Here is a 72089-nt window from a genome sequence, read left to right as displayed (position 1 = left end):
CCTTTTTAGGGGGGGTTTCCATGTCTTAGGGGTGCGCGCAGCCCCAATTCAGTTTTATCAGTGTCTCAGTTTCCTCGGGTCTAGAACCGAGGAGAAACCTCATTTTAAACCCCTTCTTTTCTTTCTTTTCGGCGGGGGCGCCCGCCATTTTAAAATTTTGAATTTCGGGGCGAACGCCCGCCATTTTGAAATTTCGATTTTCAGCAGCAGCGGCCGCCATTTTGTGTCCTTGTAATTTGAACTACACCTTTTGTTTTTCTAAGTGAATGTGAACTTGTTTTAGTTGGACTCTTTTGGTCAGTGCTATCTAGCACCTTTATATTCTCTGTTAGTTCAGATTGTTTGAGTTACTAGATTATAGTTGTAATTTGCTTTATCTGCTTTAATCATAAGATACCACTTTGGTATTTTGGATTACTATTTGTGTTATTCATTATAATCTTTTTTCTTTAATTCTATTATAAATATTTCAAATTTACCTCTCCTTTGCTAATTAAGACAACTCTTGTCTCTTAGTATATATATATATAAAGCTATCTAAATTTCAATCATACTTTAAACAATTTAAATACATATTAATTATTCTTATTATAATTAAAATTATTTTTTTTGTGCACCATATTTGTTTTTCTCACCAGCCTATCATATTTAATTTTCCCACAGATTCGCCATCATTAATTCCCTTATACATCTACTATCTCTACTTACTTTACATTAGTTCTATTGTATTTTATGCTTATAAATCTATTACCATTGTAATTTTATATTGTGATAATGTATTAATTTTAGGTTATTTTGTAATATTATCTTATACAATATTTTAGTTGTTTTACACAATATAACACTTTGGTTTATTTAATTGAAAAAAAAAATCCTCTTCTGCACAAGCTACTTGTTTGTTCCCCAGTAACAAAATGGGACAAGCAAATAGCAAAAGAAAAGACCCAATGAAGAAATACAAAATTTTCCCAGAGAGTCCATTAGGACAAATGCTCTTAAAGTGGGAAGAAAATCTTTTAACTAAAGAAAAAGACCAATGCCAAATGATTAGATACTGTGTTTTTAAGTGGCCAAAACATAAAATTAACAAAGATGGGCTCAAATGGCCCAAGCATGGGTCTTCTGAAAAGTGGCTTTGTGAAGCTTTGCATTCTTATGTACATTACAAAGCTCCAAAACATTCTGACGAATTAGACTATGCTAAGATTTGGTTAAATTATTGGCAAAAACAAAATGAAGAACAAGACAAAAAAAGAGAATTGGAAGAGGAAACCAAATCTAATTCAATTGGACTTAATAAAAATTCAAACCAAATTTTTCCATTGCAGAAGAACCAAAACAAAAAGAAAAACAAAAAACTACATTAAATCAACCAAAGTGGGACCCCCTAGACTACCTTCCTCCAGTAAATCCTCCAGAAAGGAAGGTCCTTCCTTCATCAAGTCACCCAACCGAAAGGGACTCAGAAAGTGAGAAAGTGAAAAAGAGATTTCTGTTCCTTCCTGCTCTCACAAAAAGACAACCGGACAAAGGATTTCTTCTAGTCAGGATGGCCCAGCATCTTGCACTAGAAAGAAATCATTTAAAACACCTGACTCTCTCACCTGCCTTAGCACTCCCCATGAGTCTAAAATTTTACCTCTTAGAGAGGTACCCATGGGAAATGCTCAAGGAGGAATTGGTTATGTAGTTGTACCTCTGGCTTCATCTGAGGTACGAGAATTTAAAAAAGAAACGAAAAGTCTAATGACTGACCCCATTGGACTAGCTGATCAATTTGATCAATTCCTCGGCCCTAATATTTATAATTCGGGAGAGATACAATCCATCCTACATTCTTTATTCACCATTGAGGAGCGAAAACTGATTAGAGCCGCAGGAGTGACAGTCTGGGACAGAGAAAATAATTCTAATCAGGGCCCAATTGGAGAACAAAAACTACCACTGACAGATCCAGAATGGAATCCAAATTCTGAAGAGGGCAGGAGGAACATGAAAGATTACAGAAATCTAATTATAAAAGGGATTAGAGAAGCTGTTCCCTGAGTTAATAATATGAAAAAGGCATTTTGTGGAGAACAGGAAAAGGATGAGTCCCCAACAGCTTGGATGGCTCGGTTAAGGAACAACATCCAACTTTATTCTGTAATTGACTTAGACAGTGAAGGTGGTAAGACTATGCTAAAAGTACATTTTGTGCTTCACTCCTGGCCTGACATCAGGAAGAAATTGGAAAAATTAGAAAAATGGCCAGAGAGGCAACTGGATGAATTACTGGAGGAAGCCCAAAAGGTCTTTGTTAGGAGGGATGAAGAGAGGATGAAGGCCAAAAGCCAAATAATGAATAACAGCACTAATGCTCCAATCCACAACCCTCCTACACAGAGAACTTTCCAAGGGGGCATCCCACAACAGCAAACCCAAATTTGCCCTCACCAACAGCCACAAGTTTGCACTTGCAATATACAACCAACCCTACAATCTACCTCAATTGTTCAAGGACATAAGAGATTAATTTGCACATACTGTAATAAACAAGGCCATGGGCACTGGTACTGTTTTAAAAGGCAGAGAGACCAAGGAGTCCTCCAAATGGAGGGACAAATTTTGAACAACTGAAGGGGTCAGGGGCTCTATTCTCTGGGGCAAAAACATCTTAAAGAGCCCTTGATAAAATTAGAAGTTGGACCCCAGAGACAGCAAGTGGAGTTTTTAGTAGACACAGGTGCTGAAAGAACCTGTGTCACTAAAATACCTCCAGGATGTTTTATTTGTCAAGAAACATTAGACATATGTGGTGCTAATGGTGAAAGTTTCGCTCTTCCTGTAATTAAAAATGTAACCTTTTCCATACAAGGGCGCACCCATACAGGAGACATTCTATATCTACCTCAAGCTGCGATCAATCTTTTAGGACGTGACTTCCAAATACCTCTGAGAGTTGGGGTGGTACCGCAAGGTGGAAAAATGACCACTAAATTGTTTGTTTTGTCTTTAGTAGATGAGCAACACATAGACCCGGTAGTGTGGGCCAGACCTAGCAACCGGGGAAAAATGGACATCACACCTCTAACAATTGAGTTGCTCCCAAACAGCCAGCCAGTACGAGTACCACAATATCCCCTCTCCAAAGACAAAAGAAAGGGCCTGAAGCCTGTTATCATGGACTTATTACGAGATGGAATTCTTGAGACGTGCAAGTCCACCTACAACACTCCAATTCTGGCTGTCCAGAAACCAGATAAGTCATTCCGGCTGGTACAAGACCTGCGTGAGGTGAAAAAGAGAGTCCAAACCAGGTATCGGTAGGTGCAGGACCCCTATACACTCCTGAGTCAGTGTACTGGTTTGGCCAAATTTAGAAATATATCCTCTGAGAGAAGGCACAACCATCCCTCCCCCACCAGGTTCGGGAAAAAAAAAAATTTCCTCGAAGGAAAGTGAAGAAGATTATTTATTTAACAAACACCCGGGAAAGGAAAATAATGTTAAATGGTAAAATCTTTCACTGTGGAGGAAAAACCTGGGAAAGCGTTAGAGTCCTCCCCTTGGTCTCCTTGGAGCTGGGGCTTGGCCCAGGGCCAGGCCCTCTGTGCCTGGTGGAAAGTCCTCCCGATGTGCTCTGAGGTTGAAAGCAGTCCAGTAAAAAAGGGAGAAAATCCGGAATTCCAGAGAAGGAAATGCAAAGTCCAACTCTCAGTCTGTCTCCGGAGAACAAGAAACTGAAAAAAACTGGCCAAAAGCTGACTGGAAAAATAGCAAGCCGGGTGCTTCCTCGCTCCCCTGCCGCAGCTGGGGGGAAAAAAACCCTGCTATCTTTTTATGACCTTGAACGAGCTGCAAACTGCTTTGAGAAAGTTTTGCTCAGTTTTTTTTTTCTTCCCCCTCTCAGGCTCAGTTTAGAGGCATAGAAAGGCCCAAGAATTAATTTCTGGGCATAGGCAACGATATGGGATACACAACATAACGTCACCCCAAGACATTCCACCCCTTATCCCATATTGTCGGCTCAATGCCCAAACTAAGATATTTTAATTCTACACACACATTAATACATATATATATATATATATATATATATATATATATACACGGCTATATACGAACAGTGACAGTGACACTCAGCAAGCAGTGGTACACAGGCATTCCACATTACGGTGGTTCTCACTCAACAATCAAATCTCCCTGTGGTACACAACGCGTTGTTCCATCTTTCTGCATTACCCACCATGTGCAACCAGGTCCCTGAGCAAAGACAACCCCACGGATGGGTTTGTCTGTACTCGAGGCAGAATTTATCCACACAGTCTTTCCTATCAGACCTCTGACATGCACTACTGGGACCTTATCTCCATCTGTCGTATGCAGGGATTCAGATTGGGCTGGACGAGCTCTATTGGTGGAACCTCGGGTGTTAACTAACCAGGTGGCCTTTGCTAGATTCTGTTCCCAATTTTTGAAAGTTCCCCCACCCAGTGCCTTCAAAGTGGTTTTCAACAATCCATTGCACCGTTCCACTTTGCCTGCAGCTGGTGCATGGTAAGGGATGTGGTACACCCACTCAATGCCATGTTCTCTAGCCCAGGTATTAATAAGGCTATTCTTAAAATGAGTCCCATTGTCAGATTCAATTCTCTCAGGGGTACCATGCCTCCAAAGGACTTGCTTTTCAAGGCCCAGGATGGTGTTACGGGCTGTAGCATGAGGCACAGGGTAGGTCTCCAGCCATCCTGTGGTGGCTTCTACCATTGTGAGCACATAGCGCTTGCCTTGGCGGGTTTGAGGCAGTGAGATGTAATCAATCTGCCAGGCCTCCCCATACTTGTATTTGGACCACCGCCCACCGTACCACAGGGGCTTCACCCGCTTGGCCTGCTTGATCGCAGCACATGTCTCACAATCATGGATAACCTGGGAGATACTGTCCATGGTGAGATCGACCCCTCGATCTCGTGCCCACTTATAGGTGGCATCTCTGCCCTGATGGCCTGAGGCATCATGGGCCCATCGAGCTAGGAACAACTCTCCCTTGTGTTTCCAGTCCAAGTCTACCTGTGACACTTCTATCTTTGCAGCCTGATCTACCTGCTCGTTGTTTTGGTGTTCCTCATTAGCCCTACTCTTGGGGACATGGGCATCTACATGGCGGACTTTCACAACCAGCTTTCTTACTCGGGCAGCGATGTTTTTCCACTCTTCAGCAGCCTAGATTGGTTTTCCTCTACGCTGCCAATTAGCTTTTTCCCACTTTTCTAACCATCCCCACAGAGCATTGGCTACCATCCATGAATCAGTGTAGAGGTAGAGCTTTGGCCACTTCTCTCTTTCAGCAATATCCAGGGCTAGTTGAACAGCTTTGAGTTCAGCGAGTTGGCTTGATCCACCCTCTCCTTCAGTGGCTTCTGCAACCCGTCGTGTGGGGCTCCATATGGCTGCTTTCCACTTTCGTTTCATCCCTACAATGCGACACGAACCATCTGTGAAAAGAGCGTAGCGTGTGTCGTCTGATGGCAGTTGGTTGTACGGTGGAGCTTCTTCAGCACGTATCACTTGTTCTTCTTCATCAGTGAGACCAAAGTTTTCACCTTCAGGCCAATTTGTAATTATTTCCAAAATCCCAGGGCGATTCAGTTTTCCAATACGGGCGCGCTGTGTGATGAGAGCCATCCATTTGCTCCATGTGGCATAACTGGCGTGGTGGGTAGAGGGAACCTCTGCTTTGAACATCCACCCCAGCACTGGTAGTCGAGGTGCCAGGAGGAGTTGTGCCTCAGTTCCAATTACCTCTGAGGCAGCTTGGATTCCTTCATAGGCTGCCAAGATTTCCTTCTCTGTTGGGGTGTAGTTGGCTTCAGACCCTCTGTGGCTTCGGCTTCAAAACCCCAGTGGTCGACCTTGAGTCTCACCAGACACCTTCTGCCAAAGGCTCCAGGAGAGGACATGGCTCCCGGCTGCAGAGTAGAGCACGTTCTTCACTTCGGGTCCTGTCCTAACTGGGCCAAGGGCTACGGCGTGAGCAATTTCCTGCTTGATTTGGGCAAAAGCTTGTTGCTGTTCAGGGCCCCAATGGAAATCGTTCTCCTTGTGGGTAACCAGGTAAAGAGGACTCACAATCTGGCTGTACTCAGGAATATGCATCCTCCAAAAGCCTATGGCACCCAGGAAAGCTTGTGTTTCCTTCTTGTTGGTTGGTGGAGATATTGCAGTGATCTTATTGATGACCTCAGTGGGAATCTGACGCCGTCCATCTTGCCACTTTACTCCCAGGAACTGGATCTCGTGAGCAGGTCCCTTGACTTTGCTCTTCTTGATGGCGAAACCAGCTTCCAGGAGAATCCGGATAACTTTCTCTCATTTCTCGAACACTTCTGTTGTGGTATTCCCCCACACAATGATGTCATCAATGTACTGCAAATGTTCTGGCACCTCACCCTTTTCTAATGCAGTCTGGATCAGTCCATGGCAGATGGTGGGACTGTGCTTCCACCCCTGGGGCAGTCGGTTCCAGGTGTACTGCACGCCCCTCCAGGTAAAAGCAAACTGAGGCCTGCACTCTGCTGCCAGAGGAATGGTGAAGAATGCATTAGCAATGTCAGCAGTGGCATACCACTTCGCTGCTTTGGACTCCAACTCGTACTGGAGCTCCAACATGTCCGGCACAGCAGCGCTCAATGGTGGAGTCACTTCATTCAAGGCACGATAGTCCACAGTCAATCTCCATTCTCCTTCAGATTTGCACACAGGCCAAATGGGACTACTGAAGGGTGAGTGGGTCTTGCTGACCACCCCTTGGCTCTCCAGCTTACTGATCATCTTGTGGATGGGAATCACAGCATCTCGAGTTGTCTGGTACTGTCGGCGATGCACTGTCGAGGTAGCAATTGGTACTCTTTGTTCTTCCACCTTCACAAGGCCTACTGCAGACAGGTTCTCTGATAGCCCAGGCAAAGTGTCCAATTGCTTAATGCCCTCTGTCTCCACAGCAGCTATTCCAAAAGCCCACTTGAGTCCCTTTGGATCTCTAAAATACCCATTCCGGAGGAAGTCTATGCCCAAAATGCACGGGGCCTCTGGGCCAGTCACAATGAGATGTTTCTTCCACTCATTTCCAGTCAGGCTCACCTCAGCTTCCACCAAGGTCAAATTTTGTGATCCACCTGTTACACCAGAAATAGAAACAGATTCTACCCCCACATGCTGCGATGGAATTATTGTACACTGCGCACCAGTGTCAACCAAGGCATCATATTTTTGTGGTTCTGATGTACCAGGCCAACGAATCCACACAGTCCAAAAAACACGGTTTTCCCTGACCTCCACCTGGCTAGAGGCAGGGCCCCTCTATGCCTGGTTATCCTTCTTTCCCTGGGCCTGTATCTTAGAGGTTCCTTCATGGGAATTGGACATGCCATTGTCTTTTCCATCATTTCCGGCAGTTTCGCTACAGGCAACTGGAGCTACTTCCTTTTTGGTAGATCCTCCTTTCTGAGACTTGCGCTCCTTCAATTCACGCACTCGTGCTGCCAGAGCAGAAGTGGGTTGTCCACCCCAGTTCCTCATGTTTTCCCCACTGTCACACAGGAAATCCCACAGCTCACTTCATGGGGTGTACCTTCTCTCTGGGGAATGTCCGCGGAGAAGGCACTCTTTAATCTCCTGGTGATTCTTTTTCATTTCATCTTCCATTTTCTGCATACGTGTTTCCACAGCTGCGATTCTTGCATGTGTTGGGCCATGCACAGAGTCTGCATATGCTCGGAGCTTCACTGCCATATCCCGCATGGTCTCATTCGCACCGTAGTCCAGTTTCATTATTGCTAAAGCAGAAGCGTATTCTTGTGGCCCAAGTTGTATGAGTTTTCGCCACATGTATGGAATATCTCTGGCCCGGTATGGACTCCTCAATCCTGGATCATTTGTGAAGACAACCTCTACCACCCCTAGTTCTCTCAGGCGTTGGATCCCTTGTTCTATGGTCTTCCATGGGGTTTGCTGCATGTAGAGATCATCTCCACACATATATCTTTCAATCACGCCTGTCAAAATCGGTCTCCAGAGACTGGTAGAGTCAGCCTCCCTTTTCATCGCTTGGTCGATCACTGGATCATGTGACAGGGATCCCAAATGCCTCGCTTCAGCACCGTCCATCATCACATCATCACCTGCCGCATCCCAAATACAGACCATCCAACTTATTATGGATTCATCGGACCATCGGGTGTAATCCTTTCTTAGGCTGTGAAGGTCCTTTATGGACATGGACTCAGTAAGGGTTTCTGTGCCTGAGTCAGGTGGTGATTTTGAGGTTCCTGCCCCTGCATCCTTTGAGGCCCCTTCCCCTGCATCATCATCATCTTTCACTGGGCGATCAGTTTTGATTGTGTGCTTCTTCCTCGTGACAGGAGCCACTGTCAGTGGCTTAGATTCTCCATCTAGTTTGGGCTTGCTGTCTGGTTTATCTGCAGCCTGAGTGACTGGGGTATCTGCAGGCTTTGCCGATTTATCTTCCTGCCCCTCTACCCTTACATGCTGCAGTGTGCGATAGGCATATGCCAAGGCCCAACATATTGCAAGGAGCTTGTTCTGATTAGAATTGTCATTGTATTTCTCTTTCAGATAATTTGCCACCTCAGCTGGTTTCTGAACTTGTTCAGGGGAAAAATTGCAAACCATTGGGTCAGAGAATTTCTTCAGGATTTGGCCTATATCCTCCCATTCCCCACACCACTCAGGATGTTCCACCTCTGGGTCAGGTGTCTCAGCAGTCACCCTGGAAATCTGAGCTCTTATTCTATAGAAGCTGTGAATCATATAGAGGAAGATTACCAGATTAAATACCAGGAGGGTGGTCTCCTTAACATCCAGGGGATACTGAACACTCTCAAAAGATAACCTATCAAATTTAAAGGGAAGGGAAACCCCGACTCCTCCTCCTCTAACAATCTGGGTGCAGTTACTAATAAATTCCCAAAACAGGCCACTGAAGCTAGGACGGGGGTTAGGAGGGAGAAACCATTTATCATACACACTTAGAGCAGCTGCCTGTACCTCTGTCAACTTATAAATCATTATCACCGAGCACAGCAAAATAGAAATCCGAATTCGTGTCCCTGCTCTGCAAAAATTCCTTATCAAGGATAAGATCGGACCAAGTTGTGGATAGGCTAACAACCCTAGGGACCAGAAAGGCACTAGTACCTTAAACAAGCCTACGGACCAGAAATATATGAATACATCAAGCCAGAGAGATGTTATGAACTCAACCAACATGATGACTACTTTACCCCAGCACAGAATAAGTAAATTCAAACCAAAATGTAATTAGCACAGGTTTTTCACTTTCCTTCGAGCCTCACAGTTGGGCGCCACTAAATTTGTACCGGTTTGGCCAAATTTAGAAATATATCCTCTGAGAGAAGGCACAACCACCCCTCCCCCACCAGGTTCGGGAAAAAAAAGTTTTCCTCGAAGGAAAGTGAAGAAGATAAAACTGTTTATTTAAAAAACACCCGGGAAAGGAAAATAAGGTTAAATGGTAAAATCTTTCACTGTGGAGGAAAAACCTGGGAAAGCGTTAGAGTCCTCCCCTTGGTCGCCTCGGAGCTGGGGCTTGGCCCAGGGCCAGGCCCTCTGTGCCCGGTGGAAAGTCCTCCTGATGTGTTCTGAGGTTGAAAGCAGTCCAGTAGAAAAGGGAGAAAATCCGGAATTCCAGAGAAGGAAATGCAAAGTCCAACTCTCAGTCTGTCTCCGGAGAACAAGAAACTGAAAAAAACTGGCCAAAAGCTGACTGGAAAAATAGCAAGCCGGGTGCTTCCTCGCTCCCCTGCCGCAGCTGGGGGGAAAAAATCTGCTATCTTTTTATGACCTTGAACGAGCTGCAAACTGCTTTGAGAAAGTTTTGATCATGGTTTTTTCCTTTCCCCTCTCAGGCTCAGTTTAGAGGCATAGAAAGGCCCAAGAATTAATTTCTGGGCATAGGCAGCGATATGGGATACACATCATAACGTCACCCCAAGACATTCAGGTTCCCCCAACACATGCCTGGTTCTCTGTTATTGACCGTAAGGATGCTTTCTGGTCATGTCCTCTAGATTCTCATTGCAGAGACATCTTTGCATTTACCTGGGAGGATCCAGACACTGGACGGAAGCAGCAGCTGTGCTGGACTCGCCTGCCTCAAGGTTACACTGAGGCACCCACACTCTTTGGCCAAGCGCTAGAAGATTTGCTAAGTTCCTTTTCTCCACCCGAAGGGATGCAGGTAACTCAGTACGTAGGCGACCTGCTCCTCTCGGGGGAACAGGAGTCTACGGTAAGAGCTGCAACAATACAGTTACTGAATTTTCTAGGGAGGAACGGGCTGAGGGTGTCAAAACCTAAATTACAATTTGTGCTACAGGAGGTGAAGTGTTTGGGACACCTAATTGGCCATGGCACAAAAAAACTCAGTGCCGAAAGAGTAGAAGGAATCCTAAATTTACCACCTCCAACTTCAAAACAAGAAATTCGGCAATTATTAGGCCTATTTGGATACTGCAGACTGTGGATCGATCCATATTTACAATCCGACAAATTTTTATATGAAAAATTAATGGAAGAAGAACCTTTTAATTGGAATAATTCAGACACACAGCAATTACAAAATTTGAAAGAAAAATTAACAAAAGCACCCGTTTTGAGCCTCCCTTCGCTAGAAAAGCCCTTCGATCTATTTGTTAACATGGAGAAGGGAATCGCCTATGATGTCTTGACCCAGGAGTGGGGTGGAGTCAGGAAACCAGTTGCTTTCCTTTCCAAATTACTAGATCCAGTGTCCAGAGGATGGCCAGTCTGCATCCAGTCCATCGCCGCAGCAGCCGTTCTGGTTTCGGAGAGCCAAAAACTCATTTTTGGTGGAGACCTGACAGTACATACACCACACTCAATAAAAACCATTTTGGCTCACAGGGCTGCAGAGTGGTTAACTGACCCGAGAATAGTCAAATATGAAGCCATTCTCATGCACTCGGACCACCTGAGGTTAGTTGTATGTGCACACCAAAATCTAGCCCAATTTCTTTATGGGACCCCATCAGAAAAGGAAATTGAACACAATTGCATTGATATAATTGACATCCAAACAAAAGTTAGAGAGGACCTGGTGGACTGTCCCCTCAATGAAGGGGAAATCCTCTTCATTGACGTGTCATCTCGAGTGGTAGATGGAAAACGGTGCTCTGGCTATTCAGTGGTCGATGGACACCAAAGGTGTGTGCTAGAAAAGGGCAAATTACCATCAACCTGGTCAGCTCAAGCCTGTGAGCTCTATGCCCTAGAAAAAGCACTCCACCGACTAGCCGGAAGCATTGGGACCATCTACACTGACTCGAGATACGCTTATGGCGTAGTCCACACCTTTGGAAAAATCTGGTCCGAAAGGGGGTTCCTAAACACCAAAGGGAAAGATATCCTACATTAAGAATTTATTCTAAAAATTCTAAAAGCACTACAACTGCCTCGAGTGATCTCAGTGGTGCATATTCCAGGCCATCAATCAGGAACCACAAAAGAAGCTCGAGGAAACAGCCTAGCAGACCTGGCAGCAAAAGAAGCAGCAGTGAAAGACGAGGTAAAAGTGATAGAAGTGAACCAACTTCCAACCAACACCACCACAACTGACACTATTGCACAAACTAACACTTTACCCACGCCCATTTTTACTGATCAGGAAAAACAAAAATTAGTTTTAATTGGAGCTAATGAGGATTCTCAAGGACGCTGGTATTTACCAGATAAACGCCAAATTTTAAACAAAAATTTAACCCGAGAAATTCTACAAAATATCCACCAAACCAATCATTGGGGTTCAAAGGCTCTGGCGGATCACTACCTCAGAACTTTTGGATGCATTGGTGTTTATGAAATAGCCAACCAAATAACACAGGACTGTGTAATCTGTCAAAAAGTTAACAAAAAGGTAATGAAAAAGAACACTGGCGGAGGAATCGAATTAGCAATCAGGCCTTTCCAAAACATTCAAATTGACTTTACAGAAATGCCTCCTGTCCAGAGGTGGAAATACCTATTGGTAATTGTTGATCACCTTACTCACTGGGTGGAAGCTATTCCAACTGTCAACGCTACAGCCCAGACAGTGAGTAAGGTGATCCTCGAGCAAATTATCCCTCGTTATGGGATAGTCCACCGCATAGACTCAGATCGAGGTACCCATTTTACCTCCCAAATTGTACAACAATTGGCTCAGCAATTAGGAACAAATTGGAGATTACATACCCCGTGGCATCCACAAAGCTCTGGGAGAGTGGAACGGATGAACCAGACAATCAAGAACACCCTCACAAAATTAATTCTGGAAACAAAATGGACCTGGGAAAAATTCCTTCCACTCGCTCTTCTTAGAATTAGAACGCAGCCAAGATCTGATTTGGGTTGTTCACCATATGAGATGTTGTATGGATTGCCCTACCTTGCTACACCACAAGAGCTGAATGCAAAAGAGTGTGGAAACACCAATGTACAACAATATGTACAGTTAATTGCCAAAAATCTGGGGTTGCTAAGGGAAAGAGGTCTTCTTCCACAAACACCCCCACTTGATTTTAATTTACATCATATTAATCCAGGTGACTGGGTGTTAATAAAATCCTGGAAAGAAAAGTCATTAACCCCATCTTGGGAAGGTCCACTTCAGGTCCAGCTAACCACCGAAACAGCTGTCCGAACATTTGAAAAGGGCTAGACACACGTCAAGAGAGTGAAGGGTCCGGTAGCACCACCAATTGAAGAAAAGAAACCTCCAGACAAACCATCAAACTAAACACCCCTTTTGAAAACTCCACTCAGCATCCCTCAGTCCAAGTTAATAAAACCCTGTACTCCCAGTTTATCCCCAGTTATACCCCATTAATAAGTGCAGTTTATCCCCTGTTATACCTCGGTAATAAGTGCTAGCTAAAAGTTGTTAAATTAAGTTGAAAATGTTTAGCTGTTAATTCTGTTCCTTGTTATTCCCTTTTACAGACTCTGCCTTCACACAACCATATTGTCACATCAACTGTATAGTAAGGCTCCATTTGAAGCCAACATTCTCTTTCAATAACAGTCCAATCAGACTCCAAATTTACGGGCATGATAACTCTAATCTTTGACAAGGCCAACCCCAAAATACCCACGAGTTTCCAGAAGCCTGAGATCACTGAAGAAGAACCATCTGAAGGTGAGAAGCCTAAAGAAAGGACAAAAGAAGCAAAGATGACAAGCCCCACCAGCAGAGGCAACCCAAATGCCAACAACTGCTCCCGGGTCTGCCTAAAGGGGAAAGTGAGCAACATCCTGCTACTAAATGTCATCTGTCTCTGGGTCCTCTGGCCTCCCTTCACACAAGCAGCCGACAGCCGCTGTAACAAATGTTACAAGACGGTGTATCAGGGAGAAGGAAGCTCATTCCAAATTCGACACTTTTTCCGAGCACATACTTATGTTAATCCATCTTGTTACAACATAACAGAGCTGGGTATCTGCTCAGAAAAAGGTCACAAGTATTGGATTGGCAAAAACATTGGCACCCAAACACATAAGCAGAAGGGAGAGTGCCCCTCCCAAGACAATTGGCTCTGTTTCAATTTTAGATACATAACCAGGACAGAAGATTTGTTAAAAAGAAAGACCTATGACACCGACCTGATCCAAGAGGTGGTCATAGAAGAAAAGGAAAAACAAAAAGAAAACAATCCTTTGATGTCAAGGAAAAACTTATTTATTGACCTGGCAGAAAGGATTGGAAAACAACTAAATTTAACAAATTGCTGGGTGTGCGGAGGAACTTTAGAATCGGAAAGTTGACCTTGGCGGGGAGTCAGTCTTGGACCCCCCGATTTACTCCGACTGAGTAATCTTTCCCCCACAACCCGACATGACAATGAAACCTGGCTGCTAAGCAATTCTGTTATTGGAGAAGAATGCATCTGGAGGAAAGGAAGAAAATTCTTAGAAGAAGTTGGTGAGACAATATGCAAAAGGTACCTGATAACTGATGGGCAAAAACTCTGGTGGATACCCCAAGAACCAGATGTATTCTGGCCTGCAGAAAAGATTAAAAACAAAAATTGCATTTTGAATCCCGTTAAAAAACTCTGGCAGTGTTGGGATCAAGGAAATCCATACTCTGTCCTGCCACAAATTTCCAAATACTGGATCACAGCAGCAAGTATACAACCCCACTTCTGGGAAGCACCACAAGACCTCTATTGGATCTGTGGTAACCGAGCTTACTCCAGCTTACCACCTCGCTGGAAAGGGAGCTGCACTCTTGGAGCCATTCAGCCAAACTTCTTCCTACTTGCTGAAAACGCTGGAGCCCACCTTGGAATCTCCCTTTATGACGAACTTTCCCGTACTAAGAGACATGTAATAGTAGGGACCCAGAGATGGGGAGAAGAAGAGTGGCCAGCCGAGACGATCCTAGAGACTTATGGACCTGTACATGGGCACAAGATGGGAGCTGGGGGTACCGAACTCCCATCTACATGCTAAACCGGATCATCAGACTGCAAGCACTAATTGAGGTAATCACTAATGAGACCTCTCTTGCTCTTGAACTGCTTAACACACAGCAAGGGCAAACTCGAACAGCCGTGTACCAAAATCGGCTGGCATTGGACTATTTACTAGCAGAAGAAGGTGGAGCATGCAGCAAGTTTAACACCTCAGACTGCTGCATCCACATTGATGATCACGGTGAAGCCATCACCAAGATTACCCAAAACATCAGGAAACTAGCCCATGTTCCAGTGCAGAAATGGCAGCCCTTGATCACTTCTGAATGGTGGGAAAATATTTTCCAAGGACAATGGTGGAAGAAAGTTTTAATTATTGTTGGACTTTCCCTTACAGGACTTATTTTTCTCCCTTGTTTAATCCCTTGTTTCATCCGTTTAATCACCATTGTCGTCCAAAGCATGCCACTGATCCAAGACCTCCAAGGACAACAGCAGCATCCACCATCCACTCAAAAGATTATGTATATCAATAATAATACGAAAACCAAAAAGGAAAGAAAAATTGCCCAGCAAGTGTGGGACAGTTTTAAACAGCTTGAATCCATCCCTGAAGAAGCTACCCACCTTCACTTAAATGCAAAGACCAAAGATGCGAGCATAAGAGAAAAAGGGGGGACTTGTCATACATGAAATCCCTATTTGTGCTTGGTCTTTGCATATTAAGTGCTTTAATTAATTAATTTTGAGTTAAATATTTTTAAATTGAATCTTAAAATTAACCCATCAGCCCAGGTACAAAAATCCAGTTCCATTATCAGTGTTTTCAATTGTTTAAAGTAGTTTATTAAGAGAGTTGCACCCTTCCCAGTTAAAATTTTCCCAGTTAAAAATCACAAACTTGCCCCTTCTCAAGGTTCAAACCACATGTACACCATAAGAGTTACCTTTCCTGTGTTTACTGTATACTTTTACAAGTGTTTTGAGATGTGTTGGATGTATTTTAATACTTTTTTGTAGGTGGTTTTCACTTGCATTCTAATTCCAAGGCCAAAAAAAACCCCCACCCAGTCTAATAGCCAGCAGCTATTTTTAGCCACGGCCATTACTCTGCAGGCAAGCTCCATGGCAACCTGAATACCTGAATTTTAATGAAGGCATTGTATTCCCTTATCTCAACTGATACCACCCTCCCCCAACAACGATGAGCCATTGGTGGACGGAGATGATCCATCAAAGGGAAAGCACCAATCGCTTTGGACCGAAGGGGTGGGCTGTGGGCGGACTGGGGGCAGAGCAAAAACTATAAAAAGGACAAAGCCGAGAGGCGGGGCCTCTTTTTCCCCTCTTGCTCTCTCCAGACTAGCTGTGGGAGATGTCGGTGCTGGGGCATTCAAAGCCTTACCCCTTTTAAGGGGCTTTTAGTAATTTTTTTAAAGTCAACCCAGCACTGCAAGTTCTTTTTCTCTACCTGAGGTCTAGTGCTGTCTCAGCCAGAAGATTTCAAATCCCTGCGCTCCTGGGGCATACCATCTACTGAGCCATAGGATCCCAAATTTTTATATTTTTCTAATTTCTGTAATTTTTCGATTTTTCTGTTTTCAATAAATTAATCTTTTTAAGAGTTGTCTCATTTCTCACAAGAGCCAATGGAAGAGCTTGGGTCCCCTTAAGGAAGGTTTCCTGACAAATTTTACTAAGCTATCTTTTTATGCTTTGATTCATTCTCTCAACTTTACCACTTGATTGTGGTCTCCAAGGGGTATGTAAGTCCCACCTTATTCCTAATGTCTTAGACAAGGTTTGCACAATTTTGGCTACAAAATGTGGTCCTCTGATGAAATTCTTTAAGGGACCCTGTGAAAAACGAGGTTCACTCTCCTGTTAGAATTTAAAGAGTTTAATATAAAGACAATAAGAGACACATAAAATAAAGCAAAGGGATAACGGCCGGGTGCCTTGGCACTCTGCCAAGAGCACACCTGATGCTCGAGGTGAGTCCTTTTTATACCATTTTTACTGTCTGTTCTCTATTCATATTAAAACTTTTCCAGGAACTGTTCTGCATGGCCACTCCTTGGGTCCGCCTTTTTAGAGCATGCGTAGTCTTCTGCCTTGCGGTTTTATTTCTTTTGATTCTTGGGGTTGGGCCCGCTAGGTAAGAGTCGATGGTAGGATGGATCTCTTAATTCTCCAGAAAGTCAGGGCTGATTGCAGCTTTGGGCCTCTTTGCCCCCCAGGCAGAGCGGTGATAAGGGCTCTCGGACTCTCCTGGCTGCCCGTTCTCCGGGCGGAGTAGCCTTTGGGCCCTTTTGTTCTCTGGACAAAGTGTTGATTAGCAGCTTCTCGGGCCTCATCCTCTGCTAGCTTGGAGGTTATCTTACTTGCTCACACTTGCTAACATTCTTGCTAAAACGAGAGAAAACTACATCCACACAGCAAAAAAGCATTTCTAACATTATATAAGATCTACCTTAATACTTTGCGAGAAGCCAATACTATGTTTATAACAGACCCCAAATCTGGGTATTGTTTCTTTTAACAGTATTTTGGCTGCCTCTTTAGCTTTGTTGGTGGGACAGGGGAAAGCTTCAGGCCAACCAGAAAAAGTGTCCACTAACACCAGTAAATACCTATATCCCTCCTGTCGAGGCAATTCATAGAAATCTATTTGCCAATAATCTCCTGGACGATTATCTTTCTTTGTAACTCCTGGAGGGGTTTGTTTATATGTTTGTGGATTGTTTTGTATATACGGTTTGCATTTACCTACTACACTTTTTAAAAATCCCACTCATTCTTACACTGAGTACCTCATCTTTTAAGCTATTTACCATAGACTGTTCCCCAATGGGTGGCCGGATGTTTCTCTTCCACTAACTGTCTTATCACTGCCTCAGGTACTATAATTTCATTTTTACTAGTCACCCACCATCCCAGTGAATTTAATTTTGCTTTTAAAAGTTCAGCTAATTGCTTGAGTCTGATATTCTGGTGGTTTGTCAGAAAGGGTTACATATTTTGGAGTTCTAACTGATGCCGAATTGATTTTTGCCTTTTTTCTTTTATATATTTTCTGTATTCTTTACACATATATTTGTAGCTCTGTAGCCTATTATTGTATTCATAGCCTACCTCCAGCATATTTCCTTACCCTACCCAATAGGCAGTAAGACAAAACACATTCCGAATGTTCCAAGCTGGGGCCTGAGGCTCCTATCCTATCTCGGTTCTTCCTGTCAACCAAGGTTGAGATCAGCTCTTTGAGACATATTTTTATAAACAGAGTTTAGTTCCTATCTAGTGGAGGGAGGATTCGAAAAAGGGCTGAACTAGGGGGATTAATTCATCAAGTATACTTCTGTCATAGGTTAGCAAGCATAGTCCCGGAAGGGATGTCCTTGCTAAGGGGTGCTTGCAGTTTCCTCTGGGAACTGATAGAACCTATCAGCTGGCCAGTTTGAATATGGACAATTCTCTAAGCCACTTAAAGTTGTGACCACCTCTGTGATCCGCATTTAAGAATAGGCAAACTCCCCCTCCAAGCTCTCTCTTGTTTCCGGTGCTGGGAAAGGTGGCTGAGGGGCCCGAGTGGGGGCCAGCGGGCCCAGCCAGGCCCTGCTTGGGCCAGGCCGGGCCGGGCCACGGCCATCCTGGAGCCGATGGACCTGTTCCAGCCGTGGAACCCCCCCCACTGCCTTGCAGTGGGCAGCCAGAGCGGCTCGGCTCTCCCCCCTCTCCACTGTGATAAGAAAGATTCAACATTCCAGCTGCAAAGCTGCAAGGCCGAGGTGAGATTAACCCTTTTTATTGCTGTGAAGAGCTGAAAACCCTAGGGAAGAGAGAGAGGAGATGCTTAAAGCTGAAATTCTGTTGTGAAGCTATGACATATCAGAGTATCCCGTTGTAATTCCATGAAGATATGGGGGGTGGAGTGTTCAACTCGTAAGCAAAAGCATCTGCACTGAGATAGGCAGATGCTGACGCAGCTGTAATTTCATGAGAAGTTTGGACAGGGAGAGATGGACCAGATGAGGACTTTTGCTCCAAACGGGAAAGGAGAAACCTCAGTTCCTAGAGATGCTCCCAGAGATAGTCCTAAAGATGAAGATGAGGAAGACCCTTTGCTCCCAGGGAAGGAGAAGGGCCTCTGTTTTTGTTTCTGAACGGCTCAACCTTAAAATTGTACCCCAAAAAACTTCAAGAGTGGACCCTCGAACGTGGGAAAACCAATTGCTATCTGTGTGTGACCTTGAACAAGCTGCAAGTCGGGGGAAGGGACTCACATGCAGGCAGAGAGACTCCTCTTCCTAAATGGACTGAACAATATTTGGAAGTGGGTGGCTGTCTCTTTGTGATACTGTTTTCATAGCACGAGCAAGAAGAGACTTCTCTTTCTAAATGGACTAAACAAGGTTATTATGGAAGTGGTAAACAGACTGAACATCTTAAGGGTTGTTTTTTTCACATTGTCAGTGGGAGAAGGGAGGAAGGTGGGGGGAGGAGGAGAGTTCTGAAGGTGGTATAATTTTTTTTTCTTTCCTCTTTTAGTTCTGTTAATAAACTTCTTTATATTCTTTCAAGTTTGGTGCCTGCTTTGCATTTCTCCTAATTCTTATCTCACAGCAGATAAACAGTAATGAGTATTTTGGACCAAACCACTACACTAAATTGGTGTTTCCGCCCGCGAACAAACCCAACCCGCGACAAAATGGTGGAGAATGCGGGCAGTTTGGCTGCAGGCAACTGGAGATACTTCCTTTTTGGTAGATCCTCCTTTCTGAGACTTGCGCTCCACTTTCACCTGGAGGGGTGTGCAGTACACCTGGAACCGACTGCCCCAGGGGTGGAAGCATAGCCCCACAGTTGGGCGCCACTAAATTTGTTCCAGTTTGGCCAAATTTAGAAATATATCCTCTGAGAGAAGGCACAACCACCCCTCCCCCACCAGGTTTGGGAAAAAAAAATTTTCCTCGAAGGAAAGTGAAGAAGATAAAACTATTTATTTAACAAACACATGGGAAGGAAAATAATGTTAGATGGTAAAATCTTTTGCTGTAGAGGAAAAAAACCTGGGAAAGTGTTCGAGTCCTCGCTTTGGTCTCCTCGGAGCTGGGGCTTGGGCCGGGGCCAGGCCCTCTGTGCCCGGTGGAAAGTCCTCCCGATGTGCTCTGATGTTACAGCAATCAAGCAGTCCAGTAAAAAACGGAGAAAATCCTGAATTCCAGAGAAGGAAATGCAAAGTCCAACTCTCAGTCTCTCTCTGGAGAACAAGAAACTGACAACAACTGGCCAAAAACTGACTGGAAAGCAGCAAGCCAGGTGCTTCCTCGCTCCCCTGCCCCAGCTGGGGGAAAAAAACCCTGCTATCTTTTTGTAACCTTGAACGAGCTGCAAACTGCTTTGAGAAAGTTTTGCTCAGGTTTTTTCCTTCCCCCTCTCAGGCTCAGTTTAGAGGCATAGAAAGGCACAAAAATTAATTTCTGGGCATAGGCAGCGATATGGGATACACATCATAAGGTCACCCCAAGACAACTTCTAATTGGGGATTCTTGTCAGATATGCTAATATGTAAAACCTATAAAAATTGTGTTATGCTGGGTGTGCATCTTCTGCATTTTCCACCTGGTAAATTGTGCACCTAAGGATCCTTATAAAGGTAACTCCTTTTATCACCCTAACTGTGTCTGGCTCATTATTTTAGGACCAGCGAGAAGGCATCTGCTTTCTGGCGACTCCACCAGGATGAGGGACTTCTCAGATTGAGAACCACCCTGCCCCCCCCACACTCTGCCGGCATTTTAAAACTAAGGGTTTTGCAGTGGTCTGGGAAACTGAAATTGTGGAATTTCCAAAAAATCCAGCACGGAAGGAAGGTATGATAAAAAGGAGGTTTTTTATTGCTAGCATTTGTGGGTTCTGCATTTAGAGATCTCTTGTGGTTCTGGCGGATTGAGAAGCAGCCAGATGGACTTGCAGCGTGGTGGGAACTTTCAGTCATTCGTTTGATCCCCGTTCCCATACTGAGGAGGTCTGGGGAGCGGGACACCCTTCTCTTAACACTGTTTAAGGCTGGAGGTGCACAGCTCAGACTGTGGTGTAGAGGGTAAGGCACTGGTGACTGATCTGTAGAATGCTGGTGGTTTGAATTCCAGCCAGGAAGGTTTTTTGTGCCTGCACTCTTTTGCTTCTTTTATATAGTCCATTTCTTGCACTTTCACTGCTTGTTAGAGTTATAGCACATAGCTTATTTAGCTTGCTTTGGGAGTGGGAAATCTGAGTTCAAATCCCGGGTCGGACTCTGTGGCTGGCAGCTCTTTTCTCAGCGTTTTTTTCCTGTTTATAAATAAAAATATGGGGTGTGTATATTCCAACAAAGGCATGCAGATACCCCATGACTCCCCATTAGATTTAATGCTAAAACATTGGCATACCCTAGTGGGTAAAAGGACACCTCTTATCATGGAAGAATTGGTTCGGCTTTGTACAGAGGTTTGGCCAGTGCAAAAGTTAGGGGGAGGAAGGATCTGGCCACCCTTTGGCAGTCTAGAAAGTGAATTAATAACAGAATTATTATCAGAACTTTGACCGCAAAGATGATGGGAAGAATTAGGGTATGCCGAATTATTTGCAATATTTTTAAACAGATCAGAGGCATATGAACCTGAGAAAGACTGTTTTGTGATGTTTTTAAGAGGGAAGAGAAGGGATAAAAAGGAGGAGCCTCTTGCTGTGTTGATAAATCAGACATGGCTGATGTGGATATGGTGACGCCTGCTTTGAGGGGGGAGCACCCCCCCTTGCTGCCCCCACTGCCCCCCCACTGGTGGCAACTGCGGCTGGTGCGAGAGCTAAGGGGGCACCCCCTGACCAGCACTTGGCTGATATAACACCCAGTACCAGCGGAACAGCCCCAATTAAAAGCCAGCAGGGTGGTTCAGATACAGAGAGTTCCTCAGAAGATGAAACCAAGGACAAAGCTGCTGCAGCCACTGTAGCCAGGAGGAAAAGGGGAAAGACAGCCCAAGAGGCCATAGAAGCACCCAGTCCAGTAGCAAAGTGCACCATATCTAAAAAGGAGGAATAAGAAAGGGAAGAGCCTGCCATACAAGCCCCTTTAAGGTAGGCTGTTGGGAATCAAGGTGTAATTTACATAAAAACATCATTTTCTCTCATAGAGCTGCAGCAGTGGAAGGCCTCAGTTGGACAGTATAGAGACAATTGTTGTACATAGGGCTATTAAGACAAAACCCAGACTGGGGTGATCTGAATGTAATGCTAGACACATTATTAGATGAAACAGAAAGAGGAATGGTTAATAGGACTGCTATATCTGCTATAGAGACTTTAATTACAGCTGGAAATCTTCAAGGGCCAGTTAATGATATTTTCCCTTTTAATGACTGTCTTAGGTTACAATGTAAGATGTAACCAAAAGTATGTATTCTATCACCATCTGTTAAAGCCAGGTGGGGCAGTGTTCTTTGTCTCTTCCATGAAACACCCCTGATAACTCCCTCCGGAGAGATATCTTCTGTTAATGGGCCATCTAGCTGTCACTGCATGACTCATAAAATTACATCATCCCATTGTGAGATGCTCCACCCAGGGGAAGGAACAGAGCATTCCTACATGGATATAATCTGAGGTTTGGAACACCACAGTCAGCCCTTACCTACTGTATTCCCAGAGGACAAGAGCTACATAACCACCATTGGACCTTCAGAGGAAGACCAGACCCTTCTACAGGATCACCGCTTCAACAGAACCACATCTATCACTTCAAAGAGGACTGCAGCCACCCCTTAATCGGACTGTTACCACCACCCTGCCCAGCAGGGTGTCCGGTCGTATCCTGACTCTCAGTTTAAGCCAGTGTTTCTGTATTATTGCCTTGTTATATATATTAGAAAATAACTGTTATTCCTATTTCTCATACCTTTGCCTGAAGCCCCCTTAATTTCAAAATTATAGTAATTCAGAAGGAAGGGGGTTGCATTTTTCCATCACAAGGGAGGCTCCTGCCTTCCTTAGCAGATACCTGTCTTTCAAACCAAGACAATGACCCAGGCTAGGACCCTAATGTGGCAGAACAAATGGCAAGGTTAAAACATTATCATAATTGGGTAATACTTGGCCTAAAACGTGCCATTCCTAAAGCAGTGAATTGGTCCAAATTATACGAAGTCAGACAAGACATATATGAAACTCCTACAGACTTCTTGAATAGGCTTAAAGAGGCTGCACAAAAATACACAAATCTGGACCTCGAGGAACCTGCAGAGCAGACCCACCTAGCTTATTTGTTTATAGGCCAATCTGCAGATGACATAAGGAAAAAGCTGCAAAAGATGGATGAGACGCGTGACATAGGTAAATTGTTGAATACAGCCTGGTGTCTTGGGGTGGCTTTATGATGTGTATCCCATATCGCTGTCCTATGCCCAGAAATTAATTTTTGTGCCTTTCTATGCCTTTAAACTGAGCCTGAGAGGGGGAAGAAAAAACTGAGCAAAATGTCTTCAAAGCAGTTTGCAGCTTGTTCAAGGTCACAGAGATAGCAACTTTTTTTTTCAGCTGCGGCAGGGGAGCGAAGAAGCACCCGGCTTGCTGCTTTCCAGTCAGCTTTTGGCCAGTTTTTCAGCTTCTTTTTCTCTGGAGAGAGACTGAGACTTGAACTTTTTTTCCCTGGAATTTCAGATTTTCTCCCTTTTCTGCTGGACTGCTTCAATATCAGAACCCATCAGGAGGACTTTCCACTGAGCACAGAGGGCCTGGCCCTGGGCCAAGCCTCAGCTCCGAGGAGACCAAAGGGAGGACTCTGAAATTTTCCCAGGTTTTTTCTCCACAGCGAGAGATTTCATTATTTAGCATCATTATCCTTTTCCCGTGTGTTTGTTAAATAAATAGTTTTTATCTCCTTCACTTTCCTTTGAGGAAAATTTTTTTTTCCCCGAACCTGGTGGGGGAGGGGTGGTTGCGACCTGCCTTCTCTCAGAGGATATATTTCTAAATTTGGCCAAACCGGAACACCTGGAAAGTATATCAAATAGAGATTCAACAGATAGAGATAGACGCCAGCAGAATGGAAGGGGTGATCAGGGAAAGTCATCTAACACATCAAAAAGGAGTACTCCTCCTCTAGACAAAGATCAATGTGCTATTTGCAAGAAAAAGGGACATTGAAAGAATGAGTGTCCGATGTGGGTGAAAAGGACACCCCTGGCTCCTGAATTAGCTGTGAATGGGAACTGACAGGGACCGAAGACGACACCCCCAGTGGACCCTTTGGTTGTAGCTAAGCTGGGGAAAGATGATGTTGAATTTCTGGTGGATACAGGGAAAATGTATTATGCATTAAATACTTTAAAAGGGAAACTGAGTCAAGATACTGTAAATGTGATTGGTGCCACAGGGGTAAGTGAAACAAGGCTTTTCTTCCAACCTTTAGAATTTAAGTTGGGAAAACACTGGGTGACTTACTAATTCCTCTATATGTCAAACTCCCCAGAACCATTGTGGAGGGCTGGGAGCCCTTGTCGTGAGAGCCCTCTGCACTCCCTTGGAGGAGAGAGGCCTGAGGGCAAGACAACCTTCCCCAGAGATAAGCAACCTTCCTCTGGGTCATGGTGAGAAAGTGAACCACCCCCAGCATGCCTTGTTTCTATATGGTAATAGCCTGTACCCAGTTGGCTAGTTGGTTTCTACCCCACCCCCTGCCTTTCCCATAAAAGCCCCCTGTTTCTGCCCCTCAGAGGGAGTTCTTGTCCCTGGCCTTCCTCTCACAGAGGCTGCTGGACAATAAAGGCTTCCTCTGTGGAACTGCTATACGAGGCTCCTGTCTCTCTATCCCTGAGTTCGCCTTGGGTGATTTCACAAAGAGCTGAATCACAAGAGCTGGAATCACTTGTAGCTGAGAAATTGCTACACTTGCTGAAATCACTTGCTGCCCAGGGAGGTCTGCCGCCGCCCCTGTAAGAGTTGTTCCTTGCAGGATGCTCTCTCTAGGAAGGTTGTGGCACACTGGGTTGTCCACCCCCGGCCCCCAAAAGGGAAGCAATAAGCCATTATTGGGTAGGGATTTATTGGAGAAATTAGAAATGGAAATTAAATTTTCCAAAGAAGGGGGAGTGAAAGTTATAATTCCTGAAACTAAATTTGTTGAAGCAACTGCTATTTTCATATAGGACAATTATAGAGAAATTCCCAAAGAAGTTGAAGATGCTGTCATTCAAATAGTGTGGGCCAGTGATTTTCCTCGAGATCCAAATGACCTGAGCCTGTGAGTATTACACTCAAATTAGGGGCTACACTGGTAAGGCAGAAACAATACCCTCTGAAATTAGAAGGCCGTAAGAGATTAGCACCCATAATTGAAAAGTTCCTCAAACTTAGGTTATTACTGGAATGTGAATCTAGATACAACACACCCATCCTGCCAGTAAAGAAGGCTGATGGTAAGAGTTATCAATTAGTGCAGGATTTAAGGGGAATTAACAAAATAACAGAGGACATATACCCAGTTGTAGCAAACCCCTACACTCTTTAGACCATGCTGACAAATGAATTAGGGTGGTTCACTGTTTTAGATCTCAAGGATGCCTCTTTCTGCATTCCTGTGCATAAGAATGGCCAAGAACTCTTTGCTTTTGAGTGGGAAAATCCTGAGACAGGGAGGAAAATCCAGCTCACCTGGACAGTTCTATCCCAGGGATTCAAAAACAGCCCAACAATATTCGGAAACCAGCTAGCACAGGAACTGGAGGACTGGAGAAGACAAGAACCAGGAGGGGTTATTCTTCAATATGTTGATGATATCTTGATTGCAGCTAAAATGGGATATGACTGCATCCAACTCACTGTAAGTCTGTCAAACTTTTTGGGACTAAGTGGGTATAGAGTCTCGAAAGAGAAGGCACAGGTTGTCAGGGAAACAGTAGTTTACTTGGGGCTAGAAAGCTTCTGTGGACATTGACAACTCAGCAGAGAATGGAAAGAAGCTATCTGCCACCTTCCAGAGCCCCACACTGTGAGAGAGATGCAAGCCTTCCTGGGAACGGTAGGTTGGTGTCGCTTATGGATACCAAATTATGGACTACTGGTAAAACCTCTGTATGGAGCCCTTAAAGCAGCTGGAAAGTGAACCATCATGTGGATAAAAGAGAGCACAAGGGCTGCATTTAAACAGCTGAAACATTCCTTGATGTCAGCCCCAGCTCTGGGGCTGCTGGACTTAACTAAGCCTTTTGAACTCTTTACATATAAGCAGCTGAATGTTGCTCTGGGGGTACTGGTGCAGCACCTCGGAGACCAGTGAAGGGCTGTGGCCTACTTTTCCAAACAGCTAGACAATGCTAGCCAAGGGTGGCCTGGGTGTTTGAAAGCTATGGCAGTTACTGTCATCCTGTTACAGGAGGCCCATAAATTCACCCTTGGGCAGCACATTGTCATGTATGTGCCCCACGCAGCGATAACTGTACTGGATCAAAAGGGGGACACTGGCTATCCCTTAGCAGAATGCTTAAATATCAATCTGTGTTATTGGAACAGGATGATGTTACCCTAAAAACCACTTCTGTTGTAAACCCTGCCATGTTTTTGTCATCTACATTAACTGACAATGTGCCTGAGCATGACTGTTTACAGACAATAGAAGAGGCCTATTCCAGCAGACCAGGCCTGAAGGACATGCTTCTAGAGAATCCTGATTGGGAACTGTATACCGATGGAAGCAGCTTCATGAGAAATGATAAGCGAATGACAGGCTACGCAGTGACCACCACGGATAAGGTGATAGAAGCAAAGGCCTTGCCATCAGATGTATCATCACAGAAAACTGAACTGATTGCACTGATGAGAGCTTGTTCAGGTTTGGCCAAATTTAGAAATATATCCTCTGAGAGAAGGCAGGTCACAACCACCCTTCCCCCGCCAGGTTCAAAGAAAAATGAATTTTCCTCTGAGGAAAGTGAAAGAGATAAAAACTATTTATTTAACACACAGGAAAAGGATAATGATGCTAATTAATAAAGCCTCTCGATCTGCTGAGAGAAACCTGGGAAAATTTCAGAGTCCTTCCGTAGATCTCTCCCTCTCCCTCCTTGGAGCTGGGATCGGGTGGTGGGCCCACCTCCAGGGCCAAGGCCTCGGTGGAAATTCCTCCCGATGTATTCTGATGTTGAAACAGCCCAGCAGAGAGAAAAGGAAAAAAAATGAAGTCCCAGGAAAACAAAAGTTCAACTTTCTGAAGGAAAAGGAGCTGAGGAAAAAGCTGCCAAAAGCTGGCTGGAAAGAAAAAGCAAGCCGGGTGCTTCCCTTGGCTCTCGCTCTCCTGCTGCAGCTGAAAAAAAGTCGCTATCTCTGTGTGACCTTGAACAAGCTGCAAACTGCTTTGAAGAAGTTTTGCTCAGTTTTTCCTTCCCCCTCTCAGGCTCAGTTTAAAGGCATAGAAAGGCACAAAGTTAATTTTGGGGCATAGGGCAGCGATATGGGATACACATCATAAAGTCACCCCAAGACAGAGCTCTAGAACTGAGCAAGGGAAAGAAGGTGAACATATGGACTGACTCCAAATATGCCTTTACTGTTGTCCATGCCCATGGAGCTGTTACAGTGGGGATACTGCAACACGTGTATCAGACAACAAGGCTTGGAAAAGAATATATAAGGACTGATTCTCGATAGATGTTTCAGAGAGATGTTTATTTTCCCAGCCGCATGGCCAGGGCTCTGCCGAGGAACTGCTCAATCACGGGACCTGAGGGTCCTTGCCCGCGCAGAGGAACACAGAACAACCAATGGGGAACAAGGTTGACCAGGGGCTAGGGAAACCCCATGTCTCCCCCCCAGGGCCCCTCTCCCAGGACCCCACGGCAGGGGCGAGGAACCCCAACATGGAGCCATCTGGAAGAAGAGAGGGCTACTAACTGCTGAAGGTAATAAAATTAAACATGCTGAACAGATCCTCACACTCCTGCAGAGTATTTGGAAGCCTACAGAGGTAGCTATTATGCATTGCAGAGGTCATCAAAAGGGGAAAACAACTTCCAAATTGGGAAATAGCTTTGCTGGCGAAACAGCAAAAAGGGTTGCAGGAAAAGGTATTCTTGCAGTGGTACCACAGAAAGGAATAGATTTGTCAGATTTTGCCACAAAATATGATCAGAGAGACCACAAATTAATTAAGTTTCTTAAGGCTGAGGTTAAAGAAAGTGGGTGGGCTGTCACCCCAGGGGGACGGGTTGTAGTTCCACCCCTGCTCCTTCGAGAAATAGCACGGAGAGAGCATGAAAGTACCCATTGGGGAACAGAAAATCTTTTAAAACATCTGAGGAAGGTAGCAATAAGGAGAAGAATGACTGATATTGTACAATCTATAACAAGGAAGTGTGAAATCTGTTGTAGAAACAACCCCAACGTGAGCAAAAGAGTTGTGTTAGCGATAACAAAAACAGGAGATCTCCCGGGAGATTATTGGCAAATAGATTTTGCTGAGATGCCATGCAAAGAGGGATACAGGTATGTATTGGTATTGGTTGACACCTTCAGTGGATGGCCTGAGGCTTTCCCCTGTCACACCAACACAGCAAAGGAGGTGATGAAAGTTTTGCTCAATCATATAATACCAAGGTTTGGGGTTCCTTTAGGGATGTCATCAGATAGGGGACCCCATTTTGTTGCAACAGTGGTCGAGGAAGTTAGCAGGATTCTGGGACTTACTTGGGACCTGCACACACCATACAGGCCCCAAGCAAGTGGTAAAGTCGAACATATGAATGGAACCCTTAAAACCCAGATTAGCAAGATATGTCAAGAAACATCCATGACATGGGTTCAGGCCTTGCCTATAGCCTTACTGAGAATCTGCATACAACCAAGGCAGAGAGACAATCTAAGTCCCTATGAAATACTGTATGGCAGGCTATATCAGGTTCCACATAACACAGGACAAATTCATATGAAGGGTAGAAATGATTTACAGAAGTATTTAATGGCTTTAAGTTCCACTTTGCAGAATCTCCAGGGATTCATTGTGTTATCCAGGCCAATAGGACTGGACACACCTGCTCATCTGTTCCAGCCTGGAGACTGGGTCTATGTTAAATGGTGGGACAGTGACCCCCTGCAAGCTAATTGGAAGGGACCGTTCCAAGTCCTGCTGACTACCCTTACAGCTGTCAAGGTTGCTGGCAAGGGACTGTGGATCCACTACATCTGCTCCTGAAACCACTGGGAAAACAGAGACTGATGCAAATCATGATGTGGTTTAAACTGTTCTTTTCATGTCTGTTATCCGCACAATTGGTAACCATGACTCAGGGTTGGCCCCATGATTTGCATGAGACTTTAGTTCAAAATGTATCCAAAGCTCTTAATAAGAACAATTGCTGGATTTGTACTCAATTTCCACCTATAGATGGGAGTAGTACCTGGCCACTGATTGGCATTTTAATGAAAATGAACCATACTGAAAGGTGGGGACAAATCAATAAGACCATTCTGCCTCCTATACCCCTGAGTGGCTGTTATGAATGGATGATGTGGGTTTAAATAAGTCCCTGCCTTTTGCCCAGATCTCTGGCAGCAGGCAGTAGCTTTGTTGAGGCGGCCAGCACCCCAAGACCCACTCTCATTGGCAAGTTCTTGAATAATGGCTGATTCAGTCTACTATAGAATGAATTATTTATTTAATAGACACAAAACTAACAGACAGAAGACTTAAAACAGACTATTACTACACAGGAATAAGACAAAAAGAGGACAACTAGTATTATACACGTGGAGTTAAAGGTACCATTGGCAAAAACAAGGAAAAAAGAAGGTTCCCTTAAGATTCTGGGACTGAAAACTCCCAGAGGCCAGGAAAAACTATACTCCATTTGAAAAACAGTTGTTAGCATGTTATTGGGCATTAATTGAAACGGAACAAATGACAATAGGGCATGAAGTATTTTTACATCCAGAAATCCCAATTATGCATTAGATAAAGAGCTCTCCTAAAACACGTCAAATTGGACATGCACAAGAATCTAGCATCAGGAAATAGAAATGGTATATACAGGACCGTGCTAAAGTAGGGGCAAATGGAGTAGCTACTCTACATGAAAAGGTAGCCAATGCCCCTACTGAAGGGACAAATCATAACCCTATAGAGTTTAAACCAGAACATGAATCCCCTGTTAAGTGGGGACAACCTTTTGAGCAATTATATGATGAGGAAAAGAAAGGTGCATGGTTTACAGACAGATCAGCAAAGTATATAGGTGGAAAAAGGTTTTGGAAAGTGGTTGCATCCAATCCAGTATCCAAGAATTTTTTAGAAACAACTGGAGAAGGGAAAATCAGACAATATGCTGAATTATATGCAGTATATACATAGCAATTAAACAGAATACCTTTGGGAGATGTCACATATATACTGACTCTTGGTCAGTAGCTCAAGGATTAGCTACATGGCTACCCACTTGGGTAGCCAAGGATTGGAAAATTTATGCAAAAGAAGTTTGGGGAAAAGAACTATGGATGAGCATATGTGTAGGAGCTTGGGTGGGTTGGATGGTCGGGACGGACGGAGACGAGAGATCTCTGAAGTCAGATCTTGGAACATGCGGTTTATTGCAAAGGGTGTGGGTACAGGGGCACTGCTTAGAGCTGCCAGCCGCAGCTCGGAGCAGGCCCAAGAGAGCAAGAATGTAAAAGTAAGAGCAAGTAGGTAAGAGCGGAGTAAGAGTGAGCGAAGAGGAAGTAAGTAAAAGGCCGAAGTTCTTGTTACAATACAATAAATCATCTTCTGTACTGAATATTCTAATTTTCACTAGCCAATCTAGTACAAGATACAAATCCTATAGCATTTACATACAGCCTATAAGAGTTCTTATATTACCATACAGTGTTACATTTTAACTCCTAAAAACTACTCTTTGGACCCCTTCTGCTGAGCTAGTAGGGTCTGCTCTGACCCTTGGACCTGTCTGCAAGCAGAGGGTATTGTTCAATCAAGAGGGGATTACCTTCAGTCGGCCATACCATTGTTTTCCAGTTGTTCAGTAACTAAGACTTGGTATCTCAAAGGTGGCCTTCATTTCGATGTCGCTTATAGTTTTCATATTCCCAAAATCTTTTGTCAGGCAATCATATTTATAAGGCTTTCCTGTTTCATCTTCCCCAACACATATGGAAGCTAGTTCAACAAACTCAAGTCACTGTGTTTCAAGTAGATACACATTGTAATACAGATGCATTAGAACAACTATACATTTCTATTGCAGACAATCAAGCAAAAACATACCAAGCAGGTTTGCAGTTCCCTCAAGAAGAATCTCATGAGTGTTTGGCCAAATGGGCACACCAGAAATGGGGACATCCTGGAAAAAAAGCCACTTCCAAGAAGGCCCAAGACCTCAGAATAGCTATTTCAGTTGATATGGTGTTACAAATGGAGAGAGGGGAGGGACAAGTCCCTGCCTCTGCCCAGGCCTCTGGCAGTAGACAGCAGCTTTATTGAGGTGGCCAGCACCCCAAAATCCACTCTTGCTCAAAAGTTCTTAAAAATGACCAATCAGGACTACTACAGCATGAATTATTTATTGAGGAGACCAAGGAAAACAGATATAAGACTTAAACAGACTTACTACACAGGAATAAAACAAAAGAAACACTACTAGTAGATAAGGATAAAGGTACCTATGTTACAGCTAGCAAAGAAATAGTATAGATTAGGAGTCAATGTCACCCATGAATGATGGCGGTGTGCAGAGAATCCCCTTAATTTCTCTCAATCCCCTGGGAAAGTAACTCGATGCCAACATCTTGATCATCAAGGAGAACTCTCTAAACACTCAGAGAGGTTATAAGAGATTTCTGATTTCATGAAAATCATAGGGGTCTTTTACAGTTGTAAAAATGCTTGTGTTCTGCAGTCACTATTTTTAGGTTTTCCTTTCTCACGCATCCAAGGAAGGATGTTTATTGCTGGCTAAGGAGGTTCTCAGCCAAGATAATTCATCACACGACAAATCGTTCCAGTCTGACCTAGCCATATGTGGTGGGGAGATAAGGTTTTGCTGTATCAGGGGGTGAAAGATCCTGCCACATATGGTAAAAACTATCATAGCTGGCTGCCCAGTTTGTCGGCATACTCATAAGTGACTAGTCCCGCATAAAGGACACTTAAATCAAGGAAAATGACCTGGGCAGATGTGACAAATGGATTATACAGAACTGTTACCTTGAGACCATGGGTGTGGGTTTATCTGTGCAGCTGTGGATACACACCATGGGTATTTAATAGCTTACCCATGTAAGAGAGCTACCCAGCATAATACTGTTCAAACTTTAGGCTTAATTATCCTATATTATGGGATTCCTTTACAGATTCAAACAGATAATGGGTCACATTTCAAAAACAAACAAGTACAGCAGTTTGCTGAAGATCAAAATATACAATGGATTTTCCATATTCCCTATTATCTGCAAGCAGCTGGACCAGTAGAACAAATGAATGGGCTTTTGAAAGAACAATTGTGTAAATTGGGAAAGGCACAAATGAGAAATTGGAAAGCAAATCTTACAGAAGTGTTACATATATTACATAATAGACCAATTGGTGAAGCCAAAACACCATTGATATGAATGACTACTCCTAATTTGTAAATGAAACCCTTGACAGTAACTGAAACAATTATGTATTGGGGAAATTATCCCAGGAGCATTATCATCTTACTGGGCTACTCCTGAGGCAGCAGGACTAGACTCACATGCATTAATTTGAACACAAATTAATCAAGGGTAAACTAAGATTGTTGGCACTGGTATTGGGATTCAAATTCCCTTGGAACATTTTGGATTAATTGCCCTGCAGTCCAGCTTAGCAATTAAAGGAATTCATGTAATGGGGGGGAATCATTGATGCTGATTCTTAGGGAGAAATAAAAGTCATTTTGATGAATAATTGTGTGCCAGTTTGGACAAATTTGGAGGAAAATATCCTCTGATAGAAGGCAGGTTACAATCACCCCTCCCCCACCAGGTTCGGGAAAAAAAATTTTCCTTGGAGGAAAGTGAAAGAGATAAAAAAATATTATTTAACAAACACACAGGAAAAGGATAATAATGCTAAATAATAAAACCACTTGCTGTGGAGAGAAACCTGGGAAGATTTCAGAGTCCTTCTGTAGGTGTGGTCTCTCTCCTCCCCCTCCTTGGAGCTGGGTCAGTGTGGGCCCACCTCCGGGGCCTGGGTGGAAAATTCTCCCGATGTGTTCTGATGTTGAAACAGTCCAGAAGAGGAGAAAAACAGAAGTCCCAAGAAAACAAAGTCCAACTGTCCATCTCCCTCCAAAGAAAAGGAGCTGAAAACTGGCTGAAAGCAAGAAGGGTGCTTCCTTTGCTCTTGCTACCGCAGCAAGATGCAGAGGAGTGTGTATCTGTGTCCTTGAACAACTGTTCTGAAAAGTTCGCTCTGTTTTTTTTCCTCTCCCCCCTCTCAGGCTCAGTTTAAAGGCACAGAAAGGCACAAAATTAATTTCTGGGCATAGAGCAGTGATAGGGGATACACATCATAAAGTCACCCCAAGACAATTGGAACCAAGATTTAGTTATTCAACCTAAGGACTGTATAGCCCGGCTTTTGATATTATCACTTTTGAAAGCATGAATCCAAAAAGGGCATCCACCTCAAATAACTACAGTAGGAGATGATAGAGGATTTGGATGAACTAACTTTTAATAATGGAGATAAAGTGTGGGTCCAAAGACAAAATGGACCCCTCTAACCTGCTGAAGTAATAGCAGTAGGAAAAGATAATACCATTCTTATTATGAAACCTGGACCAAAAAAATGGGAATATGTCCATGCACAGAAATGTCATTTAAGAGAATAATTGGAAGTGTTGAGTTTCTCTTTTATAGAACCTGCCAGGATGGATGTTCCTCTTTATTCCCATGGTCCATTTGGGAAGTGCCATTACCCCAGGAGCTGTATCTTCAAATGCGAAGACATTGCACGATTTTATGACTTGGGGACGGAGAAACTCTAGTAAAGAGTGGCAACAGGATATTTTTACCTGCAAAGCAAATCAAGTATGTCAACAGAGCTACATTGACTTTTCCGACAATTGCACTTTGCAAGGAGTCCAGGATCCTAAACATCTGTTTGAACAGCTGTATGCATTATGCCCTTCAAATACAAATAAAACCATAACACCTAATGTAACCCTTAAATGCTGTATAGACCTAGTTATGGCTTGGTGTCTTGGGGTGACTTTATGATGTGTATCCCATATCGCTGCCCTATGTCCAGAAATAAATTTTGTGCCTTTCTATGCCTTTAAACTGAGCCAGAGAGGAAAAACTGAGCAAAACTTCTTCAAAGCAATTTGCAGCTTGTTCAAGGTCACACAGAGATAGAGACGGCTCTTTGCGTTCAGCTGGGGCAGGAGAGCGAGAGCGGAGGGAAGCACCCTTCTTGCTTTTGTTCCAGCCAGCTTTCGGCCAGTTTTTCAGCTCCTTTTCCTCTGGAGAGATGAATTTTGTTTTCCAGGGACTTCGTTTTTGGTTTTTTTCCCCTTTTCTCTGCTGGACAGTTTCAACATCAGAATACATTGGGAAGACCTTCCACCGAGGCCTTGGCCATGGAGGTGGGCCCACAACCCGATCCCAGCTCCAAGGAGGGGGAGAGAGAGACTACGGAAGGACTCTGAAATTTCCCCAGATTTCTCTCAGCAGATCGAGAGATTTCATTGTTTAGCATCATTATCCTTTTCCTGTGTGTTTGTTAAATAAATAGTTTTTATCTCTTTCACTTTCCTCAGAGGAAAATTTATTTTTTTCCCGAACGTGGTGGGGGAGGGCTAGTTGTAACCTGCCTTCTCTTAGAGGATATATTTCTAAATTTGGCCAAACAAGAACAAATTTAGTGGTGCCCAACTGCGTCGCTCGAAGGAAAGTGAAAAACCTGTGCTAATTACATTTTAGTTTGAATTTACTCATTCTGTGTTGGGGTGAAATAGTCACCATGTTGGTTGAGTTCATAATGCCTCTCTGGCTTGATATATTCATTTATTTCTGGTCCATAGGCTTGTTTAAGGTACTAGTGCCTTTCTGGTCCCTAGGCCTATTTGCCGATCCACAACTTGATCTGATCATATCCTTGATAAGGAATTTTTGCAGAGCAGGGGCATGAATTTGAATTTCTATTTTGGTGTGCTCAGTGATAATGATTTATAAGAAGTTGACAGAGGTACAGGAAGCTGTTCGAAGTGTGTATGATATGTGGTTTCTCCGTCCTAACCCCAGTCCTACCTTCAGTAGCCTGTTTTGGGAATTTATTAGTAATTGCACCCAGATTGTTAGAAGATGAGGAGACGGGGCTTCCCTTCCCTTTAAATTTGATAGGTTATCTTTTGAGAACGTTCAGTTTCCCCTGAATGTTAGAGACCACCCTCCTGGTATTTTATCTGGTAAGCTTCCTCTATGTGGTTCACAGCTTGTCTAGAATGAGAGCTCAGATTTCCAGGGTGACTGCCGAGACACCTGACCCAGAGGTGGAAAATCCTGAGTGGTGTGGGGAATGGGAGGATATGGGCCAAATCCTGAAGAAATTCTCTGACCCAATGGTTTGCAATTTCCCCCCGAACAAGTTCAGAAACCAGCTGAGGTGGGGAAATATCTGAAAGAGAAATACAGTGACAATTCTGAGAAAAAGGTTTTTGCAATATGTTGGGCCTTGGCACATGCCTATCGCACACTGCAGCAGGTAAAGGTAGAGAGGCAGGAAGATAAATCAGCAAAGCCTGCAGGCACCCCAGTCACTCAGACTGCAGCCAAACCAGACAGCAAGCCCAAACCAGCCATTGACTGTGGCTCCTGTCACGAAGAAAAAGCACACAGCCAAAACTGATCGCCCAGTGAAAGATGTGGATAATGCCGGGGAAGGCACGTCAAAAGATGCAGGGGAAGGAACCTCAAAACCACCAACGGACTCAGGCACAGAAACCATTACTGAGTCCATGGCCATAAAGGACCTTCACAGCTTAAGAAAGGACTACACCCAACGGTCTGATGAATCCATAATAAGTTGGATGGTCCATATTTGGGATGCTGCAGGTGATGATATAATGATGGACGGTGCTGAAGCAAGGCATTTGGGATCCCTGTCACGTGATCCAGCTATCAACCAAGCGATAATAAGTAGGGCTGAGTCTGTCAGTCTCTGGACATGGGTCTTGAATGGCACGAGGGATAGATACCTGTGCGGAGATGATCTCTACATGCAGCAAATCCAGTGGAAGACCATGGAAACAGGGATCCAACACTTGAAAGAACTAGCAGTGGTAGAGATTGTCTTCACAGATGACCCGGGATTGAGGAGTCCAGACCGGGTAAGAGTTAAGCCATTGATGTGGCGAAAACTCATACAATGTGGGCCACAAGAATATGCTTCTGCTTTAGCAATAATGAAACCAGATTACGGCGCGAATGAGACTGTGCAGGATATGGCAAGGAAGCTCCGAGCATATGCAGATGCCATGCATGGCCCAACACATGCAAGAATCACAGCCGTGGAAACATTTATGCAGAAATTGGAAGATGAAATAAAGAAGAATGACCAGGAACTCAAGAAAGAGATCAAAGAGGGCCTTCTCCAAATCTCAGCAGTACAGATCAGAGATTCTGATACCAAACGTGGACGTTCTCAAGAGAGAAAGTACATCCCACCAAGTGAGCTGTGGGATTTCCTGTGTGACAGTGGGGAAAACGTGGAGGTGGGAAGGACAACCCACTTCTGCTCTGGCAGCACGAGTGCGTGAATTGAAGGAGCGCAAGTCTCAGAAAGGAAGTTCTACCAAAAAGGAAGTAGCTCCAGTTGCCAGTAGCCAAACTGCTGGAAATGATGGAAAAGACGATGGCGTGCCCGATTCCCATGAAGGAAATTCTACAATGTATGCCCAGGGAAAGAAGGATAACCAGGCATAGAGGGGCCCTGCCACTAGCCAGGTAGAGGCCAAGGAAAACCGTGTTTTTTGGACTGTGTGGATTCGTTGGCCTGGTAGATCAGAACCACAAAAATATGATGCCTTGGTTGACACTGGTGCGCAGTGTACAATAATCCCATTGCAACATGTGGGGGTAGAATCTGTTTCTATTTCTGGTGTAACAGGTGGATCACAAGATTTGACCCTGGTGGAAGCTGAGGTGAGCCTGACTGGAAATGAGTGGAAGAAACATCTCATTGTGACTGGCCCAGAGGCCCCATGCATTTTGGGCATAGACTTCCTCCAAAGCAGGTATTTCAGAGACCCAAAGGGACTCAAGTGGGCTTTTGGAATAGCTGCTGTGGAGACCGAGGGCATTAAGCAATTGAACACTTTGCCTGGACTATCAGAGAACCCATCTGCAGTAGGCCTTCTGAAGGTATAAGAAAAAAGAGTACCAATTGCTACCTCGACAGTGAATCGCCGGCAGTACCGGACAACTCGAGATGCTGTGATAATGTCATGGGGTGACTTTATGATGTGTATCCCATATAGCTGCCCTATGCCCCAAAATTAATTTTTGTGCCTTTCTATGCCTTTAAACTGAGCCTGAGAGGAGGAAGGAAAAACTGAGCAAAACTTCTTCAAAGCAGTTTGCAGCTTGTTCAAGGTCACACAGAGATAGAGACGACTTTTTTCAGCTGCGGCAGGAGACCGAGAGCCAAGGGAAGCACCCGGCTTGCTTTTTCTTTCCAGCCAGCTTTCGGCAGTTTTTTTCCTCAGCTCCTTTTAGTTTGGAGAGTTGAACTTTTGTTTTCCTGGGACTTTGGTTTTTTTCCTTTTCTCTCTGCTGGACAGTTTCAACATCAGAATACATTGGGAAGACCTTCCACCGAGGCCTTGGCCCTGGAGGTGGGCCCACCACCCGATCCCAGCTCCAAGGAGGGAGAGGGAGAGATCTACGGAAGGACTCTGAAATTTTCCCAGGTTTCTCTCAGCAGATCGAGAGGTTTTATTAATTAGCATCATTATCCTTTTCCTGTGTGTTTGTTAAATAAATAATTTTTATCTCTTTCACTTTCCTCAGAGGAAAATTTATTTTTTCCTGAACCTGGTGGGGGAGGGGTGGTTGTGACCTGCCTTCTCTCAGAGGATATATTTCTAAATTTGGCCAAACAGGAACCGATTCCCATCCATAAGATGATCCATGAGCTGGAGAGCCAAAGGATGATCAGCAAGACCCACTCACCCTTCAATAGTCCCATCTGGCCTGTGCGCAAATTGGAAGGAGAATGGAGATTGACTGTGGACTATTGTTGGGGTCTCCTCCCCCACCGCGTAGCCCTGGGAGAGGGGCCCTGAGGGGACAGACATGGGGTTTCCCTGCCCCTGCTCAGCCTTGTTCCCCATTGGTTGGTTTGTGTTCCCCTGCGCGGGCAAAGGACCCTTGGTCCTGTGACTGTAACAGTTCCTCGGCAGATCGCGGCCATGCAGCTGGAGAAATAAACATCTCTGAAACATCTACCAAGAATCTGCCTGTCCTATATATTTCCTTTCCACGGGACTCCTGGTTTGGTATATGTATGTTGCAATATCCCCACTGGAACATAATGGTGGAGATTTGTGAGCAGAACGATCCCCGATCCCTAAGCGACTGATTTGTGTGAGTAAACCCTGGAAACTTTGGATTCCTCTTCTTGGTTTTGCTTTGCTATTCCATATCTAAACTATGGAGGAACCGTGGGAAGACTCTTGGCTCTCAGAGCCGCATATGGACATTTATCTTAAACTTAAAATGATTCTTGAACAACAATTTGTGAATTTTAGCTTGATTCAAGCTCAAAAAGAACTGAAACACTTCCTGGCATGGTTGTTTAAGAACTTTTTCTATGTTTCTTGGGATTTAATTCTTACCAAGGGCTTTTGGAAAACCGTTTGGACACAGTTAATATTGGAGTCAAAATATATGCCGATGGAAGAATATTTTCGTGAATATTATTTAATTACTGAGACTGTTGAGCAATGTCAGCTGTGTCTTGGCGAAGGGAAGCCTGGCGCAGGGACCGTGCGGCCCAGGCCACGTGCACCGAGCCCTCTGCGAGCAGCAGCGAGGCAATTCCCGCGTGCGGGCGGAGCCAAGCGAGCCGCAGTGTCGGCAGCAGAGCGAGGCGCGGCGGGAGCAGCGTGACCCAGCAGTGCCCGCCCGGCCCCGTGCAGCGCGTGGTGGAGTGAGCCCCGTGAACACCCGACTGAGAGGGGCGGCCTGCGGGCGGCGGCTGGCGGCGATGGCGGTGGAACGGAGCCGCGCCCAGCCGAAACGTGCGCTGGAGCAGGGCGCGGGGGGGGTCATCGCTCGGGGGCCCGGCCGAGATGTGGGTGCAGCACCTGGCATCGGCAGCGAAGCTGCGACCAGAGGAGGCGATGCACGGAGAACTGAGCGGCGCGGCCCGGCCCGGCCCGCGCAGCCCCGAACGCAACCCCGGGAAGAGCGCGCAAGCCCCAGCAGCTCCGGCAGCCCCAGCAGCTCCGACAATTCCAACACGGGAGCGACCGAGAGAGCAAAGATGCAGCGAGACAGAAAACAGCAGCCATTCGGAAAAAGGAAAAGATCGTAGTACCTAAGATCTTAGGGATAGTAAAATGGTATAATGTTAAGCAAAATTATGGTTTTATAACAAGGTGTGACAACCAGCAAGACATATTCGTGCATAGAACTGCTATTAAAAAGAATAACCCTGAAAAATGCATCCCAAGCTTGGGAGATGGAGAGGTGGTGGAATTAAAAATTGTACTAGGTAGAAAAGGGTTACAAGCATCGCAGGTCACTGGGCCTGATGGTATTCCTGTAAAAGGCAGTATATATGCTAAAAATCGTAGTCATGTTAGACAATATCTCCATTGTAACCGCCCCCTACAGTCTCCCTTTCCTAATCCCACCTTTCCCTTTTACCCTATGTCCTATTACCCCCAGTGTATTCCCAATCCGCTTTTTCATCCATGGTTTCCCTCACAAAACCATGCTTTTGCCAATTGTTTCCCCAAAAATCCCTTTCCAATGCCGAGTGGGGGATGAAAAGGGGGAGGGAAGAAGTTAAACCCTCTCCTGCCTCAGTTTCCCCACAAAGCATGCTCAGAGAGTTCTGTCTCCCTTCTGTCAGCCCTAAGATGTTCCACAGAATCTGTTTGGACATTTAAAGACTCAGGAGGGTGGCTTGTTTTGTTTTGAAACTGTTCTTGTTATGTTTATCCAGTTGTTTTCATTCTCCTTTTATTAAAATAAAACGGGTGAGGTGTTGAGGTCTCCTCCCCCGCCGTGTAGCCCTGGGAGAGGGGCCCTGAGGGGACAGACATGGGGTTTCCCTGCCCCTGCTCAGCCTTGTTCCCCATTGGTTGGTGTTCCCCTGCGCGGGCAAAGGACCTTTGGTCCGGTGACTGTAACAGTTCCTCGGCAGATCCCGGCCATGTGGCTGGAGAAATAAACAGCTCTGAAACATCTACCAAGAATCTGCCTGTCCTATATATTTCCTTTCCACGGGACTCCTAGTTTGGTATATGTATGTTGCAGTATCCCCACTGCAACAGACTATCGTGCCTTGAATGAAGTGACTCCACCACTGAGCACTGCTGTGCCAGACATGTTGGAGCTACAGTACAAGCTGGTGTCCAAAGCAGCAAAGTGGTACGCCACTACTGATATTGCTAATGCATTTTTCTCCATTCCTCTGGCACCAGAGTGCCTTCACCTGGAGGGGTGTACAGTACACCTGGAATCGATTGCCCCAGGGGTGGAAGCACAGTCCCACCATTTGCCATGGACTGATCCAGAGTGCACTAGAAAAGGGTGAGGCTCCAGAACATCTGCAGTACATTGATGACATCATTGTGGGGGGGAACACCACAACAGAAGCGTTTGTGAAAGGAGAGAAAATTATCCAAATTCTCCTGGAAGCCGGTTTTGCCATCAAGAAGAGCAAAGTCAAGGGACCTGCTCAAGACATCCAGTTCATGGTAGTGAAATGGCAAGACGGACGACGTCAGATCCCCACTGAGGTCATCAATAAGATCACAGCAATGTCTCCACAAACCAAGAAGAAGGAAACACAAGCTTTCCTAGGCGCCATAGGTTTTTGGAGAATGCATATTCCTGTGTATAGCCAGATTGTCAGTCCTCTCTACCGGGTTACCTGCAAGAAGAATGATTTACATTGGGGCCCTGAACAGCAACAAGCTTTTTCCCAAAAAAGGCAGGAAATTGCTCACACCATAGCCCTTGGCCCAGTCAGGACAAGACTCGAGGTGAAGAATGTGCTCTACTCTGCAGCCGGGAGCCATGGTCTGTCCTGGAGCCTTTGGCAGAAGGTGTCTGGTGAGACTCGGGGTCGACCACTAGGATTTTGGAGCCGATGCTACAGAGGGTCCGAAGCCAAGTACACCCCAACAGAGAAGGAAATCTTGGCAGCCTATGAAGGAATCCAAGCCGCCTCAGAGGTAATCAGCACTGAAGCACAACTCCTCCTGGCACCCCGACTACCAGTGTTGGGGTGGATGTTCAAAGCAGAGGTTCCCTCTACCCACCACGCCACCAATGCCTCACGGAGCAAATGGATTGCTCTCATCACACAGCACACCCATATCGGAAAACTGAATCGCCCTAGGATCTTGGAAATTATCACACACTGGCCTGAAGGTGAAAACATTGGTCTCAGTGGTGAGGAAGAACAAGAACAAGTGACACGTGCTGAAGAAGCTTCACTGTATAACCAACTGCCAGCAGAAGACACACACTACGCTCTTTTCACTGACGTTTCTTGTCGAATCGTAGGGATGAAACAAAAGTGGAAAGCAGCCGTATGGAGTCCCACAAGACGGGTTGCAGAAGCTACTGAAGGAGAAGGTGGATCAAGCCAACTCGCTGAACTCAAAGCTGTTCACTAGCCCGCGACATTGCTGAGACGTGGCCAAAGCTCTACCTTTACACTGATTCATGGATGGTAGCCAATGCTCTCTGGGGATGGCTGGAAAAGTGGGAAAAGGCTAATTGGCAGCGTAGGAGAAACCAATCTGGGCTGCTGAAGAGTGGAAAGACATTGCTGCCCGAGTAAGAAAGCTGGTTGTGAAAGTCCGCCATGTAGATGCCCATGTCCCCAAGAGTAGGGCTAATGAAGAACACCAAAACAACAAGCAGGTAGATCAGGCTGCAAAGATAGAAGTGTCACAGGTAGACTTAGATTGGAAACACAAAGGAGAGTTGTTTCTAGCTCGATGGGCCCATGATGCCTCAGGTCATCAAGGCAGAGATGCCACCTATAGGTGGGCATGAGACCAAGGAGTGGATCTAACCATGGACAGTATCTCCCAGGTGATCCATGATTGTGAGACATGCGCTGCAATCAAGCAGGCTGAGTGAAACCCCTATGGTATGGTGGGCGATGGTCCAAATACAAGTATGGAGAGGCCTGGCAGACTGATTGCATCACACTGCCTCAAACATGCCAAGGCAAGCACTATGTGCTCACAATGGTAGAAGCCACCACAGGATGGCTGGAGACCTACCCTGTGCCTCATGCTACAGCCCGTAACACCATCCTGGGCCTTGAAAAGCAAGTCCTTTGGAGGCATGGTACCCCTGAGAGAATTGAATCTGACAATGGGACTCATTTCACGAATAGCCTTATCAACACCTGGGCTAGGGGACATGGCATTGAGTGTACCATATCCCTTACCATGCACCAGCTGCAGGCAAAGTGAAACGGTGCAATGGATTGTTGAAAACCACCTTGAAGGCACTAGGTGGGGGAACTTTTAAGAATTGGGAACAGCATCTAGCAAAGGCCACCTGGTTAGTTAACACCCGAGGTTCCACCAATAGAGCTCGTCCAGCCCAATCTGAATCCCTGCATACAGTAGATGAGGACAAGGTCCCAGTAGTGCATGTCAGAGGTCTGTTAGGAAAGACTGTTTGGATGAATTCTGCTTTGAGTACAGACAAACCCATCCGTGGGGTTGTCTTTGCTCAGGGACCTGGTTGCACATGGTGGGTAATGCAGAAAGATGGAACAACACGTTGTGTACCACAGGGAAATCTGATTGTTGGGTGAAAACCACCTGTAATGTGGAATGCCTATATACCACTGCTTGCTGATTGTCACTGTCTCTGTTTGTACATAGCTGTATATATGTATGTATTAGTGTGTGTGTGTAGAGTTAAAATACATTAGTTTGGGCATTGAGCCAACCTAACGCTCAGGGACCGGGGATACTCACACAAGTTTCAGTGCAGCAGAAATCAGCACAAATTCACAGTTACAGGCATCCGGTCCCGAAACTGAAAACGTGGGTGGAGTCCTCCGAAGATCGGCTGCTCTCCGAAGTCAGTTCAGTGCAGACTCAGTCAGAGTTAGCAGCCTTCTCTCAGGGCAGCACTCCTAAAACAGAGCGAGCTGCAGCCACGGGGGAACCATCACACCCGCCCTGCTCACTGGGAACCGCCAGCGCCCCTTCTGGCTGCGACCGGAACTGCACCCGAGGGAAAGGGCCTGACAGCTGAGAAGGCTGGCACTGGGTTTGTGATTGTTTGCTGTTACTGCCATAGTTATTGTTGTTTGTTTGACTGGTTATACACATATAGATATATAATAGTAAAGAACTGTTATTCCTATTTCCCACATCTTTGCCTAAAAGCCCCTTGATTTCAAAATTATAATAACTCGGAGGGAAGGGGGGGTCATATCTGCCATTCCAAGGGGGGCTCCTGCCTTTCCTTAGCAGACACCTGTCTTTCAAACCAAGACACCTTGGCAAGAGAGTTTGCAATTAAGCATGGGCTTGTGGTTCCCAACTACCTCAGCCCAGAAGACAGAGGGGTTGTAGTCCTGTGGCAGACTACTGGGCATGAGAATAGCTTGGGCCACAACCTGGTTAGCAGCAAGAAAATAGGGAGGGTTAACACACTGGATGTTGACAGTAAACAACCCTTGTGGACCCACTTGATCAATTTCTGGTGTAACACAAATGTTAACTGGTGTGTGTACAACATCTTTTAAGACAAACAATATACAGTCGGTCCTGTCAGTTTTTTGGCTGCATCCCATCAGTGGCAGGCGATGTCATTTGCCCTGGGGAAACAGCTCGGGAACCCTGATTAATTGGAGCTGGAGCTCTGCAGTTCTGGGCTAAGTGCCCTGGTTTGCCACACCTGTGGCAGACCCAATTAGCATTTCTTTTGTCCTGAGAGGCTGTAGTTTCAGCGGTGGCTGCAGTTCCTATTAAATTCCCCCTCGTTTTTAAATTTGGCTGGTTAATTGGCACTAATGTCCTGCAAGCACGAATCATTTGGTTTAGGGTCGGTGAAGGTTCGAATGGAAGACCCAAAATCACTCTTTTACAAGCTTCACAGGCATTAGTCTTTGCATTTTGAGTTATAATAGGTTCCTTTGTTTTCAGATCTTCTACTTGTCTCTCCACTACGAGCCTCAGTTTATCCACAAAATCAATAAATGGCTCATTTTGCAGTTGCCGAATCTCTGTATAATTCAATTGAGGTGCTAATTTAGGGGGCATCATTAAAAACGCTTGCTCTGCCGCTTGCTTTACAGCATTCAGGACCGGCTCTGGTGTATTTTGAGCCTGGTTCTGTGGCTTGGCTAATAACCCCTCACCAGTTAGGTGATCCATGGAAACCCCTGCATTGTTTGGATCCTGCAGTAAAATTGGGAGGACCTCTCTCAGTTGCTTTCTCCAACCTTCTTCCCACATTTGAAACTCGGATGGGGAAAGCAAGCAGGAGAAAATGCTTTTGAGGTCGTGCGGTACCATCACTGTAGTGGTGAGAGTTATCCTCAGGAGGTTCTTAAAATACTGACTCTCCCTCCCAAATTCTTTCTGGGCTTTGCAAAGCTCTTTGAGCCCAGAAGGATCAAAAGGTTTCCATGTGGGATTATTGTCTGCTCTGTCATAGGTAACAGGAGCAGTGAAGGGATAGGAGGGGGCTGAGGGGACTCCCAGACCCGATTTCAAGATGGCATCGGTTCCGGTTCCTACCCTGTGGGAACCGGAAGGGGGGGGGGGCGCGTGGGAACCAGGAAGTCGTTCACAGTGGGTGGGATTGGAGGACCAGGAGGCGTGGTCACAGGATGGGCGGGGATTCCCAATGCAGGGGCCGTACCCAATGTGTGGGAGGAACCAGAAGACGTCCTGTCTGCAGGCGGGGATAAGAAATCGTTGGGGGTAGGAGGGCGGGCGAACGGCATTTAGAACAGTTTTCTGGGCTTACAACTGGGGAAGAGGGCGAGGGATACGGGGTTTGGGTAGAGGTTGAGGCAGCCTGGCGAGGGCTATCTCGACAGGGTGGTTGAAAAGACCAAGAAGGGTCAGAGAGAAGGTAGCAACTCTGTGCCTTCGGACATATTACCCCATTTGGTTTTTCCAACAAAGGGGAAGTGGGATGGGGAACAGAGGGGGAGGAAGGAGAGATATGGGAAGAACTGCGGGGGGGGTTTGGTCTTTCCTCTTACTTTCCGGTCCATTTTATGCAAGTCCCGAAGGACTAGAACTTGAGGAAATAATTTTTCTCCAGAGGTGTCTCCTTTTCACTTAAAATCAGTAATGTTATCACCCACAGCCTGCCAGAAGGCAGGAGATTTTAAACTTGCAGGAGACACTTGAGGAAGGTAAAAGAAAAGCCAGTGAACAAACTGTTTTAACAGACCCTTTAAAAATTTAAACCCACTAACTTCAAGGAATCTGGCAACTTGGAGAAAGACCTCTCTTTGGGGCTGAGACAGTTTTGATCCCATCTCTCTCTCTCAGCCTCACATCCACCTACCACCCGCAGAAAGAAAAAAGAAACAAAAACTCTCAGGGACCAGGGATACTCACACGAGTTTCAGTGCAGCAGAAATCAGCACAAATTCACAGTTACAGGCGTCCGGTCCCGAAACTAAAAACACGGGTGGAGTCCTCTGAAGATCGGCTGCTCTCCGAAGTCAGTTCAGTGCAGACTCAGTCAGAGTTAGCAGCCTTCTCTCAGGGCACCACTCCTAAAACAGAGCGAGCTGCACCGAGAGGCGTTGGCAGCTCCAAAGTCACTTCTTCTCGCTGTCCACTGACAGCCATGACGTCGCAGGGATCCACTTATGTGAGCCCCACATTGAGCGCCAACCTAACGCAGTTCTGTGCTCGTGGCATGAGCTCTGGCGTGCCCTTGATCAGCGAGAGTCCAGCTGCGTTACTTCTGTGCGTCGCTGAAGCGACTTCGGCATCAGGAAAAGTGCTGCTGGCTGAGCTAGCTAGCTGGCTTTTTTGCAGAGGAGACACGGCAGGAGCCAATGATACAGGCTCCCGTTAGTTTGGAGATAAAGGAAGAGAGAGGATTCTGGTCTGGCTTCCAACAGGTTTATTGTCAGAAGTTTTGCAACCAGAACATGGCAATGATCTTAATCTGGGATCCCCCGAGAGGCTTTTCCCTCAGTTTTATAGGGGGTTTGAAAACCGCAGGGAAAGGGGAAAACAACCAATGCGTTACAAGGCAGGGGGAGGATACAATTCAACAAGAACCAATGGGGGAAACTGAGAGGCGGGAGTTATAACAAAGAACCCATGAACAACCGAGTAACCGAGAAATTTCCCGAACACGGGGAGGCAGCTTGGGATTGATTGGCATCTCACTGCTCCAGCCCCGCAGAGGGCTGGGTCATAGCAACAGCCAACTTCATGGGATAAGGGGTGGAATGTCCTGGGGTGACTTTATGATGTGTATCCCATATTGCTGCCCTATGCCCAGGAATTAATTTTGTGCCTTTCTATGCCTTTAAACTGAGCAAGACTTTTTCAAAGCAGTTTGCAGCTTGTTCATGGTCACACAGAAATAGAGACGGCTCTTTGCGTTCAGCTGAGGCAGGAGAGCAAGAGCGGAGGGAAGCACCTGGCTTGCTTTCTTTCCAGCCAGCTTTCGGCCAGTTTTTCAGCTCCTTTTTCTCCGGAGAGTTGAACTTTTGTTTTCCTGGGACTTCGGGGTTTTTTTTTTTCCCCTTTTCTCTGCTGGACAGTTTCAACATCAGAATACATTGGGAAGACCTTCCACCGAGGCCTTGGCCCTGGAGGTGGGCCCACCACCCTGTCCCAGCTCCAAGGAGGGGGAGAGAGAGACTACGGAAGGACTCTGTAATTTTCCCATGTTTCTCTCAGCAGATCGAGAGGTTTCATTATTTAGCATTAATATCCTTTTCCTGTGTGTTTGTTAAATAAATAGTTTTTATCTCTTTCACTTTCCTTCGAGGAAAATTCATTTTTTCCTGAACCTGGTGGGAGAGGGCTGGTTGTAACCTGCCTTCTCTTAGAGGATATATTTCTAAATTTGGCCAAACCGGCACACTTGGACAGTGTCCGAGAATAGAAACAAATTTTATGAGTGTATGAATAGCAATGATACACAAATGAACACATCATCTCCCTTTTCCTGTACAAGAAGGAACTGTGATGCAGTAAGTTAATGGGACTCCCATTCAAAACTGATCAGTATGGGGAGACCAAATAAGAATTTTGCATTGACATCCCAATGTTACAATTCGTCAGTTACATCGGGTTCCAGCCACTTGTATGGATGTAGCTCATCAGTATAGAAAATATAGAATTCATTTTAACATTACTTTTCCCAAATTACTAAATTGTCAGCAAAACCGAGCCTAGTATAATACCTTGCAAGGAGGAGTTGGAGCTGGAGTAGGATTTGTAAATTCCATTGATATTGAGGCCATGATTAATAAATTGAGTCACACTGGATACCATGTAGGGCAAAATATCCAGTTGCAAGCTAAATGGATGCCTACTATATTAAAGTCAAAAAGACAAATGGTACAATATGATACTGAATTCTTAAAGTTGTTCAATTGGACAGAAAAAGAGCAGTTTCAAGCTGATCAAAATCTTCCACAAGTAATGAATTGGACTGAATGTACATTGCAACATGTAGTGGGTTGACCTTGGTTGGGTGCCAGGTCCCCACTAAGGCACTCTATCACTCCCCAGCAGGACTGGGGAGAGAAAATAAGATGGAAAACAACTTGTAGGTTGAGATAAGGCAGTTTACTAAAGCAAAAAAAGGCAAAAGTTTGTGTATGCATAAGTAAAGGGAAAAAATTAATCTCTACTTCCCATCAGCAAGCGATGTTCAGACACTTCCTGGGAAGCAGGGCTTCAGCACATATAGCTGTTGCTCTAGAAGGCAAATGTTGTAGAAAAACGAATGCCCCCCTAGTTCCTCCCTCCCTTAGCTTTTATATCTGAACTGATATCATATGGTATGGAATATCCCTTTGGTTAATTTGGGTCAGCTGTCCTGGCTGTGTCCCCTCACAGGATCTTGCCTACTCCCATCCCCTTTGGTGGGGGGAGGAATGTTAGAGGGACAGCGCTGATGCTGTGCCAGCAATGTTCAACAGTAGCCAAAAGACTGGTATGTTATCAGTACCTTTCCAGCTACCAATGCAAAGCACAGCACTGGGAGGGCTGCTATGGGAAAATGACCTGCAGCTCAGCCAGGCCCAATACAATCTCCACCCCTTATTTCATGCCATTTGCGTTGTATTCAGATCCCACATAATTTATATATCTTCCAACTGTTCCATTCTATTTATTTCTCATTACTGGAATCCCTTCTTACCCACACATACAACTTCAACTACATTCTTAAACCATCTTTATACCAGACATACATTTCCATTAACTACCATCCCCCATCCTTTCACAGAGAGATATTATTTTCCCATTTCATGGGCTTCCTCCATCCCTCCAGATCCATGACTTGGTCTCTATTCCATCGGGATAAGTGGTCAAGACAGGAGAAGCAGCATGTTTCACATTTGTGAATAACCTGTGCGATAGCCTCCATGGTAAGGTCCACCTCTCAATCACAAGTCCATCTGTGTGTTGCATCCCTCCCTAGATGTCCTGATGTTCCATGGGCCCATCAGGCTATAAATAGCTCACACTTTCTCTCCCAGTCTAAGTCTACCTGAGCTATTCCAATCTTAGCAGCCTTATCTACCTGTTCATTGTTTTGATGTTCTTCAGTGGCACGATTTTGGGGCACATGAACACCTACATGACGTACCTTCACAGTCATATTTTCTACCTGTGCAGTGATGTCCTGACACAATGCAGCAGCCCAGATGGGTTTACCACTGCTTTGTCATTTGCTCTTCTTCCATTGCTGAAGCCACGCCCATAGGGCATTAGCCACCATCCAGAAGTCAGTGTAGAGCTAGAGGACAGGCCACTTTTCTTGTTCAGCAGTCTCTAGGGCTAGTTGGATGGCTTTCACTTCTGCAAATTGGATTGACTCGCCTTCCCCTTCAGCAGCCTCAACGTTGCATGGGATTCCACACATCAGCTTTCCACCTCTGATGGTTTCCTATCCCTTGGCAAGCTCCATCAGCAAATAGAGCAAAGCCTCTTTTGTTTTCTGGTAACTCGTTATATGGTGGTGCTTCTTGGGCACAAGTCACCTTCCCAGGCAATGCTCCAAAATCTCTGCCTTCTGGCCAGTCCCTAATCTCTTCCAGGCTTCCTGGGAAATTGGGTTTTCCCATTCAGGCTCATTGTGTAATCAATGCTACCCACTTACTCCATGTCGTGCTGGTTGTGAGATGTGTTGAGAGGATGTTTCCTTTGAACATCCAGTGTATCATGGGCAATCACGGTGCCAAGAGGAGACACGCTTCTGTCCCAACAACTTCTGAGGTGGCTCAACCCCCCTCAGAGGTGATGCCTTAAGAGGCCTCCTAGAAACAGAGACTAGACAGGAGTAAGGGAATAAAAGTAGGTATTTATTTGAAAGGCCTTCAAAGGTATCCCCTGGGGAGCCAGAGGCTATTGCCAAGATGGACCCCAAGAGGGACGACAGGTCATGAGTTCTTCACACTTTTATAGATTTGGTTCATTTGCATAGCAGGGTTAATTCTCCAATTAAAGCTTCAGTTTAATGATGTAATTCCCCTCCACTTGCCCCCCTCTCAAAGGCTTTTGTTTTATGCTTTTTGGGCCTAGGATGGTCTGAGTGTCCTTGGAGAGCAGGCCCAGAGAGGCTTTGTTATGTCTACCTAGCATGAGAGAGCAGAAATTAACAGGCTACAAGAAACTTCAGTTACACACTAAGCAGTACAGAATTTGAAAAATATAAAAGTTAAAACCTAAGGCATCATTTCCCCCCTTTAGTGGCTTGACAAGGCCTCTATCTTGTTGAGACTCTATTCTAAATATTCTAAATATCTACTAATAATATATGTCTAACAGCAGTATATATCTATAGACAAGAATTATAATTACAATCATTATAAATAATCTTCAATCCAGGGTCAGTTTGGTAAGCATGAAACCAGGATGTGGAAGATACAATCAGCTTTGAATGTTATTCAGTGTAAGATCTAAGTTAGTTCTCAAATTGTAAACAAATTTTGTTGATCTTTTCTCTTCAGTTTACATGTCAACTATTAGTTTTGTATCCAAATGAATGTCTTTGGATACTGTTGGGGAAGATGAAACAGGAAAGCCTTATAAATATGATTGCCTGACAAAAGATTTTGGGAATATGAAAACTACAGGCGACATCGAAATGAAAGCCACTTTTGAAATACCAAGTCTTAGTTACTGAACAACTGGAAAACAATGGTATGGCCAACTGAAGGTAATCCCCTCTTGATGGAACAATACCCTCTGCTTGCAGGCAGGTCCAAGGGTCAGAGCAGACCCTACTAGCTCAGCAGAAGGGGTCCAAAGAGTAGTTTTTAGAAGTTAAGATGTAACACTCTATGGTAATATAAGAACTCTTATAGGCTGTATGTAAATGCTATAGGATTTGTATCTTGTATTAGATTGGTTAGTGACAATTAGAATATTCAGTACAGAAGATGATTTATTGTATTGTAACCAAGACTTCACCCTTCCACTCTTACACACTCTTACACTCTCTCTCTCTTGCTCTTACTCTCTCTCTCTCTCTCTCCTTACTTACTCGCTTACTCTCTTGCTCTCTTGGGCCTGCTCAGAGCTGCCAGCTGCAGCTCTAAGCAGTGCCCCTGTACCCACGCCCTTTGCAATAAACCACATGTTCCAAGATCTGACTTCAGAGATCTCTCGTCACCGTCCCCGTCGCCGTCCATAACCGACAGTCTGACGCCCAACGTGATTGCCGAACCCACACCCAGAACCTACAGTCTGACGCCCAACGTGATTGCCGAACCCACACCCAGCACCTGCAGTCTGACGCACAACGTGATTGAAGGCCCGATTCAGCTTTCTCCATCTATGGGAGACTTCTCCATGGACGGTAACTAAAAGACCAGTTATACCACCTAGAACGTGTCGTGAGCACTGCATACCGTTGCCGCGCATCGTACTAGCTGCAGCTCTATAATTCTGCTGAGGCAGCCTTCGAGCATAGGGATTACCTGGAGCTCTTGGAGGGAATTGCCTGGCAGTCCTCGAGCACAGGCGGCCACTGCTGCGCAGCGGCTCCCTGGAGCTCTTTGAGGAGGTCTGCCGTATCACCCCTCGAGCACGGACACGCTGCTAAGCAGTGCCGACCGGAGCTCTACGGAGGGACCCTGCCGCGCGCCCCGAGCACAGGCGAGTAGTGCTCAGCACCGCCCGCACTGGAGCTCAGTGCCGACCCACCCGTGAGGTCCTGAGCACGGAAAGCCGTTGCCAAGCGACGCCTGAAACCGGAGCTCTGAGAAAGGACCCAAAAGCAGCGTCCTGAGCGCCGAGTGGAGTGCCTGGCCAGCCCCCCACGACGGACCTCTGACTAAGGACACTGCTCCTGCGACATCATCTAAGTGAGTATCATACTGGTCTAAAAAATGGGACAAACCCACTCTGCCCATGACAGAGATCTCTATAAGCAACTTAAGCATTTACTAAGCTCTGGTTCAAGACAATTACCTAAACAGGAGCTAAAAAACCTCTTAGAATGGACTCTGATTAATTTCCCAAATGCTGACCGTTCAGCAGTCTACACCAGAGACTTTTGGGACTCAGTGGGAATCAAATTATTTAATGCCATATCACGCTGGGACAAGAGTACTGCAGAACTCATCCCGGCTTGTGCAGCGTTAATGGAACTATTCGCTGCGCCCCCCCCCCACTGCCACGCAGCTCCGCCCCGCCCCCTCCCCCCGGCCGCCGCCTCAATCGGCCGTGCCGGAGTCACTGAGCCAGTCCCCCACGGCCCCGCCGCCTCCTTGCCCACCACTACCGAGATCGGCTGCGCCACTCCCGAGCTCTGCCGTGCCACTCCCGAGCTCTGCCGTGTCATCATCGCCCCTGCCGGGTTCCATCCCCGTGCCGCAGCCGCCCCTGCCGGGTCCCATCCCCGCGCCGCAGCCGCCCCCGCCGGGGTCCCCCGACACCGTGCAGCCGTATCCCTCCGCCGCCCAGCCGTATCCCTCCGCGCAGCGCAGCCTCGCCTCAGAAGCCGCGAGCAGGGGGGGAACGGATGGGAATGATGCAGCTCCAGTGGCAGGGGAGACAGAGAGCCGCTCTGCCGGAGCTGATGCTTTAAATCTAACACAAGTAAACTCTGAAAAGCAGCCAGATTTATTTGCAATGAGCCCCAGAGTCCCGCCAGTGAGCGACGGGGATCTTGCAACCCAGAAAGAGAAAACGAGTTCTGAGAGTTTGTCAGTGCTACCTTCTGAATCAAAAAATCCTCCAAAGTGCTCAGATTATTCTCAATTAACAGATTGCCATGAAATAAGACCCCAAATCTATAAAGATGAAAGTCTTAGTCTATTAACTAAGCCTGTGATAGCTAGCCAACAGCCTGACAGTCCTAAAACGTGGGCTCCCATCCCCCCTTCTCGAAATTAAAGAACTAAAAAGAACTGTAAGATACAGTGGCATTTGCTCACCGTATCTTAAACAACTGCTAAAAAGTACCCTAAAAGGAACACATCAAACTCTAAAACGCATTTTAAATCAACAGAAAGGGGGAAAAGCCCAGGCTACACCTCAAAGAAGGTTGAATAAAGCCTTGTATGTTTTTAATTTCTTGAACAGCTCTGCAGAAGAGCCTGACCCCCTCATTTTCAGACATTTCTTAAACAACAAAAAAGCAAAACTGAAAGAACACCCCCCAGTTTTTAAGAATTTGGAATCAGGAAAAATAGAAAGACCATATGATCTTATAATGTGGGGAAAGGGATTTGCATGTCTCTCCACAGGTGAAGGAACCAAGTGGATTCCAGCAAAGAACGTGAAGCTGTACCACACATCAAAGCCCGTTGTCGGTTCCACTTCAGCCAGTGACCCCGCGAGTGGAAGCTGAGAAGCGACACCCAAATGTGAACTAGGCAGAACCACTGAGAGAAGATTGTCTGCCAGAAACAGCTCAAGAAAAGAATGGAGTTTTAGCATTATTTGTGTAGATGCATGTTGCTTTTAACCTTTTGTTTTTGTTTTTGTAGTGAAGCTTTACCTGTAAATCAACCAAAGACAAATGTTTGGGATGCTTTTAGCCAAATCTGCAGGCTCCGATACCATCTGTCTATCTGACACAAGCCCTGACAAACCTTTCTCAACTTATTGAGTGCCTTTTCCAGAAGGTTTTGGTAATGTACGCCCTTCTGTAGGTACTCTGGTGGGCTCGGTCGGGGACGGACGGAGATCTCTATAAGCAGATCTTGGGACATGCGGTTTATTGCAAGGGGCGTGGGTACAGGGGCACTGCTTAGAGCTGCAGCTGGCAGCTCTGAGCAGGCCCAAGAGAGCAAGAGAGTAAGCGAGTAAGTAAGGAGAGAGAGAGAGTGTAAGAGTGTGCGAAGAGTAAGAGAGGAGTGGAATGGAATGGAATGGTGAAGTCCTGGTTACAATACAATAAATCATCTTCTGTACTGAATATTCTAATTGTCACTAACCAATCTAATACAAGATACAAATCCTATAGCATTTACATACAGCCTATAAGAGTTCTTATACTACCATAGAGTGTTACATCTTAACTTCTAAAAACTACTCTTTGGACCCCTTCTGCTGAGCTAGTAGGGTCTGCTCTGACCCTTGGACCTGCCTGCAAGCAGAGGGTATTGTTCCATCAAGAGGGGATTACCTTCAGTTGGCCATACCATTGTTTTCCAGTTGTTCAGTAACTAAGACTTGGTATTTCAAAAGTGGCTTTCATTTCGATGTCGCCTGTAGTTTTCATATTCCCAAAATCTTTTGTCAGGCAATCATATTTATAAGGCTTTCCTGTTTCATCTTCCCCAACATCTCCCCCTTTCTGATGAACAAATAAGATATTAGACACAGTCCTACTCGTCATTTTTTGCACACACTGAAGTATACAAGGTACTGCTACTAAAACTATAATTATTACTACTAGAATAATCAAGCCTATTTTATAGAGTTCCCTTAGCCAAGGTGCAAAGCTCCAACCATCAAACAAACTGTCTAGCCAAGACGAGTCATCTGTTGTAATTTGGTTAGCTAGGTCCCTTAGGTTTTGTAACTGTTTGTGAATGGAAACAGAATGATCGGATAGGTTCATACAGCATAATCCTTCAAAATCTTCACAGCCATGCCCATGTGCTAATAAAAGATAATCAATGTAAGTTTGGTGTCTATGGCTGGGAGTTGGAGAAATGTGATGATTATCATATGGCCAATATTTATCAAAAGTAACATTACCAAAACCTTCTGGTAAAGGCATTCCAACTAAACAGGTTGAAAAAAGTTTGTTAGGGCTTGTGTCAGATAGACAGATGGTATCGGAGCCTGCAGATTTGTCTAAAGCAACCCAAACATTTGTCTTTGGTTGATTTACAGGTAAAGCTTCACTACAAAAACAAAAGGTTAAAAGCAACATGCATCTACACAAATAATGCTAAAACTCCATTCTTTTCTTGAGCTGTTTCTGGCAGACAATCCTCTCTCAGTGGTTCTGCCAAGTTCACATTTCAGTGCTGGCTTCTCGGCTTCCACTCGCAGGGTCACTGGCTGAAGTGGAACCGACAACGGGCTTTGATGTGTGGTACAGCTTCACGTTCTTTGCTGGAATCCACTTGGTTCCTTCACCTGTGGAGAGACATGCAAATCCCTTTCCCCACATTATAAGATCATATGGTCTTTCTATTTTTCCTGATGCTAAACTCTTAATTAAAACTGGGGGGTGCTCCTTCAGTTTTGCTTTTTTGTTGTTTAAGAAATGTCTGAAAATGGGGGGATCAGGCTCTTCTGCAGAGCTATTCAAGAAATTAAAAACATACAAAGCCTTATTCAACCTCATTTGAGGTGTATCCTGGGCTTCTCCCCCTTTCTGTTGATCTAAAATGCGTTTTAGAGTTTGATGTGTTCTTTCTATTATTCCTTGACTCGTGGGGGAGTAGGGAATGCCAAATGTTTGGCGCACACCCCAGTCATTTAAGAATGCAGCTAATTCTTGTGAAACATACGAAGGACTGTTATCAGTTTTAATTTCTTGTGGGATACCCAAATAGGAAAAAGCTTGTGAAAAATGATGGCAAACATGCTTAGCTGTTTCTCCTGTATGCACAGAAGCGAAGACTGCATTTGAGAATGTATCGACAGAGACATGGATATTTTTAAGTTTTCCAAAAGAGGGGTACTTAGTGACATCTGTTTGCCATTTCTGTACGCTCTCCAACCCCCGTGGGTTGGTGGCTCCTGAGGAGGGGATAGGTTGAACAAGCTGGCAGTTTGGGCAAGCTCGTACAATATTTTGAGCTTGCTCTAGGGTAATGTGAAAATCTCGTTTGATTGCCTGTGCATTTTGGTGAAAGAACGCATGACTTAATTTGGCTTGTTCAATAGTGTTAGGCAAGGTAGTTGCAGTAAACACCGAGGTAGGATTTTCGATGTCTGCTGCAACTTCTCCATCAGATGCTGCTGATGCCAATGCATCAGCTCGTGCGTTTCCTTCTGCCATAAATCCTGGAAGACCAGAATGAGCTCTAATGTGGCAAACGAAATAAGGGTTAGTTCTGTGTGATAAAATTTGGTAGAGACAGGTGAGCCAAAGACACAATTAATCGTTGTTCACATCCTTTAAAACAGATCCTTCAATCCTCTTAATAATACCAGCAACATATGCTGAATCAGTGATTAGGTTGAAAGGTTCTGGAAAGAGCTGAAAAGCTCTTACAACAGCCGCCAATTCAACAATTTGAGGAGAACCTTCAACTTTTTGAAGATCTTGTTTCCAGACTTTAGTATCTTTATTTTGCCATGTGACCACAGAGTTGTGTGTTCGCCCTGACCCATCAGTGAAGATAGTGACCGCATTTAGAGGCTCTTCACTGATTAGGGGTTTTTCTTTGTAGCACAATTTAGCTTTGATTATTCCGTGTGCTGGGTAATGAATAGAGCAAACGCCTGGAAAATCGAGCAAGGCATACATCAAGTCCTCTGATTTTTGCATTGCCCAATCGAAATAGGATTTAATCATGGGCAAATAAATAATTGCAAATTCACAACCTGCTATTGAAAGAAGCCTTGCTCTGCCTTTGATGATGATTTGAGACATCATTTCTAAAGGTGTGAGGATTGTCTTTGGCGACCTGTAAGGAAGAAAAACCCATTCAATTATCAACAGCGGTTCTATTTGAGAGGAATCCCATTGAAAAATGAGGCCGTACAGTCTCAACTTTTCTCCTAAAACCGCAAGGAAAAAGGGTTTGTTAGGAATACAGCGATGTGCCTGCCTGTTTTGCAGAGCATCAGTAATTTTTTCCAGGGCCTTGCAAGCTTCAGGAATGAGAGATTTAGGGGATTTAATGTCACTGTCTCCTCTCAATAAATCAAAGAGTGGAGCAAGTTCATCATTAGTGATTCCTAGCACAGGCCTGACCCAATTGATTTCTCCTAAGAGCCGATGCAAGTCCTGCAAGGTACGAACATCAGTTCGAATTTGTATTTTTTGAGGTGTAATAGACTGTTCTGTTAGTTTCCATCCTAGATATTTCCAGGGAGCAGTCTCTTGTATTTTTGATTCAGAGATCACCAGCCCAGCCTTTCTGATTTCAGCAACAACACTGTTACGAGTTTCTTCCATTTGTTTTTGTGTTGACGCTGCGATGAGCAAATCATCCATGTAGTGGAGAATAACTGATTGCGGGAATTGCTCACGGACTGGGGACAAAGTACGGGCTACAAAATGTTGGCAAATAGTCGGTGAGTTCTTCATGCCTTGAGGCAAGACTAGCCAATGATACCTTTGAAGCGGCTCTTGCAGGTTTGTACTTGGAATGGAAAAGGCAAAACGAGGACCATCGTCTGGATGCAGTGGGATGTTGAAGAAACAGTCTTTTAGATCGATAATTACAAGCGGCCAATTTCTTGGGATCATGGAAAGGTTGGGCAGGCCAGGTTGGAGAGGGCCCATGTCTTCAATTACTGCATTGATTTTTCTGAGATCATGTAACAATCGCCACGTGTCAGAAGTTTTCTTATGGATTACAAACACAGGTGAGTTCCAGGGACTGTTAGTAGGTTTAATGTGGCCTTTTTGCAGTTGTTCAGCTACTAGTTTTTTGAGGGCACTCAGCTTATGATCTGGCAGGGACCACTGGTCGACCCAGACAGGGGTGTCAGTTTTCCAGGTCAGTTTTAAAGTACTGAGTGCTTTAGTGGCCCCTATGAAAAATCCAGTTCAATTTTGGCTCCCCATTCAGAGAGCAAATCTCTTCCCCACACTGTGATGGGTTTTTGCACTACATAGGGACGGATCAATGCCTTTTTCCCTTGTGGTCCTGTAATACTGATGACAGATTCGCTCCGCAGGCATGGAGTGACACCTCCAATGCCTGTGAGAGCGCCTGGGGGGGTTATTAATTTCCAATCTGTTGGCCAATGATAATAAGAGATAACAGAAACATCTGCCCCCGTATCAATCATCCCCTTGATGTTAACTTGAATCTCACCATTTGACAATTCACAAGTTAGCATTGGTCGTTGTTGACTTATGTGTTGAACCCATAGAACCTCAGGACTTTCAGGAGCAACTGAGAAACGGCGCGGTGGTATTTGTTCCGCAGTTCCCATGGGCAGTGCTATGGCAATAGCTATAGGGGTTCTAGGTGGGATATACAATGGGGGATGGCAGGCATTTGCTAGCACTAGCAGTTCTTCATTGCAGCTAGCAGATATTACGCAAGGCAAAACCAGCAGTCCCAGGATGTCATTCCTCTCTTTACCAACAACCAAAAAGTCTTGTCTAGTTTGTGAAGTCCCTGTAATTCTTGTTGAAATATAGTCATAACCATTATCCTTTAAAAAGGTTGTTGGCTTGGAGGTTGCCAAAGTGCACTGGGACCCTGGGGGTAGCAGGCCTGGGTCATTACTTGGGATTGTGCTGATGGTGAAGCGAAGTGGTTCTGAGTCGGGGTATTCATAAATTTTACCTTGGGTGTTTGGGGTGCCACTACTTGTTTCGTCACGCGATGGCATTGCGCGCTCGTATTGGAGTTTTTTGGACTGTGTTTTCCACTTGTATCTTGTCTGGATCGACACTGCCAGGCAAAATGCTTTCCCTTCTTGCAGATAGGGCAGCGATCTGGTGCTTGTGCACCCTTTTTGAGTTCTGGGCAGTTCTTCATGATATGGCCGGGTTTTTTACAGGAATAGCAAGGTCCTGAAGTTACAGCAGCTTGCATAACAGTCATGGTGTTGCTTTGTTGCTGGAAGTTTAGATGCAAGGCGGCCAGGATTTCAGTAAGTTTTTGGTCTCGTGCTTCTGCTTGTGCTGCCTGTGCAGCTGTTTGTACTGTTTGAGCTGTCAGAGCCCTCTCAATTTTTTCTCCTAGAGCTTTTCCAAGTTCATTTGCTTGTATAGTTGCCACCTGCTGTGGACCTCCTATTTTGTTACAGGCATCAATCATCTCAGGCACTGTGGGTCTTTCTTTTCCTAGAGTTTTGATAACTTTTTTACATTCCGCATTGGCATTATTTTCAATAATGTCCCGTATCATTATTGGGCGAGCTATGTCGTCGTTGCATTGCAGTTCTGCTGCTTGGATGACCCAGTCCACAAATGTGGTGAATGGTTCAGACAACTCTTGGCTAATGAGATTATAAGCTTTCTCAAAACTTCCTGCAGGCTGAATTTGCAAGAAGGCTTTGCGAGCCATCTTTTTGATGTCATCTAATGCTGTTTTGGGTAAATTTATTTGATTGTCATTTTGATCATCAGGATGGTCACCAGTCAGCTTAGATATGACAAGGGTACGAAGGTCTGCGTCAGTACTTTGTTTATAAGTGGCTAGTACCCCTGCAAGCAGTCTCTTCCATTTGAGTTCCCATAGCATATATTGTGAGTCTGTGAGAATTATACTAGCAAGATTTTTACAGTCATTTGGTGTAAGTGTATGTCCTTCTAGGGTACTTTTCAGCAGTTGCTTAAAGTATGGAGAGCAGATACCACTGTCCTTTATTGCTTTCCGCAACTCTTTAATCTCATGGTGTGGGATAGCTTGCCATGTTCTAGGACCACCAGCTTGCTGGCTGAATAGTACAGGCATAGCCAAAGGATTTAGATTTTCTTCTTTGCAAATTTGGCGTCTGACTTCATGCCAGTCTGTAAATTGAAAATTATTGAAACATTTTTGGGAGTTTTCTACTTTTGGGATTAATGCAGGCGAATTTTCAGGGTTTAGTGTCTCTTTTTGAGTTGAGAAGTCTGTCCCAAACACTGGGGGGACACCAGAGCTGTTTGGGAACAGACTTAGTTCTTTTTCGGAATTGTTTTGTATTGGGATTAAGGGGTTGGCATTTGCAGGGGCAAAATAGTTCTCAGTCTGTCCTGTATTTATAAAAGCAGGTGTCATATTCCATCCTCCCCCTCCTTGTTGCACGGCTTGTGTGCTTGGCTGTGGCTGTGCGATCGATTGGTGATAGAAAGTAGTCCCATTCGGTGTCAGGAGTGTAGAGGGCGAGAGCGCGGCTGGGTGTTCGAGGGAGTGCGGGCGTGATTCGGTGCTGCTTGGGTTGGCTCCGGGATGCGGCGGCGGAGTCAGGGAGGCAGGCGGCGGAGTCGCGGGAAGATGCGCGGCTGGTCCCGGGAGCAGTGCTGTGGTTGGAGGAGTGTGAGCAAAGTGATATCGCTGGTCCGGGGGTTGCAGCAATTGCGCATGCGTGGGTTGCGTCATCAGGTCAACGCGGCAGGCTGTGATGGCAGCAGTCCGTGTGGCAGATGGTTCGGGCAGAGCGGGAGATGGCAGGACTGCAGAAACAGGGGCTGGGGCTGCGGCCGCGGTCGAGGGAGGGCGCGATGGGGCGATCATGGATGCCGGTGGCGGTGGGACTGCAGTATTCAGCAGCTGAGAAGCAGGAGGCTGCGGTGGAGACGGAAGGGTGCGGTCTGGGGCCACGGAGGCGAGCGGCGGCAGCAGGGCTGCCGTATGGGCAGGAGATGACCTCGGGGCGGCGGGAGGCAGGAGGGCCGGTGGCTGGATCGCGGCGTGCTGCTGCTGGGAGCTTGTAGGCTGGGCTGGGGTGGGTGGTGGTGCGGCGGGCAGGAACGGCGCTGCCGGAGCGGCGGTGCCGGGAGACGGGGCTGGAGCAGCGGCAGGCACGGAGGAGGCTGCAGACATCCGTGCAGACACTGCGGCACCGGCACCAAGTGGCTCGCGGAGCTGGGGCGCTCCGCATCCCAGAGCAAGCGATGGTGTGCCGGGATCGGGGAATTGCACAGGAACGCTAGCAGGGACGGGAGTAGACATAGGCGTCTGTGCTGCCGCGGGGCCGGGGGACAGCTCGGGGCGTGCTGTGTGCGCTTGAACGGCAGGGTGGGGGGGTAGGGTTCCTGCGGTAACGTGCACAGGGGGTGCCGGGGACACCAGCGCGGCCGTGACAGGCGCTGTAGGCACCGGTGGTTCAGGAGCGGCAGGAGACTGTGAAGACGCAGCAGCGACGGACGCGGATGGAACAATGGCTACCATCGGCGCCGTGTCGGGGGGGGGGACCTGGGGGGCTGGAAGAAGGGTCGCCACTTGGCTTTGCGGGGGGCCGGATATAATGGCAGCCATGGCCATAACAGGCGCGGCTGGGGGAGCCGTAGCACCCGTAGGTAGCAGGGGTGTAGCCGCCGCCCCCGCCGGGGTATCACCGTGGGGCGGGGCCACGATGATGCCAGCAGCGGGGGGGTGGGGTAACAATGACGGCAGCAGCGGGGGGTGGAGCCGCGATGACGGAAACGGGGGGGGGGGGGCACGTGGGGGCAGGGGCAAGGGGCGGGGCCGCGAAGACGCTGGAACCCAGGGCGGGGACCGCGGGGGCTGGGACAGCGGGGACGAGCGGGATGGCGGGGGCGGGGATGGCGGGAGCAGCGGGAGGGGCCGTAGGGTCCGGTGGGGTGGCTGGGGGCGGGGTAACGGGTGCCGGGACCGCGAGCGCAGGGGGCGGGGCGGCGCGAGTCAGCCAGACCGCGGGTACTGGCGGAGGGGCGGGGGCCGTGCCCCGCTGCGGGCTCGCGGCGGCAAGGGGCGGGCTCGCAGCAGGAGCCGGGCTCGGCGGGGTGACTGCTGCGGGCGGCGCCGTCGCAGCAAACAGCTCTACCAGCGCTCTGCAAGCTGGGAGCAGCTGCGCGGCAGCCATATCTCGGTAGGAGACATTATTAAAGAGCTTAACCCCAACTGTGTCCCAAAAGTCTCTTGTAAAGACGGCTGAACGGTCAGCATTTGGGAAATTAACTCGAGTCCATTCTAAAAGATTTTTTAGCTCCTGTTTAGGTAACTGACTTGGACCAGAGCTTATAAGTAAATGCTTAAGTTGCTTATAGAGATCTCTGTCATGGGCAGAGTGGGTTTGTCCCATTTTTTAGACCAGTATGATACTCACTTAGATGATGTCGCAGGAGCAGTGTCCTTAGTCAGAGGTCCGTCGTGGGGGGCCGGCCAGGCACTCCACTCAGCACTCAGGACGCTGCTTTTCGGTCCTTTCTCAGAGCTCCGGTTTTAGGCGTCGCTTGGCAGCGGCTTTCCGTGCTCAGGACCTCACGGGTGGGTCCGCACTGAGCTCCAGCGCGGGCGGTGCTGAGCACTACTCGCCTGTGCTCGGGGCGCGTGGCAGGGTCCCTCCTTAGAGCTCCGGTTGGCACTGCTTAGCAGCGTGTCCGTGCTCGAGGGGTGCCACGGCAAACTTCCTCAAAGAGCTCCAGGGAGCCGCTGCGCAGCAGTGGCCGCCTGTGCTCGAGGACTGCCAGGCAATTCCCTCCAAGAGCTCCAGGTAATCCCTATGCTCGAAGGCTGCCTCGGCAGAATTATAGAGCTCCGGCTTTTACGATGCGCAGCAACGGTATGCCGTGCTCACGACACGTTCTAGGTGGCTATAACTGGTCTTTTAGTTACCGTCCATGGAGAAGTCTCCCACAGATGGAGAAAGCTGAATCGGGCCTTCAATCACGTTGTGCGCCAGACTGCAGGTGCTGGGTGTGGGTTCGGCAATCACGATGGGCGCCAGACTGTAGGGACTCTGGTGGGTTCGGTCGGGACGGTCGGGACGGACGGAGACGAGAGATCTCTATAGGCAGATCTTGGGACATGCGGTTTATTGCAAGGGGCGTGGGTATAGGGGCACTGCTTAGATCTGCAGGTGGCAGCTCTGAGCAGGCCCAAGAGAGCAAGAGAGTAAGCGAGTAAGTAAGGAGAGAGAGAGAGTGTAAGAGTGTGCGAAGAGTAAGAGAGGAGTGGAATGGAATGGAATGGAATGGTGAAGTCCTGGTTACAATACAATAAATCATCTTCTGTACTGAATATTCTAATTGTCACTAACCAATCTAATACAAGATACAAATCCTATAGCATTTACATACAGCCTATAAGAGTTCTTATATTACCATAGAGTGTTACGTCTTAACTTCTAAAAACTACTCTTTGGACCCCTTCTGCTGAGCTAGTAGGGTCTGCTCTGACCCTTGGACCTGCCTGCAAGCAGAGGGTATTGTTCAATCAAGAGGGGATTACCTTCAGTTGGCCATACCATTGTTTTCCAGTTGTTCAGTAACTAAGACTTGGTATTTCAAAAGTGGCTTTCATTTCACTGTCGCCTGTAGTTTTCATATTCCCAAAATCTTTTGTCAGGCAATCATATTTATAAGGCTTTCCTGTTTCATCTTCCCCAACACCCTTCCCTTTCTAAAATTTAATTTCAGCTTCCAATTTTTCTAACAAATCCCTCCCCAGCAATGGTTTAGGGGAGTTAGGCATATAAAGAAAGTTATGAGTTACCCAGTGCTTCCCCAGTTTAAATTTCAAAGGTTGGAATAAAGGCCGTGTTTCAGTTACCCCTGTTGCCCCAACGACATGAACAGTTTCATAACTCAGTTTCCCTTTTAAAGTATTTAACACAGAATATGCCGTGCTGGTGTCTACCAGAAATTCTATATCATCTTTCCCCAGCTTGGCTATAACTGAAGGCTCTGCTGGGGGAGAAGCCTTTGGTCCCCATCATTCTGAGTCTTGTTCCAATGGGAGCTGTGGAACTGGGGGTGTCTTCTTCAGCATCAGACAGTCAGCCTTCCAATGCCCTTTCTTCTTGCAATAAGCACGTGTCTTTGTCCCTAGGGCGAGAGGCTTTCTTAGATGACTTTTCCTGACTACCCGTCTTCCTGGGACAGGGTTTCCCTTTGTCACTTGAGTCTCTATCTCGCAACACTCTCCAGGCTACTACTAACAATTTACTCATGTCTTGAACCCCTTCTTACTTGCAACTTTCTTCTTATATCGTTTGAAGCCTGACCAATAAACAAATAAGCTAGGTGCTTTCCCCCTTCCATTGTATCAGGATTTATGTCTGTATATTTGGTAGCAGCTTCTCTTAACCTATTCAAAAAATCAGTAGGATTTTCATTAGGACCTTGCTTCACTTCGTAAAGCTTTGCCCAGTTAAGAGCTTTAGGGACACCATGCTTTAACCCATATACTATGAGATCTTGATACCGTTTTAATCTTTGCATTTCTGCTGGCACATTGTCATAGGTTAGCAAGCTGAGTCGGGAAGTGATGTTCTTCTTACAGCTTCTCCCCATGACCTGATAGAACCTATCAGCTGGCCAGTTTGAATATGGACAATTCTTTAAGCCACTTAAAGTTGTGACCGCCTCTGTGATCCACAATTAAGAACAGACAACTCCCCCCCAGCTCTCGCTCTCGTTTCCGGCGCTGCGACAGGTGGCTGTGGGCCCCGTGCAGGGGCCAATGGGCCCGGCCCAGGCCCTGCTCGGGCCAGGCCAGGCTGGGCCACCGCCATCCTGGAGTCAATGGACCTGTTCCACCTGTGGACCCCCCCCCCCCCCCCCCCCCCCCCCCCACTGCCTTGCTGTGGGCAGCCGGAGCGGCTTGGCTCTCCCCCCTCTCCACTGCGATAAGCTACATTCCAGCCGCAAGGCCGAGGTGAGATTAAGCCTTTTATTGCTGTGATGAGCTGAAAACCTGAGGGAAGAGAAAGAGGAGATGCTTAAAGCTGAAATTCTGTTGTGAAGCTATGATATATCAGAGTATCCCGTTGCAATTTCATGAAGATATGGGGGGGTGGAGTGTTCAACTCGTAAGCAAAAGCACCTGCGCTGAGACAGGCAGATGCTGATGCAGCTGTAATTTCATGAGAAGTTTGGACAGGGAGAGATGGACCAGATGAGGACTTTTGCTCCAAATAGGAAAGGAGAAACCTCAGTTCCTAGAGATGCTCCCAGAGATAGTCCTAACGATGACGATGAGGAAGACCCTTTGCTCCCAGGGAAGGAGAAGGGCCTCTGTTCTTAGAGATAAAATGCTCCCAGAGATGGGTGAAGAGAACTTTTGTTTCTGAACGGCTCAACCTTAAAATTGTACCCCAAAAACTTCAAGAGTGGACCTTCGAAAGCAGTTGCGGGAAAAGCTGCAAGTCGGGGGAAGGGACTCACATGCGAGCAGAGAGACCTCTTCCTAAATGGACTGAACAAAGTTATTTGGAAGTGGGCGGCTGTCTTGTTGTGATAATGTGTTCATAGCATGAGCAAGAAGAGACTTCTCTTTCTAAGTGGACTAAACAAGGTTATTATGGAAGTGGTAAACAGACTGAACATCTTAAGGGTTGTCTTTTTACATTGTCAGTGGGAGAAGGGAGGAAGGTGGGGGGAGGAGGAGAGTTCTGAAGGTGCGGTATAATTTTTTTTCCTCTTCTAGGTCTGTTAATAAACCTCCTTATATTCTTTCAGGTTTGGTGCCTGCTTTGCGTTTCTCCTAATTCTTATCTCACAGAAGGTAAACAGTAATGAGTATTTTGGACCAAACCACTGCACTAAATTGGTGTTTCTGCCCGGTTACAGAACCAAACCCGCTACACATATTTGGGTCCCACCTTGGATCATCTGTTGGAAAAATTTCTGCGACCGTGCCTTGGAACGTCCCGCTAGCTATGCCTAATTCCACAGAGTTTATAATAGCTTTGTTTACCATCTGTCTTTCAGTGGGATCAAGCAATGTCTCTATCTTAGCTGCCAAATCGCTCCAGTCAGGGTTCTGTGTTTTAATTGCTCTTTGTACCAAAGTAGCCACTCTGTCTGGATTTTCTTTATATTTTCCCACTGTACTCTTCCATTGTTCTAACTCTATGAGGGAGTGTGGAACCTTCACATAGATTAGCCCTTGATTACCCACAGCCTGTCTCAGAGGGGCTTGTAAAACTGGCTCCCTTTTCGCTCTGGTCCGTTTAACAATTGGGCTCCGCTCCCTTATAGCTTTTCTTTCTATCTTTCCCCTCTTTCGCCTGCTTAAAGCAGCTATCTCATCTTCCTCTTCAGCGGAACTGCCTGAGAGCTGTCTGATTCCGTGGAGTCGGCTGTGTCAGGTCTGCCCTGGCCCGTTCTGGTACCTGGTATCACTGACAAGGACCTACTCCGTCGCAGGGGCCGAACAGTGTCCCTGGGCCTGTTCGCTTCGATGACATCATCTTCTGAGCCAGCCGCTCACTGTGCGGCGTTGTCATGGAGACTCCTACACCTGGGAGAGGGAAGAACGCCACCCCCTCTGTGGGAGGTTCCCTCCCTGCCCTCTTGGTGGAAAGCCCTGCCTCCCGGCTCCACCTCTAATGGCCGTGCCGTAGGCTGCACACGCTGGCTGTCCCCTCCCCTCAGTCCCTCCCCCCCGGAGGGACCGGAGGAGAGGGGGGAGAGAGAGAGCCAGGCGGCTTCTGGGCAGAAGCCACTGAAAACACAAACGCCTTCCAGAGCCGCCACGACCAGTCTTCATCCTCTTTCAGATGCGGCCCTGCCAGAGCCCGAGTCGCGGCCGGGAAGTCTCCCGGGTCCGTGGGAGGCGGCAGGGGAGGCCAGTCCACCTCCCCCTTCTCCTTTTTCACCGGCTGGAACCCATCTAAAGCTTCCTCTCCTCCCCCCTGTTATAAACATATATTATAATATTGGCTTCTCGCAAAGTATAAAGGTAGATATTATATAATATTAGAAATGCTTTTTTGCTGTGTGGATGTAGTTTTCTCTCGTTTTAGCAAGAATGTTAGCAAGTGTGAGCAAGCAAGATAACATCCAAGCGAACAGAGGATGAGGCCCGAGAAGCTGCTAATCAACACTTTGTCCAGGGAACAAAAGGGCCCAAAGGCTACTCCGCCCGGAGAACTGGCAGCCAGGAGAGTCCGAGAGCCGCTATCATTGCTCTGCCCGGGGGGGGGCAAAGAGGCCCAAAGCTGCAATCAGCCCTGACTGTCTGGAGAATTAAGAGATCCACCCTACCATCGACTCTTACCTAGGAGGCCCAACCCCAAGAATCAAAAGAAATAAAACCACAAGGCAGAAGACTACGCATGCTCTAAAAAGGTGGAACCAAGGAGTGGCCATGCAGAACAGCTCCAGGAAAAGTTTTAATATGAATAGAGAACAGACAGTAAAAATGGTATAAAAAGGACTCACCTCGAGCATCAGGTGTGCTCTTGGCAGAGCGCCAAGGCACCCGGCCGTTATCCCTTTGCTTTATTTTATGTGTCTCTTATTGTCTTTATATTAAACCCTTTAAATTCTAACAGGAGAGTGAACCTCGTTTTTCACACCCCCCACCCCTGGGACTCATGTCATCTGAAAAGGAGGAGGGGGAGGAGGAGAAGGAGGGGGGCCCATACTCAAGGCAGGAGCTATTAGATCCATCTCCAGTTCCTCCCCCTTTGTCGGGTCCAACATAGACTTCTTAACCTTTTTCTCTTTTTTCCTTAAAAACAGTATATGCTCACTTTTAGATATTTGTAACTTAGATGCAGCCAAGAAGAGCTTCACATACTCTTGTTCTAAGAAACAGTGATCTCTTCGAAGATACGATATTAAACTCAATATTAATTCTTCATCTAGGCTACCAAATTGAGGCCACCTTTGCCAGTTATCTAACCTATAAGCTGGCCAGATCACTGTGGAAAGCCAAATTAATTCTGCTTTTGTAAGGGTTTTATCTTTGCCAGTCAATTTTCCCCAGTTATCTAATACTAAACTTAAAGGTGAGTTATGTGGTATTTCACTCCCCATACAAGAAATATTAAAGCCCATGGTTTTATGCTTATAAACAGAAAATTCACAAAAATAAAGCAACGAGATCTAAAACACTCTATAAAGCTAAAAGAGAAAACTAGAGAAGGTAGGATTCGAACCAACAACCCCCGGGATTTAAACTGTAGCTGGAAATACATTCCAAGCCTCCAAGCTGTGGTGCCACCTGGCTGTGTGCCAAAGGGTGTTGGCTGGTCACAAGCTAGCAACAAACCAACAGAGGGAAAATTAAATTCCCTGGAACTCTCACACGAGTTCCCTGACAAGCTCTCATGAGCTGAGAGGCTAGCAAAAGGGGAGACACTACATGAAACCCCCTTGGACTCTCCCGAGTCCCCAAACAAACTGTAAGAGATCTCCTAACACTCAACCTAGGTGCCAACAGAATACCACCTTTATTCAGTTACTCACGTGCCTCTGTGCTGGATGTGGAGAGTTTTCTGGGCTCTTGGAGCTCCTCTGCCTTCTGGACTGTAGCAACTGCCCCCCCCCCCCCGGGTGCCGGCAGAGGAGGGGGAAGCTGAGCTGGATCTTTCTGAGTCTCAGAGGATTTTCAGAAGCCTCATTGTCCCATCTGGGTCGCCAAAGAACTGATGCCTTAAGAGGCCTTCTAGAAACAGAGACTAGACAGGAGTAAGGGAATAAAAGTAGGTATTTATTTGAAAGGCCTTCAAAGGTATCCCCTGGGGAGCCAGAGGCTATTGCCAAGATGGACCCCAAGAGGGACAACAGGTCACGAGTTCTTCACACTTTTATAGGTTTGGTTCATTTGCATAGCAGGGTTAATTCTCCAATTAAAGCTTCAGTTTAATGATGCAATTCCCCTCCACTTGTCCCCCTTTCAAAGCCTTTTGGTTTATACTTTTTGGGCCTAGGATGGTCTGAGTGTCCTTGGAGAGCAGGCCCAGAGAGGCTTTGTTATGTCTACCTAGCATGAGAGAGCAGAAATTAACAGGCTACAAGAAACTTCAGAGTTACACACTAAGCAGTACAGAAATTTGAAAAATATAAAAGTTAAAACCTAAGGCATCAGAGTCTGCTAATATCTCTTTTTCAGTTGGAGTATAGTGGGCTTCTGATCCTCGATAACTCCGGCTCCAAAACCCTAATGGTCAAACTCGGATTCCTCCTGAGATCCTTTGTCAGAGGTTCCAGGTAAGACCCTGCTCTCCAGCTACAGTGTAGAGTATATTTTGCATGACTGGTCCTGTCCTAACAGGCCCAAGAGCTACCACATGAGTGATTTCCTGTTTGATCTGCTCAAAGGCCTGTTGTTGCTCAAGGCTTCACTTGAAATGGTTCTTCTTCCAGGTCACTTGATAGAGGGGCATCACAAGCTGACAATAACCTGGAATGGGCATTCTCCAGAACCCTTCAAGGCCTAGAAAAGCTTGTGTTTCCTTCTTGTTAGCTGGTGGAGACATAGTTGCTAGTTTGTTAACCACCTCCATTGGTACATGACAGCATCCATCCTGCCATTTTATTCCCAAGAACTGGATCTCCTGTGCAGGTCCCTTGATCTTCCTTTGTTTTATGGCAAGACCAGCTTTCAGAAGAATCTGGATTATTTTCTTCCCTTTCTCAGACTTCTTCTGCTTCATTGCCCCACACAATGATATGATATCGAAATTGGCCGGATAGAAACCTTCTGACACAGTTTTGAGAACTAGAAAGCAGGCATTCTTTATTGCAGTGTGTTGGTCACTCAGAGGATCCTTCCTCTAACTGAGTCCCCCAAATGTCAGGTAAAAAGAGTTTTTATCATGCCCACTGATTACATATTCATTAGCTATTCCTACTTCCTTGACTTTATTTTACATAGTAGCACCCCTTATCAGAAATCCTTATATGGTTCTCTGGGGTCTGTCTTCAAAGTCTGGTGTCCTTTTAGGTGGCTGTTCCTCGACCCCTGCTTTTGAGTAAGCGCAATATCATTGTTTTGCATAACTTCTGCTTTGTTAGCCTTGCAGAGCTGAGGTGGCATCCTTCTTGCATTTTGCATGACTTCTGTTTGCCTAAGTTACATCCTTTATCTATTTCTCTGAGGCTGTTCTGTTCTACTGTCCTTGATAAGAGTAAAATGTTGTTCTGTTCTACTATCCTTATTAAATGAGTAAAATGCTGTTCTGTTCTACTGTCCTTATCAATATCATCAATATACTGCAGTATTGTGGCCGAGTTGGGGTCTGTGGCTCAGACCCAGGAAGCCGTGACCGACCCAGAGAGAGTGTCCCGCAAGGGACAGTCTTCCAGAGGTCTACGGCATTCCCTCAGCTGCCGGGGTGCCTTTGCAGAAAGGTGCCTGTCTCAGCAGGCTGTCAGCTCTTTAGTGATTTCAGCGAGAGTGACTTCAGCTCTTGTTCTGCGAGGCAAACCCCAGGCTGGACCATGAGGAGAGAGACGAGAGGCTTGTTTAGCAATTCCGCGTGAGGCAGCTTTATTAGTCCCACACCCCGTGAAGGGGAAGCTAGGGACGAGCTCTCCAAACTCAAAGAGGGAGAAGGGTAGATCTTATAGGGAAACAAGGGTGGGTGTGAGAGGGTAGAAGCCAATGGGTTACAAGGAATCTACATAGGGTCTCCCAGAGGATCATGGTTCTTGTTTTCTCTCACCCTCACCAAAAAGTGCTGCCTTTTCCAAGGGGATTCTGCTGGGAGGTCATGCAATCCCTTTATCAGCAGGCCTCCCTCCAGGGCAGGGGCTGGGCATACCCCACAACTCCCCCTTCTGTATTTATTAAAAGGCATTTCCAACAGCTCTTTTGAAGCAACGTAGGAGGCATGAGAACATAAGTAACATGATAAGAATTACAATGAATATCCACAAAACACCCTTAATTAAAGATGCAATCCATCCCGTTAATCCCCATCGTCCAAAAAGGTTCATCGACCCAGTCTAGGCTCTTTTCTGTTTTTATGTCTTTTACTAGTCCTTGTAGTTTCTGGATGTTCGCCTGGATGGATGTTGAGTGCGAAGAAAGATTGAAGCAGCACACCCCTTCAAAGTCTTGGCAGCCATGTCTGTGGGCAAGCAGTAGGTAGTCTATTGCTGCTCGATTTTGTAGGGTTGCGTGTCTGGTAGTCTCCTCATCTTTTAAAAGATCGCTCAAGGCAGCAGATGTCGCATTGGCCTGCTTGCTAAGCCAACACCCTAGGTGATTTATATCTCCAAGGGCTTTAAGCGTGGCTAACCAAGGAGTGAACACGGAAGCTGCGACTCGCTCTTCCATATTTAAATTGTAAATGCGGCTGTCGCAATTTTCGTCAAATTCAGCAAAGGATCTCTTTTGGCGTGTTGATACGTTTGTTTGTCTCCAATTATGTAATAATGTGATATTTGGGGTGAGGGTAGAAAGCTTGCCAAGGCTACAGGGAGCTCCTTGGAGACGTGAGGGGACCGGGGCCCATACTCTGTCACCACAGACAAGAAATATCCCTTGGGGTAACGCTTTGGGGTGGAGAGTGGACACGGAGAGTACGTGACTGGTGTAATTGCACCAATCCTGATTATTATAGGCTTTGTTAAATGGTGATATGTCTTTTCTGTATGTGTTTTTTGCCTGGTCAATTCCTGGCCAATGTTGACTCTGCTGTCTAAAGTAAAATTTGACACAATATGTTGCTTTGGAGGACCCCAGCAGGTTTAATTCTTGGGGTTCATCTCGAGCATTTGGCACAATCTTTGTCCACTTGTCCCAGGTGTCTACTGGGTTGGGCCTCTTACCTGTGGTGCGGAGGAGCTCTGAGTTAGTGATGGGCCAGTCATCTGCTACTAAGAGAATTCCTACCAGACACATGGAGAGTGGGTTGTCTATGCTGCCCATGGACAGGCACAGGTTGTCTTGATTGAGTGTCTTTGCTAGGGTCACCCAAACATTATGGCTAGGCTGTGGGACAACCCAGCTGAAGGCATGTAGTACGGCGAAGAGCGTCCAGGCAGCGGTGAGGACAGCATCAACATAGATAAATTTCATCTTTGGGCAGGGATGGGGCTTCTGAGAGGGAATATAAGTGAGACTTGTTAGCTTTATGGTGAGAGGGGAGAGTTTTAGGGTTTAGGGAGGTTTGGCAAGGGTTGAGGGAGGGGGATATTTTGGGGTAAAGGGGGTGGTAACATATAGACTAGGGATCAATTTTTTCAGGCTGTGTCTGGCCTATGGCTTGACTTCTGCTGTCGCATCTTGTTCAGCTTTCTGTTTTGTCTGCTGCCGTGTGGTGGGACGGTCTTTTCTCTGGTTTGTCGTCATTCGGCGACGTCTCCATCTCCATGCAGAACTGGTCTGGTTTTGGGGAGGTCTTGTATTTGACTCCAGAGAGTTCTTCTTGGTGTTTGTGGGAGCAGTTTTTGCGGGGACTAGGTATGGTTTTGTATTTTTTCCTGGGAACCATTTTGGTCCAGACAGTAGTTGAACACAGGCATAGCCTCTCCCACAGGTAATCAATTGGAAAAGCCCAGAAACCTGGTGTGATTCAGGGTCCTTCACCAGCACTGCTGGTTTCTCTGTGAGCTTAGCTTGGGTTGAATTTGAGAAGTGGCGGAGTATTGGGGGGTCAGGCTCTAATGATGTACAATTCAGGAAGTTAATGATGTAGAGCCTTACAGAGTCTTTCAACAGGAGACAAAATTTCTGTTTCTCTCCACTGCTGATTGAGGACTCTTTTGAGGGTTTGGTGGGTCCTTTCCACAATGGATTGTCCTGTGGGATTGCTGGGTATGCCTGTCTTGTGTTTTATCCCCCAATTGGTGGAAGAAATCTTCCAACTTATGAGAGGTGTAGGCAGGCCCATTATCTTTTTTGACTTCTTCAGGGACTCCCAGGGTGGCGAAGGCACGGAGAAAATGCTTGATGGTGTGGGTGGCATTTTATCCTGCGTGGGCTGACGCAAACACTGCCCCAGAAAAAGTGTTAACTGACACGTGCACATATTTAGATTTCTTAAAGGATGGGAAGTGGGTTACATCAGTTTGCCACAATTGGCAGCTGTTCAGACCACGGGGGTTGACTCCGGTACCCATAGATGGTATTTGGTAATTTTGGCAGTTTGGGCATGTTGCGACGATAGCTCTTTCTTGGTCTTTTGAGAGCTTGAACAT

Source organism: Corvus moneduloides, chromosome W (genome assembly GCF_009650955.1).
Source record: "Corvus moneduloides isolate bCorMon1 chromosome W, bCorMon1.pri, whole genome shotgun sequence".
In the NCBI taxonomy this organism is placed as follows: Eukaryota; Metazoa; Chordata; class Aves; order Passeriformes; family Corvidae; genus Corvus; species Corvus moneduloides.
This window is presented reverse-complemented; position numbering follows the sequence as displayed.